This window comes from Hetaerina americana, unplaced genomic scaffold (genome assembly GCF_022747635.1).
Source record: "Hetaerina americana unplaced genomic scaffold, ioHetAmer1.1.p SCAF_9, whole genome shotgun sequence".
In the NCBI taxonomy this organism is placed as follows: Eukaryota; Metazoa; Arthropoda; class Insecta; order Odonata; family Calopterygidae; genus Hetaerina; species Hetaerina americana.
In genome coordinates, this window is record NW_027287538.1 from 16,159,441 (window position 1) to 16,231,529 (window position 72,089).

A 72,089-nucleotide genomic window follows, 5' to 3' on the forward strand; every position below is an offset into this window, starting at 1 on the left:
CAACTGTTGCTTATATTTAGGATATATTTCCGTCGTAGGTATTCGACAGGAGCATGGGCCTATTAGGTCGCGACCTTCTACTTTAAGAGGGCAGGCATGGACAAACCATCTTTGTTCTGAATCTTATCTCTTTATTTAACTCCTTAAAATGTTTTTTAATGTCTTTGTCAGTTGAAAGACTTCGTCGTGTAAAAACATATTATATTCTCCCAACTCCCAATACTTTTGCGTTAGTTGAATTTCCCCCTTCTCACGCATTCCTCTCTTTTCCTACGATTCGCAAGATGTGTTTTTTTCTCTCTCAACCGATATTATATTTACCTGTTATTTTTTTTGTGAAACCACCAATATTTGTTCGTAATTTTATTGCTAAAACTGAAACGCATGCACTAGCTCACTTTTGGAATCCATAGTATTTTTCAAGAAATGGTAATTAGTTCTGCTAAAAAATTTATCTTTGTCTAGGCCAGGCGATGATTCATACTGCGACATTAATGCGAAACCATACCGTTTCATTTACCTCAATTTCAAGTTTATATCTACCTTTTCCGGTATTTACCTTTTATATTCTTAAATATATTCTATTGGTGTATATTTGATAGAATAAGAACAACCAAGGTAGCGAACTAATTAGTCCTTGGATGACAGTTTATATTCCACCCCGGATGTATTTGGATATTTATTTTAAAAACTGATCTATCTGGTGATAATTACACGTGCGATCTACGTGCATTCAATACTTGGATATGCCTATCCTCGCTCATTCTGCGCTGAAAGCATTTTTGAGTAATCATTTCAGATTCTATTCCTACCAAAGCAGTTGTCTCTGTAACATTGTCTGGCCGGATGCATAGAATATCCCGACTTCCCCCGACATTAGGTTCACCTAAAGCGGAAACCGAGACAGCAGTCAAATTAAAGTTTAAGTAAGACCTCCACGATGGTCTTCCAGAGTCGTTTGATACCTGGCCATTCCAAGAATTCCCTTAAACGTTTAGACCTTTGGGGTCGTAAATATAAACGGAAATTTTTCCCCTCCCCATAGAGAGAGAGAGAGAAGAGCACTTCTCCGTTGTTTTATTCCCGATTTTGAACCGTCGGCCCACAAAGTTCGGTTTTATCCCGTCAATGCAACGTTTATCGGGCGAGGAGACGTATATCCCGGAATTGAAACAACCGCTTTTAGGATCACCTATTTTCTTTTTTTTTATTCAAGCTCATTCCGGCGCTCTCGGCTCCGATAGACACCTCCCCCCCGTCGCCCCCACACCCCTTCCCGGTGCACGGCACTCATCCATTGCTAACGGACGAGCCCTTAAGAGGCAGAGGCATCAAGGCCGGATCCTTTCCAAGGGTCCTTCGAGGCTTACCCTTAATAGGGGCGCGCCGGAGCGAGGAGTATTCTCAGTTAATTCCCAAAGGGTTCGAAAGGAGGGATAGAGAGAGAGAGAGAAAAGGGGGAGGGGCGAGGGTTTCAGGGGTGGGGGTACGGGCGCGGAAACGACGCTCGGCGGGGAGCCGCGAGGTGCATTTTCCCGAGAGTGGCCAATTGCCCGAACCGCCCCTCGCTCCATCCAGGGCCGGCCATAACCATCTGCGAGGGCCGGGTGCCGTTCGGGATCCCTTTAATGGCCCCCAAACCACCCCCCTCCCCCGCCACACATCCTCCCAACAACCCACCTTCCCTCCCCGTATCACTCCTAGTCCTCTCCGCCATCCACTTTTCTTCACGTCCACTCGTTCCCCGACCATCCTACCTATCCACTGTGAGTTATCGAGAGTGGGTACATTTTTTTGGGAAATCTCGAGGGAAATAGTGAACCTATCAGATTTTAGAATACGCGTAGGAGCATCGGATACATATTGCTTTATCATATTTAATAACTTCGTGGTTGTTTTAGTTTTAAGTTGCTTCTGGATGAATACTCTGTGAAGAGATTCGATGAGTAGGGAAGGAGGATACTAAAAAATCCGAGGAATAGGCTTGTGGGGCACGTCATAGGACGAGGTATTATGGTGGAAGAAAAATGTGGAAGGGAATGCCAGAGGAAAGGACTGCAAAGGACGATCCCGTTTGAGATACTTAGATGTAGAAAGTAAAGACAGACCTCAGGTAGAGTACATTGAAATGAAGAGAGCTGTGTATAGGAGAAAGACACTCAGAAGTCTAAAGTAGTTACGTCATTTCAAAATAATTTAGGCCGTTGATAAATAATTAATAATTCTGTAGCTAGTTTAGCTAGATTAACCAAGGTAATCATTTTAAGCACAATGATCCCATAACCCAGATGCAAAAATTCCGGTCACCTAAATTTTGATATCAGATTGTACCCCCACAAACTCCTTTTGACCTTTAAATCCGTATCTCTGATAGTGGATGAAATATTAATTGCGAAGTTTATTCTTGAAGGCTGTATACTGTACTCATTATGATAGCGTAAGCTGATGGGTTTGTCTTGATAACCGGACCAAAAAATATATGAGCGAAATTGACTCTTATTCTCCACAGACTTATGCATGAAATCCGCATTAGGGAGGAATAGGTAGCATAAAACCGATTCCTTTTTAAAAGTTTTTCATTCGGAGTTTTTGAATGCATTGGGAAGGTGTTTAAACTGATGATCATAAAATGTATGTTATTACGAGTATATTTCTTATGTGTCCACAATTTTCCTACCATTTATGTCCACCGTGCAGCGAAATAATTCAGAAAAATGGCGAGCCCTCTTCTCAAAATACTACATTAATATCAACACATAAATTTCCAGCACAATTATTTTCTCCTCATATCACATCATTGAAATTACCATGTGACGTTTCAAAATATTTTGCTTAAAATCTTGAAGTGCAAACATTATTGGAAATCAACCTCAGGCATAATTTAAAAACCTTAGTTTTAGAAAGCGAGATATGAGTGATCAATATTTGCGCAAAATATTCAGCCAATATGCGTATAACCGCTAAAATGTAGCTGCATGACAAATAGCCAATAGGCAGGGCGTATATATAATGCGAAAAACCAGAGGAAAAATTTTGTTTGAATTTGAGCACTACCTGGTAAAATATGGTATTTTCTCAACTATCACCAATCCGCATCCTAGATACGTAAGAGTATAAGTATGGGAACTTATCCGCCTTTATCTCTCCAATTCTACTTGAACCGAATGGATGGGAGCGTGAAGCAGGAAAGAAATTCCCCTTCCTGAGGCTACCGCGCGGGTGAAATTCTAGAGATAAGGTAGTTCTTTAAAATCGCACCCATTTTATCGCACTCTCGAATCGAACGCCCTCTCTCTCCGATAATTCCCTCCAGACCCCGAGAGTCGGCTACGATCATTTTTCCCTGGAACGAGACGAGAGCGCGTACTTGCGGAACTGAGGGCTTCGGGAACTATTTTACCATGGATATATAAGGGCGAGGGAATGAGTTGGCAGATTCCGTTAAAGTGGAGTAGTTAATGAAATGATTGTCATTTCACTCGAGATTAATGCCGCTGTTGTAAAATATACTCTTTAACTTGCCAAATTATATCCCATCAATATGCAATTAGTTATAGTTTCAAAGGATCTGATGTTGCCGCAGTTTAAGTATACCCCATGAGTTTTATAATATTCAATTTTTACAAACTCACGTTAGATTGTGAATGGTCATATGTTATTATTTAGTATGGCTATAGGGTGTCAGAAGAGAGCTTAATGTGGATCCTGGGTGTTTTTGACTAATGCAGCTTACTGAGTATGAGGTAAAGAATCAGGATATGTGGGATCGAAGAAGTGAAGCGAAGGAATTAGCTGTGAATGAGCTGCGCAAGAGAGCAGTATAATGAAATTTCGAAGGAATTAGTGACTGATTTAAAAATAATTATTACCCAGACAAAAAAGCGATATAAATATTCTCATGTTATAGCATATCAGATGTGGAGCTAAACGAGTTATCCAGGGAGCGATGTCAGCTATTTCAGTCAAGTTTAAATGCTTTTTAATTTAATCTATAATACTTGCATGGTTATTAAACACTAATTTCGTATTATTAATAAAATTCTATTCTGTTTCTATTTAGTACATCTCTACTTTTAAATGAATTGTGTATTAACTTTTCTGTTTTAGATTCCTATATGTATTGCGTATTTTTCCTTAATAGGGCACTTCATATTTATTGCAATGTGTATTTTTATAATATTTTAACAAGATGGGACAGAGAAAAGAATAACATAGACAAAATTCAATTCACCCCTGAGTCTAAATTTGCTTAATTTGTAAATACGTAAATAAAGGCTCAATAAAAATGTAATGAAAAGAATACAGTGTTCTCCAAAGCATATGGTTTATTAACGAAGTCTTCTCTTTTTATAATCAAGCCATAAATGACAATCCTAAGTCTTGCTCTATTGCCTCACGACGCCAACGATACGATTATTTTGCAAAGAAATTGGTGTTCATTGGCTGGCCATGAAAAATGTGTGTACATATATATATATATATATATATATATATATATATATATATATATATGTGTGTGTGTGTGTGTGTGTGTGTTTATTCATATTCGTTCACATGGATATAGACATACGGAAAAGGGACGTGGACAAGTATACAAGACAAACACAGGAGAGGTTGGGAAAGCGTTACCGAGCATATCACAAGTGCAAAAATATGCCTTTTTTTGACCGGTACTTGAACAGATCTTTCGACCTGCCGGGTCTATATTCTAATAAATAAAGCTATCGAGGAAACTTAAATTATACTGAAATCTTGGGGGAGGGTTTATGAATCCAAGTATCCCGATTGTTTGGCAAGGAGATGGTTCACCCGATAAAAGAGAAATGCATGGTAACACAGGAGAAAATAATAGTTGGGAAAGCATTAATGCAACGTTATAAAGGAAACGCCAAGAAACGCACTATTCTTATCCTTTTGACGTTGTATGATTCCTTTTCGTATCGTAATTTCCTTTTGTGTTCTCGTCCATTTCTTCTTTTGGTGGGTGAAACAGCTCCCTAGCGCCGTCTCCAGGCAAAAGAATCGGGGTACTTGCCTGCATAGCAGAAACCCCACCGCTGATTTCAGTGTAATATACGTATCCCCGATAGGTAGGATGTGCCTGCTTTTCCGAGTGTCGGTTTTCGCCGTGTTCTGAGGCCTCGGCCGCCGGGATTTGGGGAGCGGCACTGCCGGACTCCTTCAAAGATCGAAGTTCCGATCGTGTTTTTTTCGTACAGCGGTTGACCGCCTAACTTTTCTTTAAGTGTGAGGTTTGATTCTAGGCTTGCTTACGCCGAGAAGGCCTTGCTTTCGTTTTTTTTACTGGTTCAAGACTGACCTTAACGCCTTGTGTAGCTCTTAGGCTCCCTTTTGTTTGCTACCGCCGGGTGCTTGTAAGAGGGAAGTATTTTTTCCCCTTTGGAGTGCTCGTTCTTTTAGTGCCCTTTCCTTTTTCACGCAAACGCGCTGCATTTGGTTTTATGCGATTGACTGCGCGCCGCTTAAACATACCCGCCTTGAAAGTTGACGAGAAGCCCTCTACTCCGTTGGAGGTTCTCCTCTTCACGCTAGAGTCACTGGAACTCACACCTGAAGAAACAGTGGTCATCAAATTAGGATACCATCTCCATTGTACATTCCTGAGGTGGGCAACCAAAGCTACAGTGACTAGGATTTTAGGCAATACTCCGTGGAAACTACCGTTTCCGTCCTTATGTGACCAGAAGACGACAATTACTACTGAAGAGACTTCCGGCAGCTCCTGTAATGTTAGGTTTCTTTGTTTCCCCATGGAGACAAAGAACAGGCGAGAACATAACAGGCGAAGTACAACGTCATGGAAAAACTTTGTAGCTCGTCTGAAATCCATCGCTCGTGAGAGAGCAGGTGGGAGGGAGAGAAGATGGTGCATAAGCTGACGAGCGCCAGAGTGGTGCAGATGACTGTAGAGAGGAATAACCCCTCTTACCTCCGCATCGACGGCAACCGGGCCATCATCATATAAATGGGTCAGCGAAGCACTTGCGTCCACTGCAACCAAGAAGGCCAAGAGCCCAAGACCTGCCCTCAAAACCAAAAAGGGAAGAGCTATGCGAAAGCGGCGGTGATGGCCTCCAACCCAAACGCCCCCTCCGAGATAGAGGAGCCCGAGGTGGTTTTGGAGGAGAGGGCGCGGTCACTAAAACTCATTGAGGGTGCAGCCCCGGCTGCTCCCATTGGTCCCCTGCATCCCCCTTCATTTGGCGAGAAATGTCAGCGGAGGCAAAAATCGTCAACGGAAGAAGTCCTTATCACCTCGTGTATTCTCACACGACCATAGAATTTCTCACACGTCTTTCGGCCCCAATCTCCATGACCCCGTCAAAAGGGAGGGATCATTTTTCGGTCCCTCCTTCCCCTGCCCACGTTTAAGACGCCCTCTCTTCGCAATCCTAGCATCACGGGCTTCAAACACCTCGAGAACTCCTGGTGACTGCTGAGGAGGGTACATCTGATTGCGATTCTTTCCCGCCTCCAACAGCTCGCCCATCGTCCCCTTTACCATTGTTAATAAAGGAAGAGCTACCGGCCCCGGAATTCGACACAAATACAAGTTTTCCGGTGTCAAAAATCCCTGATATACCATCGTCCTTCTCCATTGAGGACAGCCAAGGTGTCGACGATCTTCCCAGCGTTCCTCTAGAGGCGGGCCACATCGAACTATCTCCCCTGATTTTCCCTGACCGCACCCCTTCATCAGATTACCCCCAGTCCGCCACTTTGACCCTCCCCGAGGCCCCCTCCTGCCCCGTGACGGGCCGCATCGCTGTTCTAACGAAGAAGGCCCCGTGGAACGCTGCCGAATTACCCGCTCTTCGTGGAGACCATGGCTGGCTCTTCCACTTCGTAGTAGGTCGGAGGGAGGGATGCCGCGAAATGCCGCGTCCTCGCCATACTTCGGACGAGGTGTGCCGGGAACGGGCAAAGCACTGGAGCCGCAATCGGAGCGATGTAATTCGTGGCCAGAACTCTGGTAAGTGATGTCCGGTACCCGTCCGTGGTTCAAGTATCGGTCAAAGCAATATTTTTGCACTTGTGTTCTGCTTGATTCTGCCTTCCCCAACTCTCCTGTGTTGTCTTTTAGATGCATTCGCATCCTTTTTCCGTATTTCTATATCCATGGGAGTGAATATTTGTTCGTCCAGTTTTCGTGTTTGAATTTTGTATCTCTGTGTTTACGTGACTGCGCGCGTGCTTGCAATATCATACATGACGTACCATGTAAAACATATTCGAGTGTACTAATTGGCATTGAACCTTTTAAAGTAATTCTATTAAAGACTGTTTCCCCATTTCGACCAACCAGAAAACAATTGCGATCCTATTACCTAAATATATCTGCATCTATTTTAAACGATCCGTAAATCAATCTTACAACTTAAAAGACATTAAATCCCTATCGAAATACGCTCATACCCACAACATCACGTCAAAACCGTGAAACCTACTCATATGCATAATCTGTCCAGTTTTAACCATTCATTATATTTAACAACTCACGAACTCTTTCTTAGCACACAGTATTTCATCATGAACCCCCAGCAATATTATTTACTAAGTGCATTGCCGACTGCATTCTACACATGCCTTCTCAACTTATAATGCGGGCTGGAAACCACACGTCACAAGACCGGCTTTCAAAATTACCGTACCGCCTCCAACAATTCTTCCCCATCAGATATTACGTATATCAGTTTCCAGAACTTTGACTGTTTTTACGTTTTAATTATCGCCTCCCTCCTCCCGTTTAGACACAGCTACAGCTCGAGATAGCGTGCATTTGGCTGCTAAGGGGCATTATCTAACCCTTGCTTGAACCTTGAAAAATAGGGTTCTTCTCACTCCCATCAGTTTCACTCATTTAAACACTCCCCCTCAAAGCCTCCTATTTCTCTTCCCCTCCTCATCCGCTTGCCCCCAACCTATCTCCACTGTCACTAGAGCTGTATTTTCCCTTTCGCTGAAAAAGATGGTTCAACCACTGAAATCTAACTAATAAAAATACTATGAATACATTAATTTATTTTTTTTTCATCGTCACACACAGACGTGACGATGGATATACACATTTGACTAATTGATGGCGTAATGACGAGGCGCTAAAGGCAATGCTCGCCTCATGGACTAGGCCTGAATCTTAAAAGATCTTCGGCGTGTGGAATTCACACACCTAGGTGGAGGAATGAATCCTTATTCACTTTGCCACTTCGTTTTCCGAGAAAGATATAATCTAACTCATTTGAATCTTCACCTAGTTTAGCGTAGAGCATATGGCTGCATATTGTGATATACGGTCTAATGACTAGGGTTTAACGCTGATTTATTTAACCAAGGTATTTTGCCAGGATGCTAAGAAATACGAATATATGATATGATTTAATCGATAAAAAAGATAGGAGAGTTAGATAATTATAATTTTATTTGAATTTTAAGATAATATTTTAAATATCTATGCCAAAAGGTCATGTATTAAACCCTAAATCTCACGGGTCACGGGGTTCAACGTCGTATCTAATGAAGAACGTTCGATATGCGATGGGAAACGACGACGGCCAAGCCAGGTTAAATAGGGAATTCCGTGAGCGAAGACCATGCGTTTAATATCCGGCGATTCTCCAGTATGCGTCTTTCCTTTTAGCTCGTTCTCATCGTTGTGTACATATTCCTAATTTATTGTTTATCAATCACTTCGGTGTTGATCCTCATCTGCCTTTTTCTTCAAGATTGAAGAGAAATAGAAAAATAGATTAGTTTTCACTAAGATCGGGGAGTATATAATACAGCAACTAATGAGTTCCCACCCTATACAAATTATTTTCAATCAAATTCTTCGCCCAGAGGGTCCGGGTTCAAATCCCGGCGGTGTTGCATCGTTTTCAGAGTTATCTCGATCCCTACTTGAGGTGCTGTGTAGAGGGCATTTTGAGGGAGTACGCCGTCCATCGGATGGGCCCTTGTCGCCTTTCGTAAAGAGTAGGCTAATGTCGACGCCGGGTTTCTCTCCACCCTTCATCCTTTACTCTCAATCCCCAATGGCGCAAATGAACTCAGCTGTCGGTCGCCTCCACTAAATGCTACTATTATTACTGGTTCTGAAATATTTATCGTGTGTTTACAAATATGCAGTATTCTCTTCCGAAGAAGTCTGATTAGTAGACGAAACTCTGAGCGTGTATTTACGCCTGTTTTCTTGCATTACACTTGTTTCGTTTCATGCTTAAAGAGTATAAGGGTTTGGGGAAACTCGGATCTTTTCTGTCGCCTTTTTTAAATATGAAAGTGACATTAGCTTCTTTCCAGTCTTTGGGTATTGCGCGATCATTTAGGGATTCACGAAATATTATTGCCAATTAAGGAGCTATTTCTGAGGCCGTCATTATGTATACGTGAGTAGGGATTTGATCAGGGCCTAGCGATTTGCTTGGACTGATCTATTTAATTCCGCGTTCAGTTCCAAGAAAAGATAATACAATTTTAAACTTAGGGTCCTGGAATCGATCGATGGAGCGTTAGTGACTCTCATTGCTCCTGTGAAAGAATATAAAAAACGCTATGAAAATAGTGGTTTATTTTTTTTAGGTTTTTGTAAACTGTTGGTAGGTTTCGTTGCTATTTAAAGATGGCTCTGTCAACTTATTCCCCTGAACCTAGTAGTAGTATTTTAGGGGAGGCGACCGACAGCTAAGGTCATTTGCGCCATGGGGGATGGACAGGAAAGGATGAAGGGTGGAGAGGAACCCGGCGTCGGCATTAGCCTACTCTTTACGAAAGGCGCCAAGCGGTCCGCAGTTTAACGTCCCATCCGGCGGACGGCATACTCACTCAAAGTGCCCTCCACAAAGCACCTCAAGTAGGGATCGAGATACCTCTGAAAAATATTCAACACAGCCGGGATTTGAACTCGCGCCCTCAGGGTGGGAAGCTAATACGTTAGCCCTCGCACTATCTCGATCCCCTTCCCCTGAACCTCCCGTACGTATGACCAACATGCTTATTATCCAAATATTCACCTAATCTTTAATTTTTAAATTCTGTTAACGCCTGGCGACACCCTTTCATTGCTAACGCTTTGCATTAACTATTTTATAGTAACATATTGTTTTATTCTGGTTATTGATAGATCCCTCTTTGCGTGATTTCAAAATGACTACCATGCTCTTCCGCGTTTTAACGATTTACGTACTTCTACATTCCACCATATAGGCTCCGTCCTATCACTTTTTATTTGACTAGGTCTTTATTTTTCTTTTGCAGCCCGCTTGACGTCGAGAAAAGCGCTCCACAAACTCTCACTGTATCTGTTGCCATTACTTTTCTTAAATAAACCGTCACACTGCTGCAGCTCATGCCTTAACCCGCCGTAAGCGGCCCGGTTAAGCTTGTAAATCATTCTTTTGGGTTTATTATTGTTCTTTGTAAACAAATTAATTTTAATTAGGTTTTCTGTGATCACTAAATCGTTCAAGTGTTGCTGTATTGAGGACGCCTTCGGATAAATTTGTGGCTAATAAATGAAGTATATTTTTTCTTCTGGCGAGTGTTAGTACTAACTGGTTCAACGAATGTGATGTGAAAACACAAAGCAGTGACTCGCATGTCTTTTTAAACTTTCCTCCTGCTAAAATAATATAGTTTTTCCATTCAATTGATGGAAAATCAAAATCCTCTCCGATTATAAATCTCCTATTGTGTAAAGTGGAATTCAAACTAGCGACCTCTCTTCCCAATTGTCATAGGTATATAGAACTAAAATTTCACTGCAAAAAATCTACAACTAATTAAAAATTGTCAATTGTAACAAGAAATTTATTTGCATTACATTCGTATTCGTTTAGTTACCATTTACTCTCAATCGTAATAGAAGAAAATTCTCATTCTTAACACATGCCTTAGCACAAACAATGCCTTTTCGTAATATCTTGAAGATTCAAGCTCGTATCACATGCCATATTAAGCGATAGTATGCAGCAATTATAAATTAACTTATAAATTCGGAGAGCCATATAAAGGCAATAATAGTAGTTATATATTGACGTTTAAACGCAATGAATTAAGATTTTGGTATGGTCCTCTGACTTTCTTGGAACAATTTTGTCGCCAAGGTGATTACTGGAACGAGGTTCCTGCCATGAGTTACGAGGCGATGAGAAATTATAACTTTTATTTTAATTGATTGATTTTATGAATTTTATTAATTGAGTGATTGATTAATGAATTGATTGATTGATTGATCGCTCCATTTTTGGCGATGTATGCATTTGGATGTCCTCGGCGTCGCTTTGGTAGTGCACCAACAATCCACCACCTCTGCCGTAGGGAATTACCTCAGGGTTGAATATTGTAACGCGAGAGAAAACGCCTATGGATGACGTAGAACGAAGGAAGATGTGGAGGAAGGGGGAGGAAAATAATGGACGAGAAAAAAGGGCGAGAGGTGGAAGACCTTGGGAACGAGAGAGAAGGGTTAATCGGAGGAAAAGACAGGAGGTTGAAGGAGGTAAAAAGGCCTCGGGATATAAATCGTGAGGAATACTACAAAAGGCAGGGACGATCGTTTTCCCTTATGAGGTGAGAGGGAGGGGCTCTATCTCCCGCGCGCGGGGAAAAGCGGTTGGAGTGGACAGTAGAGTGGACCAGTTCGCTCTATTACCACCAATGGTGGTCGAGGGCGGCGGTCCTGAGTGGCGGCCCATTTAACGGCAGGCGCTAGACGTTGCGACGGCCGGTAGGTGGGCTAGGAGGGAGAGTCATTTAGGAGGTGAGGAGCCGGCGGAATTGGGCAGGGAGGACAGGCTTATGAAATACACCCGGTGCTGCTACCAACCGTTAGGCCCCCACGTATCAGCTGGGTGAAGGCGCAATTCTTCGGACTCGGAAGGGCAATTATACTCCGGAGACACCCAGAGAGAGAGTGGAAAACGTGTGCTTGAGGGCGGGGTGAGTAGAGGAATTGCTGAAAAAATTCTTCCTACTTGAGACGCGATGTGAAAATAGTTAAGCGTGGGAAACACATCCGCTTGGGACAGGGGGAAATAAGGACGAAGGAGCGATTAGATAGGATAGTGAATCGGATGTAAGATGGGCGAATTTTGTCTGACAAGAAAGACTGATTACACTCGGTGACAAGTATTATGGCCCGTAAAAGTCTAAACTACCAGTCTCTGTGCGTAAAAAGTGTAAAATATTCAGTGTTAAACATTTTGTAGAGTCAATTATCAAGAAATGAGTTATATGAAATACTATTATACTGTTTATTCGATAAAATGATTTCATTATGTTTACGGAAAGGGATGCTCGTAATTTGAATATTTAATGAAATACACTCATCTCGTTGTCCTTTGAATAAGAGTGTTAATATTGAGTATTAATATGAAAAGGTGTCTCCGAAAGGCTATTAAAATATTTTAGCAATATTTAGAATTATTTTAAATATTCAATGAATCTGAGATGGAAAATAATTTTAATTACGTTCTAACTGAAAAACGCAATTATCTCTATACAAAAGTAGCCTCTTAAAATAAAGATCCCTTGATCAAAGTCTCATAGTGTCTCCGACACTCAGGAAATTATTTTCATGGTAAAATCATTGTATTACTAATCTAGAAAGTATTTGCTGCCACAACTCGTAAAGTTATTTTACTTTCCCTGTAAGCTTTCATTGTCGTAGTTGTTGTTTAGAACTAAGTTTCCCGTTACATACACTACACGTATACAGGGATAGAGAGATGGCCTGCTGACCGGAGGGCCGGGGGGGCCAATGGGTACCCTCAGCTCCACTTAAGCTGTGTGATTTCTCGGCTGCCAGATCTTCCTGGGAAACCATAACCGACACAGAGAAAGGGCCTGGCCCCCTACTCCGTAAACACTCTCTTATCTCTACTTTTTCCACATGGAGCATGCAACCCGTTGCCACATGCATTTTTGGCGTTTTTATAGATTTGCAGAATGTAATATAAATGAATGAAAAAACTTTCGTCTCTTTTAAAAAACAGAATACCGTTAAACAAATGCTCTTCTGTAAACTTAATGCTCTTTTCAAGGTTGTTTTACACTCTTTGTTCTTTGCTATGCTCTTGGGTCTTTTGAATTCGCGGACATAAATTTCCAACAATTTGAGTCCCTTGATCTAAACATACTATACGCTGCGCAAAATCCTAATGGCCAATATTCTGTGCCCAAAACTCATGGTATAAGAGGTAAAACCGAGTAGAGGAAATTTAAGAGGAGCCTGAGCTCACTTTCGTAGGGTGGTATAAAAGAGTTTGTTTGCACCAATAGAAAATATTAAAATAGATCTTTAAATATTGTTCATTTCAAAGAAATTTTATGAACTAATCTCGTATTTTCTTTAAAATTTACATGATATTAGATGTTGTAAAAAAAACTGTAGGCATTAGGATAATCACTTTTTACACCACTTTTCAAATTTTTCTTAAAACCATTTTTCCTTATTTTTAAAAAATACTTTCAACTCCCAAGTACCTGTATGCTGAAAAGGATGAGGTAATCACGTATTGCGCTTCTCTCATACATTCCTTATTTGAATGTATTTTTAAACAAAGTTCAGAGTGCCAGTATATTTATGAAAAGTTTTTAATGCATTTTTCCCCAGTTGAATTTGTTCACTTGAATCTCTTCGCCCAATTCTCGAGGAAATCATTTCAACTTATTAACGATTCTATTCCTGCTGAATATCCTGCCGTGGGATTCTTACAACCAGTCTATTTACCATGACGCGGTTCTTTATGCTCGACCTTAAGAATTCCATTTGAATATGCAGGGTGGTAGTCCAATTGGGTGGTAGTTGATTTTTTATCTTCCAAAAATAAACCAACTTGTTAAACGCAAAACAAAATATTGAATAATTCGACTACCTTTCCTGAAAACGTCCCATCGTGTTGGCATGGTTTGATAAGTTACAAGACTGCCACCTTTCTACATCTACATCTACCAAATACCCCGCAAGCCGCAGTAGCGGCGAGTGGCGGGGGATGTCAGGTCACTACCACTTTTGGCTTCACACAGGCTAGTGGTTTCCTGGTGCTGCGTTTGAAAATTCTCGTACTTCGTGGCAATGAAGCAAATTCCAGCAAACATGTTGAGCTCCAATAAACATATATTCCAATTATTATACTTAGTATGAAATAAGAATAAAGGCCATTTGATATCACATCGCTTTTCGATATACATTAACGTAATTACCTGATAAAACACTAGCAGCTTCGGTCGAATGAAAATATAAACTTTGATATAAAAAGTGTCTGTAAGGAGCATTGAGAAAAATAAGAAAATGGATAGGTGTAAGAATAAGGTGAGTGATCGAGAGTGTATTGGGGTTAATTTTGGTGGAATGAGATTGGCCATGTGGTGATGGTAATACGGCTCTACTGGGGGACATAGATCTCCTATTCAATGTTGTTTTAAGGAAAATCTAAAATGTAAGTTCACTATATACCATAGCTCAGTATTTGAAAAAAAGTATATAGCCCTGTTTAAGCTAGATTAGTGATTACATGGAAAATATGAACGTAATTTGCACCAATAGAAGATTTCTTCACAGCTCCCTTCGAACAGCTACCCAGAAGATATGTCTTTCGACTTTTTCCCAGAGTTCAGCTCAGCATTTCCCGAATCAGTGAAAGACCGAATGAATTGATGGCTTATTCTCAGAAATAGTCTCCCGAGTACTCCCTGCGTGCTTGACCTGCATTTATTTTAAATATGCGTGGGTAGGATTTGGATCACAATGAATTATCTCGGAGAATACGAGTATTTCTGAAGGCTGAAGGAGACACCTTTTCTCTTATCCGTGGGGTTGGGACATTATCCAATTTTTTCCCTCACCTGATTCTTATGAAAGAAGTTTTCCATAGAGTATATTGTATAAAGGGGTTCAGAACAAATGGCGATAGTAATTGAAGAATACTTCCCATACCGGTACACATGGGTTATGTTTTATTCACAAACTATTTTTCAAAATTTTTTAATCATTTCTCTAAGTGCGATTTCAATAGATCGGAAATATTTAGAAAAAATCTGAATTATATTGATCACTTTATGCACATGTAACGCTGCAAGCCACCGCCATGGGGTTTGGCAGGGGTGATTAAACACCAGGAATGCAACAACAACACTTTTAATTGTTAGACCATTCTCTCTCTCTCTTCTTCCAAAATGACAAATCATACCTATATCACAAACCACCAAATTCGTTTGTTTGAAGTGTGTTTATTTTTTGCCTCAATATTTTTTGGTATACTAGTATACCATTAGGTTTACTATTACTATATACTATTGGTATACTAGTATACTAGTATATTCATTCATTAAAATGGTTCGTATGTGCGTACATGATTTTTATATGATTTAGAAATACTAGTTATAAATTAGTTGTCATTAGGAGAGCAACCAACAGCTTAAGGTAATTTCGCCAGCAAGGATACGTTGGCAATTAGATAGGGGTAGCATGTTTAGGGAATAAACTAAGGATGGCGAGAAACCCAAATTCTGCGTGAGATACAATTAACGATAAATGCTAATGGACGAACCGTTTAACGTCCCATCCGACGGACGGTGCACTCCCATTGAATTGCTCTCCACACAACACCCCAAGTAGGAATAGGGATGTCACTGGATATTCCTGCAAATTCCCGGTTTGAAACTTGGGTCCTCTGAATGGGAAGCCAGTACATAATGCTTTGCATTATGCTTTACAATTTATTGAGGACGGGGTGAGATGTTATTCTGCGTGATTTTGGTCGGGATGTTATGTCCGGCCTCGTGTGGTATCACTTTGGGCTGGAGACATGTCTGATATTACTTTTATTAGTGATATTACTTTGCATTTTCCGTGATTACCCATGTAGAAGTTTAGTTTTAATATTTTTTAATGATTTGTGAATGGCTTATTGTTAAAATGTTCACTTTTGTCATTTTCATTTGTGAAATCAGTCAAGATTCTATGGACTTGTGTGTTTCTACTGAAAATTTCTAAATCAAAATATTTTATTGATTATTTGAACAATTATACACCGCACCCGTACCTTAACCCAGATATTTTGGAGATACGTTGTTAGCAAAATTTTCTCCGCGATATGCTTTTTATGTCAGCTTCAACTGATTTAACAGCTTAAGTATAAAGGGATTTTATTCTCGTTTGGTAGTTCGTGAAACCCGACATTACGACCATAGTTCCAATTATATGCACTAGTTCAAGAAGTTGAATCATGTTGTGAATCGTAGCCCGTCGTTTGAAATACGGTAATTACGTCCATCGCTCTACCATTTGCAGATAGGAAAACTTGTGCCCTTCATGAAGACCCGTAATTACACTCCTGACGCCTATTTTTGCCTAGGGAGGTATCGTAAAATTAAAAAAGTATAAGTGGGCAAATTGATAATTACCCCGGGCAAACCGCCCAAACCTTAACCTCCAATTCTCTATTCTATCCAACTGCCTCTGATTGAAATGAGGACTCGGGGTTCTGGTTTGCAGGGAGCCCGGGGCGCTGTATGATGTCATCCCGGTGGCGTAGGAGGCTCCGAGGATATTTTCGCCTCTGGATGCTGTACCATGAGGGAGGGGGGGGGGGGTGCGAATCGAAGAAGGGGAATTAAGAGGGATGCGAGGAGGGGACGACGGCATTTGAGGGAGAGAGGAGAAGATGGGGCGTGCTAAGGGCTGAGAAGAGGAGAGGGAGATAAGAAGTGGTTTAGAGGAAAGAATAAGGTGTTTGCGCGGAAGGGCGGCGGCGGGGGGGGGGGGAAGGATGAGGGGGTGAGAGAGAGAGAGGCTTGCGGCGTTGGGGGAGGAGAGGGTGGTTGGTATAAAAAAGGGCGTGTTGCGGGGTAGCGAGCGAGGGGAGGTGGCAGGGCCGGGGGTGTGAGTTGGAGGGCGGCTGAGGAGGGAAATAAATCACTTTGGAGGAAGGAAAGAAGAGAGCGGGAGGGGGGTGGGCAAACCGCTCGTTGAGGGGTGGTAGGTGGGTGGATGGGGTGTGGACGACGGAGGGGGTTGTCGAGTGGAGGAAGATGGTGGAAATGAAAGGGAATTTGAAAGGAGGAAGCGTGTTGGAGCTAGGACTCCGAGGGAGTCGGACAAGATAGAGAGCGAGTTATAGCATTTATATATTAATAAAATTGAATGTATCCTTATTGTTCTTGAACGAATATCCGGCGGGAAATATTTTAAAATACCCAAAAATTGATATAACGTATAGAAGAGTCTGAAAAACAATAAAATGACTGTGTTTTAACAATTGAAATTACAGTGAAATTGCTCCAAAATATTTATGTTTGTAGATTATTAGTAATATTGAGAAGAGCAAGAGAAAAAATCTTCATCTATATTAATTATGTAAAAATTAAAGAATATAAAGCTGGTGGAAGTCTGGTAGAGGAAAATGGGGTTCAAGGCATTCTTTAAAAAATATTATAAATAATATTAATGGCAACATTTAACCAAATTTCTGGTGAAATTGCAATAATTGCTAGAAAGTCTCTTTATTGATACAAAAAAATGGCTCATATCGGCATAAAAAATTTTTTCAATGTGATATATTTCCAGTTCTTGGATGAATTTTCTGCATCCATCCAAAAATATCGTTTCCTCTGCCAATCTCACTATTTCTTCGTGATTTCTCTGCTCGGACGCCTTCCAAACCTTGTTTCTCGAGATCCACCCTTTCCCTTCTTAGATTCTCTCGCTCTCCTCCGAGGTTCCTTCCTTGCCTGTTCCATTCCTTCCTTCAAATAAATTACTGTCCTTCAGAATGTGTCCAATTAGTTTTGTTCTTCTCCTTGTCGGTCCCACTGTAAATTTCTCTCTCCAATCTCATTTCGGAGGGCTTTTTCTTAATTAACTCGCACTTTCTGTTTTCTTAATAATCCGTAGCACTAAGGTAGAATTATTCCATATCCATAGCCATAATTTTGTAAAATTTTAGATTTAAGTAATGCTATGAGAACTTCGTATTTATTATGAATGTCCGATAAAATAAAATTTATGCAATGTTAGTATCTGCGAGGTGGATTGAATACGAAATGTTTTATCCTAAAATTTCGTGTATACGTATTTACATGTGTTCAGTTAAATTGTTTTATAAACAATTATAAATACATTTTGAGCTATCAAAAAACAATTTATCATGCTCACGTGAGGAGTTACTAAATATTTAAACTAAATCGAAGTTAAATCATTTATAACTCAAAGAAAGTATTCTCTTAAGCATTTCTTGCGTGCATAAGTTTTTTCAGTCCGAGAAGAAAGCGACTTTCGATGAATTTAAATTAGATGGACCTAATGTTAAAATTTCGCGGTAAACAAATGTAATGCTGAAAGAGAAAAATTTAGAAATAAGACTTTTCTCCTGAACTCATATATGCAGACATATGCATTATCGAATGGATGAATTAGACTGGGGGCTCGTAACAGTGAGCTCTTTCTCTAAATGTTCGCTGCCCAAGCAAACTTTTGCAAACTATTATTTTTTTAGAAATTCCTCGGTTTTTCAAGCTGAAAAATTGCTGTAGAATTCTCCGGAGGACATTTTTCGTTGGGACATAATTTCTCATGTTTTCGCCCCCAGGCCAATTCAAACAAAAACAGTTCTGCTCGAGGTGTTCTCTATTATGCGAAGTAATATTCCTTGAATGGTAACGGACGGAACGATGATCCAAATACGACCTGCCTTTGTTTTTAATATTTCTGTTAGGTTGTTGGATCTCTCTTCTAGTCATTTGTGGGACAGAGCCGACAGTCGGCGCTCCACAAGAAAGCTTGCTATATCGACCTTCGGTGTGCCTGGGGGGATCTACATATTTCATCGCAAGCCGCTGCAGGGTCACGTGGGAGGGGATGTTTGAATATCATTCTTCAAGGAAACTTTGCCAATGGATCATGAAATTTAGAAGACGGTTGGGGTAGTGTTTTGTTTTCACAGTGCTTGTACGGTTTCGCCTGCCGTTGTCCTGTTTTAATCGCGAATCGGGCGCGTGGGAAAAAAACGATTCCTCACATTGACTTCGTTGACAGTTTATTTCCTTAACTTCTCGTTTGCTCTTCCCAGGGGAACGTATCATTGTTGGGAGAGAATTTTTCCCCTGCCTTGGTTGAACAACTCATGCCATTTATGTTACTAAATTCAAAAGCATACGTCTTCGTCGCAGTGAAAGCATGCAGGGTGATTTAAAAAAAATACAAGAAAATGTTCGGAGTTTTAAAGATATAGTTCAATGAAATTTATTAATATTATTTCCATATTATCAGCCCCCAAAGTACCAATGAATCGTCGTCTTGCAGTTAGCTCTTGATGCTAACATAAATGTACTTAAGTAATCCTCTATACTATCCTCTATGCTATTGCAAATAGTTGCTAATGAAGGTAAATATTAACGCTTATAATATAAAGCTAACTTACAGATTCATCTTCTTATCCTTCACGGCTCTACTTCAAATAACTTAATTATTAATTTCTGCATCAACAGTGAGCGATTGAAAAAGCTGTCAAAATGTGAATCCTTCCAATATTTTTTGCTATTGTATTGCGTCGTTTTATTTCCTTGTGGTATTACATTGAGTGTAAGGAATGATGTATAAGGTAAATAAAGACAGAAAGGAAAACAAGGGAAGAAGCACTACGCATGGTGGGGAAGGTGAGAGAATTGTTGGGGGAAATCCAAAGGAGGCAGGAAAAGTGGATGCAGAGCGTTTTGATTGGAGGCGAAATTTCAAAGACCGTAATGTAGAGAGAACGTTAGGCAAAAAAATTATGGGGATAGAAAGAAAAAGCATATTATATGCGATGAAAGGAGTTAGAACATATGCGGAATTCAAGAACAGTTAAAGACAGAGAGGGAGATCACTGTAAATTATTTCCTTTGAGAAAAACTAACAAGAAAACCTACAATCTTCGTCCTCAGTCCTCAGTTTTCTAGAAATCGTTTTTCACTTCCTCATTTTGCGGAGCGTATTTGAGTGAATCCTAATTGTTAGTAATCATGTTTTGTTATGAAAGAAGTCAATTATAAATAATAATTACTTTATCTACGATTTCAATACAACCTTGATCCTCAATCCTTGTTTTACCAAAAGCTGTGTTTCAATTTCTTCCTCTAAATTCTCGTTACACGAATCCCTTTTTTCAGTTAATTTATTAATTCTAGGACATCTTTCTTAAAAGTCAGAATTATTATTGAAATTTTTGTTAGACAAGGAACAGTTTACTTGTCTGATGCGTGCGAATCAGAAATGACACCCGTCATCCATATGCAAATATTCATCATCCCCACTTGCTACCTTCCCCCGATCGACAAATTCTCTTCCCTCCACCGCGATCTCTAACATCAGTCGCTGCAATCCCTCTCCTCCCACCCCCAAGGCCATCGCGTTCGCCTTCACTTCAAGTTCCATTATATCTTCGGTTTCGACCATTGCTTCCGTCTGTTGCTCCCCTAGGCTTTCTCCTTGATGACTTCCTTCAATTTCTTAGTGGCGAAAAAAGCGTAAATCACAAACGTAACTCATCACGTCCGTCATGCTGTAAAGAAAGTAATAACTTTAGCAAAATTCCGTCACCTCGACCGATTAGCTTTTTATCTTGACCACGTCAGGTAAGTGCTCACATTGAAGGTATTAAGAAGGCATCTACTCGTCTTAGCATGTGCTGTAGCCCTTGAGAAAGCAATAATTGCGGCTCCTGTTAGTGTTTCCTTAGTGACTGACCATGTGTGCGCTTCGAATAAACGATAATAAGGGCTATTGTTCATGGGAAGTATTAAATTACCAGATATATATGGCAGGAAACAAAAAGTAGTTGGATTTTCTGGTTCATTACAACTCAAAAGTATAAGTATAAAATGAAGAAGAACACAAGATGATAAAATGGTTTTATCAATAGTTTACTACAAGATGTTAATAGTTTAAATGATTTTATTCAACTGTATCGCTAGGATGAGACGAAATGAAAAACTTCATAACGGGTTAATCTTGGAGTATAACGTTTAATATGAGACATATTTGGTCTATGAGAGAAGAGAATTAGTGAAGTTTGGAGTCGTCGTGCATTTTATACAATTGGATTGAGATAAAAAATTTAAAAATTGGAAAATTAAACTGAATGCAACACAAGGTACGAGAAATAAAGTATTTAATATGATGAACTAATTCTATTTAGCGCGGTAGATTGAAATTAGTTTTAAAAAAACGGATGAATATCGTGAGAGGTAATTGTATGTTAAAAATTTGATTGAGGAATTGCGTTTTTTAAGGGTGGGACTATGAGCGTATTATTTTGTATATTGGACTGAATGAAATGGGTAAATATTACATGGATCATAAGAAAACTGTGATGGAAGATGAGTTTTTTTTTCGTTTATTCTAGAATTCAAATATGCGTAAAATTTCTCTGCTATTTAGAATGTTGCACGGCATTCTATTGCAAAAACTTTGCGGGGAAATTTCTACTTTTTGCTGGTTACATCATTAAAACTAAAAAAAAAGCAATCAGAATTTAAGTGTGCCAATTCAAAATAGGAAACCACAGCCGAGGGGATCGGCTTGGGCAGTGGCTAATGTACTGGCTTCCCACCCGGAGGGCCGAGGTTCAAATCCTGTAGAGGCAACATTTTTCATTTGCATTCCGTTCTCTATTTGGGGTGCTATGAGACGAGGACTTAAAGTGAAGTACGCCGTTCGTTGGATGGGACGTTAAATTTTGTGACCCCTTGGCGTATATCGCTGAGAGCTTATTTGGACGCCAGGTTTATCTTTCTCCAACCTTCTCCAATTCCCTACCGAATTACTTACATGACCAAAATGACCTCAGATATCGGTCGTCTCCTATAGTAACTACTACTCGTAGGGCAACCACACACATTATTTGTCGATATAATTCAACCGGAGTCCACATTTCCTTAACATAAATTTTGTCCATTGATTTCGTGTTGTGCCCCTCTTTGCTTTATTTTTCATCTCTCTGCTGAATTATTTCCAATACCCTAGGTGTAACATTAGTCAAAGGTAAGTTTTATACTCTTCTCGTAGAAGATGAATCATTATCATGCGATTATATAGTAATTTTCTGTAAGTCCAAAATGCTTTCTAATTTATTTCCTTTGTTTATTTTTTTCTTTATTTCACTTCTTTCTGCATCGTTTAATTGTTTTACTGTAACTCCCTCTTTTCCAAATATCAAGAAGTAACACTTTTATTTCCTCTTTAACTTTACGCTACCACTCAATATTTCCTCTCTCCGTTTTTTGTCTTCTTCGATTTTCTTACATCAACTGAATTTGGAGGATTCTTATCCCCTTCAAACTTTTTCCTTTCTACTCCTCTCCGCTCAGGCTATTTTCTCCTACTTATGGTTTTTTCTCAATACCTACACCTCCTTGGTCTCAAGAGATCCACACAAACTCTTTTCACAGAGTGAAATTGCCGAGAAATAATGCAGATTATTTTACTTTCTATATTTTTGGAGCGAATTAATTGTATTTTTCAAACAATTTGCCGTGATCCATTACAAGATAGATTCTCATAATATATCATAAGACTTGAGCGTAGTTACTCTTTTGGGTAGATTTAACATTGTCCATTAGTCAAATGGCCATCTTTAATGTGTTGGACTTAGGTAAAAACATATTTAAAAATTTTGCCCCACTCGGTAAGATATCACAAAAATATCTGAACCTTAAGAAAAGTTTTTTTCAGTATATTAATAGTTGCTGAAATGATTTAATACTTATTCAACAAATAAGCGACATTTATCAAGTATGCAAAGATATTTGCCAGCAGATGTTAAAAAGTAGAGCATGAAATGTATAATATTTAATATTAGTCGTTTCAAATCGAAATCAGATCCTTCACTTCCCCACGAAATCCCCCCGTGCCGCATTCCAGCGTAGGTGGGTTTAGGGAAATAATCTTTTATAATCGTTGTTATATGATTAGATGTTAAATTGACGAGTAAGCATTTAATATGCAAGACTTTCTAAAAATATACATCCCTGAACCGTCTCTTCTTGAGAATGAATGCTCGGTGGAAATGCTAATTTGAGCTCGGTTAGGAGTAGCGGCGTATGCAATAGTAGCTTGGGGTATTGCGATCATCTATACACTACGCTCTGTTCACTTCACTCTAATAAATGACTGGAGCTCTAATGCCTCATGAGAAATGTCCTTATTAGCAAATTGTTGGGGACGAGATAGATGAGAGCTATAAGTCTTGCTGATGCAGACTTCTTGCATTGTGAACCGCAATGGAAATGGTAGTGCATTAGAGACTGCATAGCATGCGATTTATTGTGTGTAACTCGTAGCACCGAAAATGTCATTTATTGATTAATCAGACTTGCTTCTTATCGAGACTTGTGCGCTCTTGACAAACGGATCAGTATATATGGACGCCACAATTAAACACAAAAATAAAATAGATAACACGTAAAAGGTATGGAGGCCAGTCCGACCTGAGAAAGGCCTCAAAGAAGGCCGAAAGCTTAGTCTTTCTAATTGCGTTTTATGTTGCTTTCCATGTGTTATATTACTCTTGTGAGTGCTTCTACATAAACGATATATATATATATATATAAATAAATAAATATATGTATGCATATATATATATGTATTTCTTGTCCTGTTTATTGTCTTGTGTATATGTCCCACGTAATCGATATATATATATATGTATATATATATATATTTATATATATAAATATAAATAAATACATATATATATATATATAAGTCTATGTTATTACTCATTTGCTTAAAACATTACTCCTTATTTCCTTTCATAACTTTCAAAGTGAATAATGGACAGCATCCTTGAAAATGGAACGAAAATTTCACAGTTATGACAGAGCAATTAAACGATTTTTTCCTTGATGAAAATTGTTTTTTAAAAATAAAGGAAGGGCGAATATCCCCCGAAATGATAAAAAGATATATCCCTGAAGAAATAAGTAGGAGAAAACAAACTAATGAATAATGATCTAGAGTATCTAAATATTAGGCAAGAAGGGTGGAAGGGCAATGGTCATCCGTGAAAGAGATTGATGGGGATGAACTTATATTACCGAGAACCAAAACGTAACGAAGATGGATGCGACGAACCAGAGGTCCAATGGATGAAAATGCATCATCTGCCGTGGCTTAAAATACTTCTCTCGTATTCAATTGAGAATGTCTCAGTCTCGTGGTTTACTGTTCGGAGTTATTTGTTTATATTGTAAATCCCTTCTTGGAAATTAGTTCTTCATTTTCAATAATGCAAGCCAATACACTCCATCGTATGGTAGAATCAAATTTTATGATTGATGTGGTAGAATATTTTAAAACGGTAAATAGAAATCTGAGTTATGAGTAACTCTTTTTTAGTCCAAATTTTCTTTACATGTGGTCCACGGTTGGTATAGCCAGGAAGTATAAGTGTACGTAAACTTATACTCCATTTACCACTCCACGTAAACGCCATTTACTCAATCACCGCGATCATCAACCTGATAAAAGATTTTGCTCTTGGTAATGAATTATGAAATCCCATCTTGTTGGTCCAATAAAAGCCCTGTATGTATTATGGAAAACTGGATGAGGTAAGACTGATTTAATCACATATATGACATGTTAACATATGTTTCCCTAGAGTGAAAACCACAAAGCTTTTTTATATGAGTTTCAGTGAAAACAGGGATGAAAGGTGAGTGTGAATAAAATGTACGATACGCGAATTGATGAGCCAAGCAAGGCAATTATAGTCATAGTTTTCTTACAGTTGAGTTTTGAAAATAAACAGACATGGCTTGGAGCATTTAATGAAATGAAGCCTAATACTGTTACTCACATCCATACGTAGATTTCAATCGAGGGAGATCGTTGGACTTTTTATGCAATCAAAATGCATCTTAGAGAATCTCCAACGGTCTGGTAGCAGTTACTTATTAATATTGTTCCTGATGTATTTCGTCTTGACCTATGACTTTATTCTTTTGAAATATGTACGTGACCTGTTAAGGGAGTCAATAAAAAATGTTATTCCGTGTGAGCAATTTCATTTAAAGTATTAAATCTGCAAAAAAGTAGATATATATATATATATATATATATATATATATATATATATATATATATATATATATATATATATATATATATAACGATTGTACGGAAAAACTCACACGAGTGGCACAATAATGGGCTGACACAATATAACACAATTAGAAGAGAATAGCAACATTTAAAATGACACTCACACGGTAAGTTGTTCGAGCTCGAACAACTTACCGTGTGAGTGTCCTTTTAAATGTTGCTATTCTCTTCTAATTGTGTTATATTGTGTCAGTCCATTATATATATATAAATATACATATATATATATATATATATATACTATATATATATATATGTATATGTATATGTATATATATTGGAAAATTCTAGGAAGAGAAATTGAAAGAGAAAGAAATTTTTGAAACATTAAGAAGCAGTGACAAAATTTCTGTAAAATAATTGAAAACACTTACCTTAACTCATACTGCAGAAAATACTTTCCGAATTCTTGAACTTAGCCAAAGTTTCATTTTAAACTAATGCATTACCCTGAATCCGAATCCTTCGGTTGGTAGTTATTTATCTTTCTAATTGTACCCAATGAAAATTTTTCAAACTATATTTCTTCAGAAATGTTTATTGGGGAAAAGGAATTATCCTTTGGGTTTACACAAGTTTTGCAGTATTATTTCAGAAACATGCTGCATGAACCACTAGTGGACGTAATTCGACAATATATGTTCTAAGGCCCGGTGTCATAATTTCTGGCTTAATTTAATTGTTAGTTAATGTGAACGTCACGAGCAAATAATAAGCAAATAAGATTACTCATTAGGGAATATGAACATTTTGAGCTTAGTGACATTGTCTGCCAGTTATTAAGCAGTTGAACGGTTGGTTTTCAATTAACTAGGTATCGCAAAACTGAATTGGCCATAAATAGAGGTTTAAGTAAGTAGAGTTTTATATGGCACAATAAAATCTGTATTAATTATTAAACTAAGATTAAAGAGTGTTTAAGAAGAACTTTGATAGATATTAGACTAAGGGATTACACTATTCGCAGTGGATAGTGTTTCTTTCTATATCTGAACACATTATTAACGTGAATAATATTTATGCACCGTGCATCTTAATTAAATTATCACATGTGGGTAGTCTTCTCTGTTTAGGCAGAGTTCCGGCATTTCTTAATAACTGTAGAATACAGATCCTTCTTTAGTTATTTATACCTTCTGGCAACCTACACACCATCGAAAAGCCCGGTTTCTTGGTCATTTCTTCCCTTTAACTAAATTTCTGCCTCGTGTCATGGCCCTCAATACCCTTTAACATATTTTCATCCAATTTTTCGATTTTCCATAATATTTGAAATTTCATCGCCAATCGTTCTCCCTGTATCATTAATTTCCTTCATCATTTCCAAGAGTACATCTTTAAAGGATATTGAACTATGCTCATCCTTTTGTCTCGGAAACCATATTTCACACATACGCAGCCCTAAGTGTCACGTTAATATTGAAACATTCTTATCTCTGCGATAGTACTTGGTCCGCCTGCTAATAGTTATCAGCTATCCCTTTGCAAATTCTTTCGAGAACGTAATTCGCCGCTCTAATTTTAACTACTGCAATGCCAATTTTTCTCCAAGCAAGGGTAAAATATTTCAACTTTCCACATAACTCTATGCATCATCTAATAATGAATGAAATGGTATCGCCCCAGTCTTCCCTCTCAGTTTAGATGTACTTAAACTCAATGAAATGAGCTTGAATACACATAATTTGTCATGATTCTGACCTCTGGCTATAAATAACTACTCATTCTGCCAAATCAGCAATTAACAACTAGGAATCTATAGTAGAATAATAAATATATGCTCCTTAGAAGCGTCTGTTGTTCTCATTGTAAGCAAAAATTAGGGTAATACTACATTGAGGCCAGGGTCCTCAAAAGGTAATGCAACTACCAAGAGGACTTTTGATGGCCTCAAGGGCAATTACGCGGGGCATCGTAGACTATTGTGCCGCTGATGGCAATGGCTGACGACTGGGCGTGTACGGTTGAAATACTGGGTCAAATAAATCGAAATTCGGGTTATTTACGGTAAATGGAAAAATCATTACACAACGTTTAAACTTCCTCTGGCCTGAAATCTTCTTGTCTTGCATTATTTTGTTGGCCAGAGCTTCATACCTACTCCAAGTCTTCATTCCATCGAAAAAGTATATTCTCTATCTGTCTTGCAGCCACTTGCTTGACACAGTTTCCTCTCTCACTGTATTAACCCCCTTCACTACTACGTACCCTCTTTGCCACACACTTTTATGGCCATCTCCGAAATCCACTTTGTCATATTCCAACGTGAATTAGAGGCTTCCTTGGTGTGAGCAAGCCAATGACTGGACAAAACAAGCCGAACGGAGAGGATGATCAACGAGGCAACTTATGCATGGGGAAGTCCACGGTGAATTTACAAAAATCAACTGGGGTTACGCTCGGACGGATGCTTCTCTATTTGTTTGGATCTTCTAGGTGTATAACGCTTGAATTTCAAGTTAACATGCAAACGGTATATTGCACCAGTGTACTTTGCCTCTGCTAACGGTGTCCTTGTCGAAACTCACGCGAGAGGAACCCACAAGGAAGGCTTCTCTTTCCCTCGAAGGCCACCGCAAGATGATGATCCTCAGGAGCGAGCAAAAAAGTGAGAGGGGCAAGAAACGCACCGCGGCCCTGAGAGCGAACCAGCCCCATCCTTGCGGCCTTCTATCCTTCCCAACCCCTAAACCCCCTTACCCCCCCACCCACATTTCCACCGACCATCCCGTCCAACCCCCTCTGACCATCCTCCGCAATTCTTCTCCGAGTAATTTCAGCGAAAACGAAGGAAATGAGGGAGAAAGTGAACGAGATGGGTTCGAGGAGGAAGTTGGGAGGTGGAAGTCGGTGGGAGGGGGGAAGCGGGGGGGTGGAGTGGGGAGGTTATAAATAGGCCATCCGTAAATTGTGGTGTTCTTCTCCTCTGGAAGCCTCGCCCTCTCCCCCCACCCTCACCCTCCATCCCTCCCCCCTCATATTAATCTTCGCTCAGTTGGGCGACCACGGCGCGGCTGGCTGGCGAGTGGCGCGGGAAAGAGGGGGGAAGCGAGCCACAACGCACTACCCCACCCACACCCTCTACCCCCAACCCTTGACTCCACGCCACCCCTATATCCACCCCGTATTACCGTCTTGAGGAGGCCTAGCATTTGCAAAAAGCATATTTGGGAGATGGTACGCAGCTATGAAAAAGCGAAGAGAGAGAGAGTGCTTTATCTCGTTAATGAAAATAAAATATTTAATTTCCTTTGGAAATGAAAGCTTTGTAAAATTAAACAATAATAACTTTTCCCACAAGCTTACCTTCTGTTTGGAAACTTCATATTTTTGAAAAGGAACTAAAAGAAACATTCTAATTTCCAATTATATTTCATTATTACGATTCGGGTTTCGACTCCTTGAGTGATATGAAGGTTACTCAAGTAGCAATGGTTATGAAAATAAATTAATAGCGGAAAGTTAAAACTCTTCTTTCTCATCCTCAATCATGAAATATTTTGAGTCTTTTTCTTATTGTCCGTCCATTGATAGTTTCCTTATTCATTGCCCTATCCTATATCCCTGGGGGTGCGTTTATATAATTGTGCGCATAGAAATGGATGTGACAGTCTAGTTGGTGGGCGTTGGGCTTTTGACAGAAGAGATATCCTCAGCTTTATTCAAGCTTTGTTATTTTGCGGACACCAGATCTTTCTGGGATACCATTCGCAGCACAAGGAAAGGAACTGGCCTCCCCGTGAGAATTTCACACACCTATGTGTACTAGGTGAGCACTACCCACACCTATTAGATCAACCTTCAGGCTGATAACTATGTTTTAAACGGGGGTCAAATTTATGTATACAAGTGTGTGTGTGTGTGTGTTTATATAAATATAAATAAATAAATAAATAAGTAAATAAATAAATAAATAATATATATATATATATATATATATATATATATATAAAACAATGACCACGCAGTAATCGACCTCAAAGTTGGTTATTTAGGTAATGGTAGAGTTAGCCCAGCACTAAGCCCGACGGCGTGTGAAATTCAATCATTAGGGTAGGGTGTCAGCTCCTTTCCCTGAACAGGCTATGGTTTCCCAGGAAGATCTGGTACCCGAAAAATCATATAGCTTGGGTGAGGGTGCCCTGAGAGGCTGCCCGGGAATCGAACCCAGGCCCTCGGGTCAATAATCCAACGCTCTACCCCTGGACTGGCGACCGCTACCCACACACATTTGTGGAGTACATCTTTAAGAAAGCTTTCAAAACTCTTCATTGGGTGATGAGAAACCGCAAAGGGAGCGTTAGAGCAACCAAGGAGAAGGCTTATCAGACCCTAGTAAGACCAATTATAGAGTACGCTTCTCTTGTATGGGACCCTCATGAAGAAGGTCATATTAAAAAACTGGAAATGGTGCAAAGAAAGGCTGCCCGATATGTACTGGGGAAGCCTAGGAGGATGGAGAGTGTGTCTGACATGCTAGAAACGCTGGGCTGGGAACCTCTAGAAACTAGAAGGAAAGTAAGCAGACTTTGTGGAATGTTCCGCATTCTGAAGGGGGAGAAAGCTTGGGCAGATCTTAGGAAAGAGATGGGGAACCCAAATTTTATTGGCAGAAATGATCACAAATTTAAGATAAAATGCCGGGCACAGAGAACAAATAAAAAAAAATTTTCTTTTCTAAATAGAACAATTGTTGAGTGGAACACTTTACCTGCAAAAATATTCGAGCCCTTTCCTAACAGAGTGTATACTTTTAAGAATAGATGTAAGGTATATATGTAATAATTTGATTGATGTGTGGTGTATTGTATTATATGTAATAGCTTAATTTTTTTAATTTATCTTTTTTTCTTGCTGATTAATGGTTGTAAATGGGATGGGGATTCGCTTGTTTTGTTAAAGAGATTTGGGTTTTGAAGTCTGATTTTATCTATTATCTTTTGCGATTATTTCGGACTTGTGTGCCACCTGACAATGTCTATCAGCACATGTGTATTTTTAATAATAATAATATTATAACAAACATAATATATGTATGTGTGTAAAAACCATTACTGCACAGAACACAACAACCGTACAAGAAACAAATTTCCAACGTCATAAAAAAATGTGTAATATCACCTCGCGAGCACCATGGTGATTTGAGGACTAAGTGCTATGCTATAATCTAGTTTGAAGGCATCATACATGAATTGCTTCGGGCAATTCACTAGAGGTACATATAGTATGCGGAGAATGTGACATGCGTATTCATATTAGTTGAACAGTTAGATTCTGCATCCCCTCCGGTACTCACTCTTTCGTGGCGGGCGTCGTTGTATACCCCGCCACATGCTCTTGTGGTGCCTCCAGGGATATTACGACCTCGTAAATAGGTTTGGATATCTTCCCCCGACTAACACCTTTTGCTTCCTCCTCTTAAGGTTAAAGGTAAAGGGCTTGACCTGACCCCCTCCAGCGAGTTCATGGCAGCCAATTCATCTTGCAATGCGTCCATTTATTTTCTAATTGAACGCACCGTGAACTAGATGGATGAGGAATATATTTTTCGAAAAGAAAGGGTCTCCGTGACGCCACTGTGTATTCAGATATAGATATTTACGACGTAAACATGGGGTATCAGAGACCTTCGGCTTCCCAAATGCCATTATTTATAGCTAGCCATTCGTAGCAAAAAAATCGGCGCAAATGTCCTAATATTTAGAATTTATCCTTAAATTATTGCCACTTCGAAACTATCTTACCGCATGGTGGAGCTCTTTCCCCATATTATAAGGATAGGGAATTCAATCGATGAATTTGTGAAAGATCAACTTGGAACTCTACCAAGGAGAATGTTTAGTGAAACAGAAAATATTAATGAGACCCCTGGGGTAGTGTGAATTAATAAAAGATGTAACGATAGTGGAGTTAACAGCTGGCGGAATCCGTATCCAAAATCGTTTACATTGGAGAAATCATTAGCCTAAACGGGGATTCGATTAAGAGTCCCTTAATTTTTGGCTGAATGGTTTAGCCGGGTTATTACTTTCACTGCTGTGGACGTACATTTTCACCCTATCTGTGGTGTGCTATCATACTTTGAAAATTTATAAAAATTATGTTCATCAAGATAAGTTAATCATATATTTCATCAAAGAAATTTTGAATCTTGACTTTTGTTATTTGTTTACATATTTTCATTATTTTATCATTTCGCGAGAAATAATGGTTACGGAGACATGAAAACTTCCATTTCGCCGCATGTGAGAAGCAGGATTACGTAGAATGAACAAATGCGAAAGGGTTAAAATTCATAAATAGATTAGGATATCCTGTCAATCAGTGAAGAATGTGGCCGGAAGTCCCGAGATACGGGTTCAGATTTCGTTCTAGGTGTGTGAATTCTTTTTTACTCTAAGAATCCCCCCTGTTTTGGATGTGTATGTAGCTGTTCTTTTAAATGTTTCTTTTGTCGTTTTGTTTTCATGTTTATTTTTGTGGGTTGAAATTAATTGATATCATTCATCCATTCAACGTACTCTATCAAATATAATCACTTCTACGAAACCGGGAAAACTTCCTCTCATCTGCGGAAAAGTATATCCTACTTTATTTCTTCTTCTCTTCCACCTGCCTTCATGATATCTAAAAGAGCTATTCTCCTCCTTCTCTGCACCGCTCAACCAGCATATTGCCTTCTAATACGCCCATTTGTCACCCATTCATGGAAAAGCCATAAGATATTATAATACCCGAATTAAAGATTCCAAAGAAAGTTCATTTTTCTTTTCCGAGTAATGCACTCCATCGCACTTACTATTTTCAAACGCCAATGATATTGATTCGCACAGCTTAAATCTGCGTGCAACTGTATTGGTTGTTAATATATTTAAAATGTAAGGGTTAAGCGGCGAGCAAGAAACTGAATATACGCCTAAAGTATAATAACTCCCAAAGTGCTTGTAATACCTGAAAAAGGGCCATGAAAATATCACCTATAATCGGTAAAAATGATAACAGGATTAATACCACCATTGGCAATCTCCTTATTAATTGTTTTTTTCTATTAATCATGGGAAAAATTAGTTAATTCTTTTGTTATGGAGTATTTAAGTATTTGTACGAGTTTGACAAATAAATCGGCTTTCGACACGCACTAGGCGCCTGCATTAGTGCCGTAGTTTTGAGACGCACACTAGTTTACAGCAATCTTATCCATGTCAAGGAATCATTAAAATGTCAAAAGATTTTGCTAAAATAGAATTTTCATTTTGTGAGTGGATATAGTCTCTTATAGGAGTATTTCTTTTGATAATTTGTTTATCTTAATTGCCCAAGTTTAAAATATAACTATGTATTTCCCCGAAAATTTGTGGATATTATTACACGTATAATATCATTGCATTAGTGAAAACTTTACAACGCTTTGGAAAACTGAATGAAGTTTCTCGGGAAACATCTTGAAGACTCTTGGAATTACGCGATGGCTTGAGAGGGGACGGCCTGATTTTCAGCGTGTCACACTTCCCCAATTTCAGAGCCCCCATCATTAATTCACCGCCATCCGACGGTTCACCTTTTAGAGAAGGACCGTTCCCCAACTATGTCAGTCCGAACCCCTAATGAACACACCTCCCACCCTCTCCCTTCCCCACAGAGTCAGATCTCTTCCTTACTTGGAGATAGCGCATTCCTCCTCTTTTGTGGTACTTGTTAAAGTAGCGCAGGGAATTTTCAGTTGATTGACTTCATTGAGATACCTCCTTGATTTTTTCGTAATGATTTTTTCCCCGAAAACTCTTCGTATCTACCTCTTGTGCTATCACTCCTTCATCTGTTGATTTGCGGAAAACATTCGTTTTGAAACGTCAGTGGCTATAGAAGGAATGTTCTTATCGCGGTAAGTGCCATATTCAAGGTGAAAATTTACTTCCTTTCAGCTAAAATGAAAGGAAAATTTTATCAAAGATTTAACCATCTAGATTACCCTTACCTCACGATTAAGTGTTATTTTTATTTGTCATACATGTTTGGCATTATTAATCGTAAATATTAATTCACTAATTTTGGGAAAGAACATGTGACCTTTTGGTCAGCCATTTGACTGAGGACCAAAAGATTACTGCACTGAGTGGTACTAATCTGGAGAAACTCATATGAAGAAAGCGTTTGTAAGATTAAGAAGAAAAAATCACTAGAATAAGCGGAGACTCTTGAGGGACAAATTTTGGCAGACACATGAAGATATTGGTCGTCAGAATGAATGAATAGAATGCTGCGTCGATCTAATTTTAGGATGCATTACCATCATCGATGATCATGGGAATACCTTAGTTTTGTGATGAAAAAACAAAAAATATCTCTTGGCAATGCATGGTGGAAATTTGAAAAAATTCCCTTTTGTAAGTAATTATTCTATTCAGTAAATTCTTTACAAACACGGGCGATTTCAAAGCAATTTCTCCCGTGTGGTGAAGGATCAGAATCCTAGATTCCCGTATTAAATTTATCATTCCGTTGACGATATATATGTCCGTACTACTCAAATAAAATGCCAAGAAATAATAATATTCACAAATGTTCTAGTCGATCGGAGACCAATCCCAGGTTTCATGGCCGTAGGTGATGATCTGATCGAATTTCTTGAACTGGAGTTACCCGTAGAATTGTCGATACTACCGATGCTGTCCACACCGCCTCGAGGGTTGATTGGACTGCGCAGAGTCGAATTTCGTCTCAATAGATGCCAATCCCCACGGCCCTAGTTGTTGATTTCTCCTTAAACCCTTCCACCATTTAGCCCGCCGTTCCTGCTGATACGGAACCCGAGGTACGTTGCTGATCCAGCTAAGCCTCAATCGGCCCGGAGGAGAAATCTACCAACGTGCTTGCCACACCCCCGCCACCCGGAAATCTCCACTCCCTCCGACCAAACGCTTCCTCCTCATCAGGGATTCCTTATGAGGAGGGCTTCCTCCCTTTTGTGCCCGCTTCGAGGAGCAGGAGATGGAGCCGACTGGGGCCTCTCCTCCTCATCCCCCTACCCATCCCGCCGGCCGGAGAGCTTGCGGGTGGGCGAAGGGTTTGCGGAGGCCTTTTGGGGGATGATCATTCGACCGGAATTGTAACTACCCACTCCCGACCCACTCACACGTGCAGATACAAATCCTTCGGTTGCCAAGGCTACGCCGTCACTAACGCTGTCGAAACGATCAAGATTCCCATCTCGCCAGGCCTCGAAAGACGCTGAGGGAAGCCTTTCCGAGAAGAAAACCATCATCATAGTGAGCCAAAAATAAAAAGAGTATCCACTTAGGGTGGAGAAGTGAGAAATGTTTTGCGTATCCCGGTTCTGCACCGCGCGTTGCGGGGGAAGAGAATATTGGGATGTAACTATTAGAAGAGCCCTTAAGAGGTGTTATTACGGATGACGATATGGCGGTTATGACGGATGAGACTACATACTAGTGATAAAATTTTATTGGAAAATACTTCATTTCCAAGGTTATCCCTTTTGAGAATGTTATGTAAGAATGGAAATTATATACGCGATCATATATCAAATGGAATAAATGATAACTAAGAAGTGTACCAATAGAAATATACTAACGTGAATGAATACTTCAATGTGACGCCAAAAAACTATGTCGTACAACATACCCTTGTCGTGATGTCGTATAAAACAATTATTATTGATTGCTACCATAAATTTTGTGAAATTATCCATCGATATCATGGGTGTGATAGACGTACAACGGTTTAAGTGTAGTGTGAGGGCTTTTAATCCTAATGGGTGTTTCGCGAAGGGAAGTAAAAAGAGATGATGACAAATAAGAGGGATTATAAATATCTCTATCATGTAGCCTGTAGTAACGTACGATACATTGGTAGCATTAAAGTACTTCTATTTTTTTAACAATTTATTATTAAGTATTATTACTTATTATATTTATAATTTTTTAAGTAATATTACTATATTATTATTATTAGTACTTCTATTTATTTAACAATTATTTATTTTATTTTCTATTTTTAGATGACTGATGCTTGTGTTTGACAGAAATGTAGCATAAACGGACCATTTGTGACAAAATTTAGAGATTTTCAGCGTTAAAGCGTTTCAAAATGTGGTAGTGAAAGATTCATGGGAGGAACTCAAGTAGATTTTTTTATTTATTAGGTAATCTACCGGTTAAGGTAGGTTTTTGGATGGACATAATTACTAATTAAATAATTTGTGACCCCTAGCAAAACACAACATCCTACTCTACATTAGGTCCCTCTTCAGCTTTGAGTACTTTCTTCCTCCCTTCATCCCATTCAACATCCCCATCCTGTTCCTTCCCTTTCCTCGTTTGCCCAACATTCTCCCCTCAATTACAGTCTTCAACATCCCACTGCCGGTCAATATCCCCTTCATCCACTTTTCCTGCCTCCATAGGATTTCCCCTAACAAACCCCTCTCTTCGCCCACCATAACAAGTACTTCCTCATTTGTTTTCTTCTCTGTCCATTTCACCTTCTCCATTCTTCTCCACACCCACATTTCAAAAGCCTACAGTCTACGTCTATCCTCCTGCTTCAATGATCACGTTTCCGCGCCGTACATAGCTACGCTCGAAATCAGAGTTTTTACGAGTCTTTTCTTAACATCCTTACTCAACGTCCCCGTCATTAACTCCTTCCTCCTAGTGAAAGCCTCTTTGCCTATCGCAATTCTTCTCCTTACGTCCCTACTACTTTGACCGTGATGGTCCAAAACACTTCCGAGATACGCAAACTGTTCTACCCGCTCTAGTGCTTGCCCTCCTATTTTAATGTTTAGCTTAGTCTTTTTCTTTCTAGAAAATCGCATAATCTTTGTTTTATTAATATTGATTCTCATTCCATACCTGTCGCACTGAATTTCCAATTCACTAAGCAATTCTTGCAGCCCCTTGGCTGACTGGCAAACTAAAGCTTGGTCATCAGCAAACCTAACTGATTGTACGAATTCCCCGCCCACTTTCATTCCTGCCTCCAGTTCTTCCCATGCCTCTTTAATCATTTGCTCTGCATACAGGTTGAACAGCAACGGTGATAATGGGCAACCCTGCCTTACACCTCTTCCTAACACTGCCCAACCGGACTCACCGTTTCCCACCCGCACCTGAGCAGTCTGATACATATACAGGTTGCGGATTAGCCTACTTTCCCTCCAATCTATTCCTATTTTCTGCAATATACTCATTAGTTTTTCCCAATTCACTCTATCAAACGCTTTTTCGAAATCTACGAAACAGGCAAATACCTACTGGTTGTGTTCTATATTCCTCTCGATTAATAATCTCATTACTGCAATGGCATCACGCGAACCTCTCCCTTTCCTAAACCCAAACTGATCATCCCCTAAGTAATCATTTGCCCTACTCTCTATCCTTTTGTTTATGATCCTGAAAACAACTTTAGCTGCGTGGGATATCAAACTTATCGTCCTGTAGTCCTCACATGACGTGGCCTTTACCTTTTTCGGAATAGGAACTAAAACTGATCTCACAAAGTCTTCCGGCCAGATTCCTTCCTCATAAATACTACGAATGAGCCCATATAGCTTCTTCCTCCCACTTTTCCCGAAACATTTCAATAGTTCCGCGGGAGTGATATCCACCCCCACGGCGTTATTTAGTTTCATCTCCCTTAATGCCCTTTGTATGTCATCGTCAAGTATGCCTGGACCTAAGCTATCTTACTTTATGTCATGCTCCTTTTCTATGTCTAAAGTTTTTGGTCTAAGTTCTTTTCTATACAGCTCTTCTATATACTCCTTCCATCTCTCTTGGATCTTTCCTGTGTCAACTATTACCTTACCCGCCTTATCTCTAACTGTTAGCATAGCTCTTCCTTTCTTACTTCCCGATAAAGATTTAACTTTGCTGTACAGCGCACCAATTTCACCCTTCCTCTGCAGACTTTCCATATCCTCGCACTGCGTCTTCCACCATGCTAGTTTTGCTTTATTTATTGCCCGCCTCAATTTATTGTTTAATTCTTTGTACTTAATTTTGCCTAATTCTTTATTTACATTTATCCATTTTCTCCGCTCATCCATCTTTGTAATCATCTCATCCGTGATCCATGGTTTCCTAGTCCTTTTAGCGTTAACGGTTCCAATAGTGTTTTTTGCGGCTTTTGACAACCCCTTCTTGTTACTTTCCCATTTTTCTTCGATAATACTTAGCTCTTTGCCATCCTCCATGATCTCCTCTACCGCCTTTTGGTACTCCTTCCTTTTCAAACCATTTAATTCTTCTAAATTCCATTTTCTAACCCGAGCCCCAGCCTTATCTTTTTGAAACGGACGCTACATTTCATAACAACTAAATCGTGGTCAGAGTCCGCATCCGCTCCCGGGAAGCTGTGCGAATTTCAAGTAGATTGTAAAGTTATATTTTATAAGCGAGACCTCAGAGATCATTGATGATAAGCGCTTACGCTAATAATAATCATAATGAAATGTCATTCTTCGCACAGTATATTATAAATGCAACAATCACCACTTTCAGGTTAATCAGCCTTGGAGACAGTATCTCATATATATCGCAAATAGGAATTTTTTTTATTAATAAGTAGATGCCAATGATTATAATATTTTCAAAAATATATGATTTTCCTTTACGAGAACTAAATAAACTTTTAAATATTACATTTGGGCAACTGAAGTATAATAGAGTAATGCCGAGTAACATAAATATTCTCTTTTCAATTATTTATCCCGATTAACAGAAAAGAATTGACTAACAAGTTAATTCCAGTTCAAATTAAGGAGGTCGATAAATTATTCTTAGAAAAAAATGATTAAAGCTAAAATTAACTATCAAGAACAAATTGCCGTCTGAGGAGAGCAACTGATTTATACGAGATAGGCACATGGAGGAAATAATGACGACCTAAAAAATAGGGAATTTCGGGAAAAGCGTATGGCGCGACAGATTACGGGGCTTGGGGGGGGGTGTCCGGGACATAATTCACAAATAACTCTCTCGTATCGTGGTGATAATAAAATGCCAATGAGGAAGCGGTGTACGCAATTTAGTTTGATCTTTCATTATGAAAAACATACGTATACGTTCTCGAAAAAAATCGAAAACCTGTTCTTTTCATGATAATTCTGTTTGAGAAACGTGCCAGATCAAGTTGTTGAAAAACTATTTCATCCATACCTTTTTGCTGTATTGATAGAATTTTAAGAAATATAAGGGAGTGTATTGTATGATGAATAATAAGCATAATGGATGGAATGAAGGGAGATACGCGGAATGGAAGAGTAGTAATTGTGTTGTTAAGAAAAAGTTTGAAAGATGAATAAGTAAGAGGAGTTAAGTTAAGAAAGAGTAAGAAAAAGCATTGAGTGGTGTCAGACTTTGTCTGATTTAACGAGGTTATGAAATGCAGGCATGTTCAGTCATGGTTCATCGAAAACCTTCCTAAATGGAAGGCTAAATATTAATATTAAAATATGCCGACATTGCCACAAAGCGTACTTAGTTATTCGTTGCATGGTATACGTTAGTACTAGTCTCTCAACTAACTAGTCTCACTACATGCCCTATTTTTCAGTAAGTTTCCGAAACATGGCCAAAATTTAAGTGCATATCCTAATTTTAAAAATAAATCGGGCCCCATCTGTTCTTAGCTTAGTGTTAATAAAACAGATAATATAAAATTCAATTTTGATGGTTTTAAGGAGAATTTTATGGAACTATTAACATGAAAATTAACAGCGTGAATATTTCTCACGGTTAATCAACAGACCTCTTGCATAATATTGAAAAAAAGACAGAACTGGAAGATTCATCATTTGATAAAGAGTATTATAGAGTATCATTGGTCATTGAAAGCTCTCCGAAGAAATAAAATGTCGTGGACAACGGAAAAGTAATATTAGATGAAATAAGAATAAGCAAAAATCCATCTCGAATCTAACGATTACGTAGACATTCATCTAAGATTCAAGAAACACTTATTCAGAGCATGCATTTTGGAGTGTAGGAACTTCTCTATCGATATGTGGCGTGGACAAGGGGAACATAACAGAAAAAATAAGGAAATGTTAAAATATGATGATATAACCTGAGAATTGTGAAGATAACAATTGATTAAAAGATAACATCTCAGTAGACTGGATGTTGAAAAACTGTGGAATCTATGAAAATGGAAATGACGAATTTATTAGCTATACCTGAACTTCGAGATCTGAAAACTTATTGAAGATCATCGTGCACGTAAACAAAATGAATTATAGAAACTTCATAACCAAGATACTCAAAAAAAATCGGGGTTTTGAGGTTCCCAAAAAAACTACAGCAATTACGTAGCACAAACTTCTACGTCTAAACTTTTGTCCGATGCTCATTAATGTACTACATACTTCCTCAGGAATTCTATCAACCGCCATGCTGTTTGCAAGTCTTTCCATTCTCTGCTAGTCCAACATGTTGCCCTCTTATCATAGTCTATAGTGTGCCACTATTTGTTAATATCTCCTCCCTCCCACTCGTCTTTTTCGAATTTTGGGAGAGGAGAGCAATTAGCTCTCCTCTCCCGGAATGTGTTCATCGTTTGTTTTGCTCTCCACCCGACTCATTTTTACTATTTTTTCCATGCTCACATTCCATAAGCCTCTAATCGACGCTTACAACATTTTGCCTGAAATACCGTTTCCCTGTCATATGGTAACGCTCCATGTTAGTGACTTAATCATTCTCTTCTCTACGTATCTCCTTAGACTTCATCTGTTCCTTATTTTTTGCAGGTTCATCATTATATGAAATATATGTTTTCATATATATAAAAATTCCACCTCCTCCCTTTCCCTCCTTCCCTATCTCCGCTCCCCTCTAGCCTTGTCTCTCCCTTTCCTCTCCCCAACCAATCCTCTCCCCAACCAATCCTCTCACCCTTCCTCCTCTTCCCGTTCTCCCCTTCCCATTCTCCCCTTCCCCTGGCCCCCTTCCCTTTCTCTCGCACCCCTCTACTCTACTATTCCAGCAGACATTACCTCTATATATTCCGATAAAGACGGAGCAGAATTCCGTCGAAATGATCAAGAAATAACGTGTGAGTGATCTTTTGAGTGTTTCTATATATATATATATATATATATATATATATATATATATATATATATATATATATATATATATATATATATATACATACTCATATATACAGAAACAGATATAAGGAAAAGGGATAGGAACACACATAAAGGACGAACACAATAGAGGTGGGGAAGACGGAATCGAACGGATCACAAGAGTAAAAATATTTCCTTGACCGGGACTCGAACCTCGGATCTTTCCACTTGCCGGGCGGATGCTCTTAAACACTTGAGCTATCGAGGAAACGTAATTTACCCTGAGATCCGTGGGTCTAATATGTCGCCAAGCGCCCCGATTCTTTAGCCAAGAGATGGCGTCAGTGGGCTGTTCTTTTTCTTCTGGCTATGCGTGCCACGAAACGCACTGTTCCTTTCCTGTATGATGTTTTATGAATTCTTACCCCTTGTATTTTCCTCTTGTGTGTGGTGTATTTCTCCTGTGGTGGGTGAAAAATCACATTGCTTGGGTGGAACTGCAGGTGCCCAGAGTGCCTTACCCGGGAATCGAACCCGGGCCCCTCCGGTCAGCTGTCCAAGGCTGTACCCCTTGGACTACCGCGACCCATATTAATATATATATATATATATATATATATATATATATATATATATATATATATATATTTACATATGGGTCGCGGTAGTCCAAGGGGTACAGCCTTGGACAGCTGACCGGAGGGGCCCGGGTTCGATTCCCGGGTAAGGCACTCTGGGTACCTGCAGTTCCACCCAAGCAATGTGATTTTTCGGGTACCAGATCTTCATGGGAAACCATATCCGGCACAGGGAAGGGTACTGCCCCCCCTACCCTGATGTGTGAATTTCACACGCCGTCGGGCTTAGTACTGGGTGAAATCTACCATTATCTTCCAAACCGACCTTCGGGTTGATTACTGTGTTTATGGTTTTATATATGCACATATATGTGTGTATATATATATATATATATATATATATATATATATATATATATATACTATATATTATCATAAAACAAAACTACAGTTTTAAACCCGAAGGCCGGTTTGTTATATGAGGGTAGACTTCTCCTAGTACTAAGCCAACCGAGTGTAAAAATTACTCATCAAGGTAAGGTGGGTAGTACCGCATATGGTTTCCCAGGAACGTATGTACCCAAAAAATCAAATAACTAAGGTAAAGCTGAGGGTTCTCAGAGGCGTGCCCGGCAATTTAACCTGGGCAGTAGCCCAACGCTCTACCCACGGGTCTACCATATGCGCTAGTTTATGGCTTCTAACGAGAATTCGAATTAACAGTCTTTAAAGTGACAAAAACAGAACTGTAACTATAGTTGCTTATTTAACAATGGTTCCGAAATACTCGACACTGTATTCCGTAGCTACACAGTAACTTTGGAATAACCACCAAATGAATATTACAACAAACACATATATATATATTTTACTTAGCAAAGGGCATAGTGCAAGTGAAAATATCTTCAGGGAAGAATGGAGGAACCACTGTCATCAAACTAGAAGCATAAAAAATTGATTACCTGAAACCTTTCAGTATATACTTATTTTTTCTTATTATATTATTAACAACTCACACATGATGCAAAAAATGGAATGATTGTATTATCAAATATCATGGCGATTCTTTCAAATATTTCTATAATTTTAGGAAAATAAAATATCACAACCTTGACGTTTATTTTATCTGACGAAAAGAAAATTGATGAAAAAGAAGAACTACGAATGAATCCAGGAAGTATGTTGCGGTAAAGTTATTCGAAACTGCAAAATCGACGCTCAACGGGAACGGACGAATGAAGGAAACGAGAGCAATCAGTCAGGGTTGACTTGAAAAGGAGAGAGACAGTTGAAGCACGACGCCGGCGATGCATTTAACCCGACCCGCCACCAATCCATCCCAAAGTGGATTGAAACTTTGTCGACTCATTAGAGTGGGATAAGGGACGAGAGCGGGTGGGTTCATCGCTTCTACACCGCGACGCAAGCGCCGCCGGGCGGTTCTAAAATCGCTTTAAAAGCTCCGCCACACACTCTAGCTGACACACACACACACAAGATTCCCCGACACCGACGATTTGCCGCGGGAGTTGAACAAAATCCGCGGATGAAAGCCAGCCGCAGCGTTGGTACTCAAAAAAACAAAAGAACGCGATTCCCCGTGATAAAACAGAAGAGGGGAGGGCGTTTCGCGAGGTCGTTAGCGGATCGTAGACGCAAAAATCGAAGAAACCACCCGTGCGAATGAAGCGTTTGCTAAGAAAATATTAACCACCCAGATGTCTAAGTAAATTTTATATTTCTTTTTAACGTGTTAAGCGGTGTGAAGTAAAATTAAATCGATAAATTTGCGAACTAACTTTGGTTCTCATCCATAATTTCAATCAAATGTTTGTTCGACTGGAAACTAGTTTCATCTTGTTATCTAAATTCAAATCCACGTTCCGCAGGCATTTTAAAATCCACTTAATGTTTTTTTTCCTTTGTAGTAGCGTTTTTTATCGAGTACGAATGGCGGAATTTTATTGCCAAATTGCACTCTATTAGTCTTAGTATTAGTAGTAGTTTTAAGGGAGGCGACCGACAGCTGAAGTCATTTTTGCAATTAGGGATGGACGGGAAATGATAAAGGGTGCAGAGAAACCCGGCGTCGGAATTAGCCTACTCTTGTCGAAAGGCGCCTAGGGGTCCGCAGCTTAACGTCCCATGCGACGGACGGCGTACTCACTCAAAGTGCTCTCCACAAAGCACCTCAAATAGGGATCGGGATACCACTAAAAAATATCTTCCGCATCTGGAATTCGAACCCGGGCTCTCTTGGTGGGAAGTCAGTATGTAAGGCACCGAAGTATTCCGATTCCCTTAATTAGTCTTCATATATCTTTAAAAAATTCCATTTCATTCCAATTGAAAATCATAAATACATCAATACATTTATTCTTTCTTTCATAATTTATATCGGTAATCCCTTATGCATGTACTTATTCTGTGCTTGATACTGTTTTAGCTATTTTGAGCGCAGATTATTTACATGCATATTTTTAAACTATTTGTTTCAATTGTAACAGTATTTTGACTTGGTCAGGTTGGTGTTAAATGAGATTCTTCACACCTCCATTTCTTCTTTAAAGGAACATCGAAGAATTATTTACAAATTTAACAAAAAATTCAACCTTCGTGCGCAGGGTTAATTTTCTTATTCTCCATGATTTGAGCCAGCTCTCACATTTCACATTTTTTTCAATTAATAACCCTGTACATATGCCATACTGTGAACATGGATTATAAATAGGTCATATTACCTACAAACATACTATTTATCTCTAAATAAGTATTGAAAAATAAGCTCCTGCATATGAATAATATAACTGAAATATGAATGTGTAACTTTTCGAGTATTGCGGTGTTACCTGATCGAATTCGATAATTTTAAGGGTATTTACTCATTGAACACTTAATCACGACAATGCAGTTAAGGTAGAAATGCGGACTTATGTCACTAATCTATTATACTCAAGTAAAGAAGAACTTTCTCTTCTCCAATCATTTTCCTCTCCATACAGTTTAGTTTCCAGCGGCCGCGACTTTACAAACAAGATGCATACAGCCAGCTGTTATATATTCTCGTCTTTTCCCCTCGAATATTCGGGACGGGTCGGGAATTCCGTGCTTTGGTGTCGGTGTGTTCGCGAGCGGGGTTCCTTCCGCACATTGCCTCCACCGGCACTCGCGCTAACAACTCGACACGTACTGCTGCATTAAATCCTGGATCTGCGGCATGACTCTTTCCCTCGGATCGCGGCAATGCGGGCAATCCGTCCCTTATTGGCGCGAGGGACCCTTGGAGTCTCTTGAGTCGACTGAAGGGAACACGTCGTTCATGCTAGTTTCGCTTCCCTCAACTCCCTTGCCTCAAACCTCACAGTGAGGGGGTAGTTTATCCTTTTCTCGGGAAACAGGTTTTACCTTGTATAAATCCTCTTACGCTATGAGAGTGGCTGGCTTATGTTATTGAATACGTATATTTAGGACATGACAAGGGTTTCTTCACAGCGTTTGAGGCCTGAATGCGGGCCTAAATCGTGACGGCGGAATAGCATTCTTAATTACCGCATTCATTTAATCTCCTGAAGTGACAAACAACCCTTTGCGAAACCGCGTATAAATTTATTTCGCTCATTTAAAGAAACATTCTACGTTTCGTTTACATCTCGTTCTACCTCCAAGTGGCGAACATAGGTGAATATGGGACATGGAAAGGGTCTACATATCAATCCGGAACATGCATGAAACTTTGATTTGTCATTAAAATTTAAGCTTAAAAAATTATTTCATATTCATCATCAGCGAGTGGATGCAACCCCTCTACCTTTATGTTATAGGGAAGGACCTTCCAGTCAGCTTTAAGGAAATTCGGAGCTATTATTACCTAGGCTCCCCAGTAGTATCGTTGAACTGGCCTGTACGAGGACTTATTGTTAATCAGCCCTTAGCTGGACATTAGTTTGTAAAGTGATGCTCGTATGATTAATTTAACCGTTGAGAAATAACATATGCGGGAGATGTAGTTTTGCATCGAAGGTTCCGTGTTATTTGTTGGTCCGTGGGGTACTTCTAAAGGGAACGAGGGACCGTCTTTATTAAAAGGATTAATCAGAAAAATTTGTGAAAGCGTTCATAAGAGGGAGAAATGAATACATAATATAAAGAATAGATGTGTTGTGATTTCATTAATGATGCAAATAGCAAAATTAGCATATCATAAAACTGAATGCGAGATAAACTGAAATGGTATACCAAAATTAGTATTTATTCCAGTGTGCAAAACCTGTCGAAAAAAGGAAAACCGACAACAGATACACATATATGTATGTATACATAAATTGGAGAATGTTAAGCGTGAGATGGAAAGGGGAAGCATAGATATTTTGGGTCTATGCGAGGTGAGATAGAAGGATTAATGGAATGATAATTATAGAATAATATACAGCGGCGGGGACGAGAGCCAACCTGGGGTTACCATGGTATTAAATAAAGAGAAAGAAAGAAGCGTAGTCAACATAGAGCATGTAACAGATAGATTATTACTAGTAGAGATAAAAGCAGAACCGACGAACTTGGTTTTATTCAGATGTACATGCCACCGAGCAACCATAAGGAAGAAGAGGTCGATAGGATATACATTCAGTTAGAGGACATAATCGCGTGTGTTCCTGCAGGGAAACATTTGATAGTGATGGGGGATTGGAATGCGACGGTAGGCGAAGGAAGAGATGGGGATGAGGTGGGGGAATACGGTTTAGGCACGATGAATGACCGCGGGGAGAAAGCAGTTGAGTTCTGCAGGAGACAGGGGTTAGTCATCACCAACACTTGGTTTAGACACCACAAAAGACGCAAGCATACATGGAAAATGCCAGGCGACTCAGGAAGGCATCAGCTAGATTATATCCTGGTTAGACATAGGTTTAGGAACAGTGTGATAAATTCGCACAGCTTCCTGGGAGCGGATGCGGACTCTGACCACAATTTAGTTGTTATGAAATGTAGCGTCCGTTTCAAAAAGATAAGGCAGGGGCGGCGGGTTAGGAAATGGAATGTAGGAGCATTGAATAGAATAAAAGGGAAGGAGTACCAATGGGCTGTAGAGGAATGTATGTATACATATAAGTATATGAATGAATATTTGCTCACCATGTGACGGGTTTTCGTGTTTGTCATTGTATTTGGCCTATCTGGCTCATCTCCTTCTTCTGGCTATGCGTGCCACGAAACGCACTCTTTCTATTCTTTGTAGCGTTGTATTATTGCTTTCCCTGCCGTCCTTTCCTCTTGTGTCGTTGGTCATTTAATCTTTGATGGGTGAAACACCTGCCTGACGTCATCTTCTGGCAAAAGAATCGGGGCATGTGGTTGCATAAACCCCCCCGCATAGTTCAGTGTAAATTATTTTTCCTCGATAGCTCAAGTGGTTAATCAGTAACAGATGATAGTAGGAAGAAATATTAGAGAAAGTATATCAAAATTTGCAAAAGAAATTATGGGAAATGCTGTAAAACTATATATATATATATATATATATATATATATATATATATATATATATATATATATATATATATATATATATATATATATATATATATATATATATATATATATATACATTCAAACACGAAATCCCGCCAAACGGCGAATAAATACTCATATGTACAGAAACAGATATAAGGAAAAGGGATAGGAACACACATAAAGGACGAACACAATAGAGGTGGGGAAGGCGGAATCGAACGGATCACAAGAGTAAAAATATTTTTTTATATTTTCGATAGCTCAAGTGGTTAAGAGCATCCGCCCGGCAAGTGGAAAGATCCGAGGTTCGTGTCCCGGTCAAGGAAATATTTTTACTCTTGTGATCCGTTCGATTCCGCCTTCCCCACCTCTATTGTGTTCGTCCTTTATGTGTGTTCCTATCCCTTTTCCTTATATCTGTTTCTGTACATATGAGTATATATATATATATATATATATATATATACTCATATATACAGAAACAGATATAAGGAAAAGGGATAGGAACACATATAAAGGACGAACACAATAGAGGTGGGGAAGGCGGAATCGAACGGATCACAAGAGTAAAAAAATTTCCTCAACCGGGACTCGAACACCGGATCTTTCCACTTGCCGGGCGGATGCTCTTAACCACTTGAGCTATGGAGGATAGTCAATTTACCCTGAGATCCGTGGGTCTAATATGTCGCCAAGCGCCCCGATTCTTTCAGCCAAGAGATGGCGTCATGGGGCTGTTTCACCCACCAAAGGAGAAATAGACAATACACAAGGAAAGGAAAGGACAGTGGGTTAGAATTCATACAACATCATACAGGAAAGGAACAGTGCGTTTCATGGCACGCATAGCCAGAAGAAAGAGATGAGCCACATTGGCCAAATACACATTCAAACACGAAATCCCGCCAAACGGCGAATAAATACTCATATATACAGAAACAGATACAAGGAAAAGGGATAGGAACACATATAAAGGACGAACACAATAGAGGTGGGGAAGGCGGAATCGAACGGATCACAAGAGTAAAAATATTTCCTCAACCGGGACTCGAACACCGGATCTTTCCACTTGCCGGGCGGATGCTCTTAACCACTTGAGCTATCGAGGATAGTCAATTTACCCTGAGATCCGTGGGTCTAATATGTCGCCAAGCGCCCCGATTCTTTCAGCCAAGAGATGGCGTCAGGGGGCTGTTTCACCCACCAAAGGAGAAATAGACAATACACAAGGAAAGGAAAGGACAGTGGGTTAGAATTCATACAACATCATACAGGAAAGGAACAGTGCGTTTCGTGGCACGCATAGCCAGAAGAAAGAGATGAGCCACATTGGCCAAATACACATTCAAACACGAATGTATTGTCTATTTCTCCTTTGGTGGGTGAAACAGCCCCCTGACGCCATCTCTTGGCTGAAAGAATCGGGGCGCTTGGCGACATATTAGACCCACGGATCTCAGGGTAAATTGACTATCCTCCATAGCTCAAGTGGTTAAGAGCATCCGCCCGGCAAGTGGAAAGATCCGGTGTTCGAGTCCCGGTTGAGGAAATTTTTTTACTCTTGTGATCCGTTCGATTCCGCCTTCCCCACCTCTATTGTGTTCGTCCTTTATATGTGTTCCTATCCCTTTTCCTTATATCTGTTTCTGTATATATGAGTATTTATTCGCCGTTTGGCGGGATTTCGTGTTTGAATGTATATATATATATATATATATATATATATATATATATATATATATATATATATATTCGTTTACATGGATGGAAAAAGAGAAAGGAAAAAATACGTAAAAGATGAACACATGAGAGGTGGGGAAAGAGAAATTGTGAACATTATAATTGCAAACATAAGTATTTCCATGACCGGGACTTAAAGCACGGATCTTTCGACTTGCCGGGCCGATGATATAACCACTTCAGCTATCGAAGCAATGTGATTTTCACTGAAATCTGCGTGGGGTTTATGCAACAAATATCACCAATTCTTAGGCCAAGAGATTGCGTTTGAGAGCTGTTTCCTCCACCAAAGGAGAAATAAGTGACACACAAGAGGGAAGGATAGGGATAGGATAGGGAAGTCATAAGGATAGGAACAGTGCGTTTCGTGGAATGCATAGCCAGAAGAAGGGGACGAGCCATAGTGGCTAACTCCACGTTCAAACAGGAAAACCCGTCATATGGCGAACAAATATTCATTCACATGGAAATACATATAAGGGAAAGAGATAGGAACACATATAAAGGACAAACACAGGAGAGGTGGGGAAGGCGGAATCCAGCACATCACAATCGCAAAAATATTTCCTTGACCAAGACTTGAGCGCCGAACCTTTCGACTTTTTATAGTATATATACATATGCTATATTTTATATATATATATATATATATATTTATGTATCTATATATATATATCTATATATATATATAGATATATATATGTATATAAATAAATAAATATATATATGTATATATGTATTTATTTATTTATTTTAATGTCATGTTAGAAATTATATTTCAAAAATACTTTATTGACTATTCCTTCCCTATTAAATACAATTTTAGTGTATATTAACTATGATATTTTTAATATCACCATGCAATATTTTGAAAACACCTAATAAGGTTTTCAAATTTTAACGTTTACCAGTTGACGGTATTGGATATTTGCTGACAGCTGGTTGACGTAACTCCAATTGAATCGGTTTGAATGCCTTGGGGTCGTTAACACTCCTTCGCAATCTCAGTTTTATTCATCGCTTCCGTGGGTGGAGGTGAAGGGATTTTTCTTCAAAATGCCCTTGCATCTACAGTAATTTTAGTCTGCAGTGTACGCATTGAACGGAAATTTAAATGTCGACAGGTTATCATTCACAGGGTCGCGCCTTTTCCCACTTGGCCAGAGGGTTAGGGGAGCGTAGGATCTACTCTTCTATCCGTGATCGTGATTTTTTTGTAAAATGTAATTCGGATGGTTTGGATACAGTACATAATCATTCCTTCGGATATTAATGCAGAAAATTGTCATGCCATGATACATGATCATTAAATTTGAATGTTTTATTTCATCGATTCAAAAACTGTGCTTTCATTTTCTACAGAGTTACGTAAAGCCTTTGTAGATCGTTTACAAAACGTATATAATAGAAAAAAATGTATAGCCTATTTTGCGTTGCTTAAACGATATCTATTTATTGAACTATAAATGCAATGCCTGGAATAGATTGAGTATTTTGCTACGAACTTAATTTGAACAATTCTCGGCCTGACAAAGAGATGGTGTTTCAATCAGGAAAATTTATTATACCCGTCTGGGTGCACCTTTCATTACCTCGTAACACAAGTTTAAACTTGATCTTTCAATTAATTTGTTTACACGTATTGGGGCAGTAGACATCTTTCGTGTTTTTCGTTAAGAAAGAATAACTTGAAATTCGTGCGGTCATAAAATTCTTGGTTTTGGATGGATTAACCCTTACTGTATCGTAGAAAATTGATAAATTGATTAAATTTTTAAATTGGTAGCGCCTTGAACTTTTAATGAACTTATTAAGGAATGTTTCTCTGTGAAAACTACGAATATTTTCAATCTTGAAGAACATCAAGCCATGGCTACATAAAGGGGTATTGGTCCGTGTAAAAAGACTCCATCAGCGGTGTAATTGCCAGTCCTTCAGTGGTATATAAGTTTAAATAAGGTTGAAATTTCTTTGTATAGTATTCAAAAACTAAGCAGTAGTTAAAAAAAGTAACTACTCTTTTATAATTCTTTTACAGCAGGAATAAAGTTTTGAAAATTAATTGATTCAACTCTTTTCCAACCAACTATTATGCCAGAGCTATCACCGATGTCACTGAAATATTTTGGTTCGTTCATTTCATGGGGAAATGCACTCTGTTTCACTATATTTTGGACTCGCGAAGCATCCAGTCCCAAGATCAGATCCTTGCTTAGAGGAGCAACAGGAACGATTGTTACAATTTCGTTTAGTACGGTCAAATTACTCGTCCGTTACGGCCAATTTTCATCGATTCAAAATGTTCCGTATTTAAGCCTCGGTCGGTATCAGTTTCTCAGTGTGGCAAACCTATCAGGAACTTCTATTAAATCATTGTGATGTTAATATAATATATATTTTATACGCAGACTCATTGGTTAATATAGGGGGAATGTAGGAAATGTGTGAATGTAGGAAATATGTAATATGGCCATTATGTAGTTTTGCCAAAAAATAATGAGACTTATGAACCGATCTTTTGGTTTGAGAAAAGTGTTGAGTGAAATTTTATTAGACGCTTGGTGTTTATGATGCCCGTCAAGTTAGAATGTTTCCTGTTAGTGTAATAAAATTTGATATAATTTTTCGTTGACGAGAGTGATGTTTCTTCATACTGATAGCAAACAACAATCAGTAATTCCACACTGTGGTATTAAAATAAATGTCCGAATAATATGATGAGACGCCTGATTTATGCTCAGATTAAAATGAAGAGATAAACCGTTTTGCGTCACACTATTTGTTTGCCAAAATTATTGCCCGGCCATCATGGCTGTGGCTAAAAAATGAGGCTTCGCATTTGTACGCAAAGGAGACCATCAATTCTCCCACTCAATCTGTGATTTTCGGTGAGTTCTTCTTCCTCCATTTCCTGACCCCTCTCTATTCCTCCCCTTTCCAATCCCCCCCCCTTCTCAACCCCCGATCTTTATCCCCTCCAGCTACATCGTCCCTTGGCGCACCGCGTGATGGCTGCTGGGAATTTCCCTCCTAGGAAAAAAACCGTCCAAACCCCGGCCCTCCCCAATCTGAACCCTTCCGCCCTCCAGTCCTTCATTCTCTGCCCCAAACCCTGCCCGTACACAAATATATCTCTATGCATGAAACATCCCCCGGAGAGAGTTTAGAAGGGAATATCCATTGCAAATATTTTCCCTTTGCCGGCAGACGATTTCTCCCGTCCCGGCGAGTGGCGGGGGGGGGATGGCGAGAGAACGAGGAGGGGATGGGGTCGAATGGGGAGTGAGAGAAGGGATTGAGGGGAGTGAGTATTTCCGAAAATTTACATTTATGTTTCTCTATCCTGCAAGCTGACACGGGGAACGGGTGGAGCACGGAATGCCGGCCGTCAAAGAGAAGAGGGACCGTCGGAAAACATCAGTAGAGTTCCACTGGCTGAAATAAATCGACGAATGAATGCTGGCGTAAATATAGCCGGGAATTTACGATCACAAGGCACATGCATCGAATTCTGCAATCGATATTTTTCGCTAGGAGAGCCGTCCGGCGAAATTACTTTTAATGCTGACCACCACACTCCGGCCCTAATACCTCTCGATTCCCTGTACTCCTTTTGGTCTCGCTTCTCGAGGTTGTATCCTTTGAAGTCGTTTGTACCATCGCTTGCACAGGGGAAGTCGCAAATAGTTTCTTTCCTGCGCAAAGTATTCAAAAGTTAGCGGAATATAGATAAGCCATTGACCAATGAGTGAATTGTTAGAAGAATATCCAATGCAATTTTTAGGCGATTATCTTCTAGATAACCTTTGGGTGTGTATCATTGTTTCTACGCATACATATATGTATATATATGTATATATATATATATATATATATATATATATATATATATACATATTTGCACATATATATTATATATACTATATATGTGTGTATATGAATAAATATATATTTATATATATGTATAACGCTGTTGAATGCATTATACTCTTTTGAAAGTCTCACGAACGTGATTTATCATGCATAAAAGTTAGTACTAGTGGACACACAAAAAAGATAAGAAACTAGGTTTCGAATTTTTGGTGGTCCAAGCCACCTTTCTCAAGGAAGAGAAGGACAACTGAGAGCAAGGGCTGGAATTATGGATGGAAGGGGAAGGTGGGGAGAGGTTTGCAAGGGGATTAGTTGGGAGGGGAAGAGATAAAGGGGGATTGTTAGAAGGGTGGGGAAAATATGGAAGGTTATGGGGGTATGGGAGGATAAATAAAATATGCACAAATCTGGGTAATTAATGCCTAATATTAAACCTGGGTAATTCCAGGAATCCAAGAACCAGATGAAGGCTTGCTCTATTTTTTTGAGTTTCAGTGGAGGATCAGAGGGTGGGAGGGATGCTAAGATGGATACACTATACCATTTATTAAAGGGAGTGTTGTGCTCGGAGGCGTGTTTGGGGATTGGGGGCATACTAATAAGGGAAGAATTCTAGCATTTCTAATTGTGTCACTTTTTCTCCTTTGTTTGGTGAAACAGCTCCCTAATGCCATCTATTTTCCAAAGAATTTAGGCACTTGGCTACATAATCTCCCCCCAAGATTTCGCTGTAAATTTCGTTTCCACGAAAGCTTAAATGGTTGAAGCATCGGCCCCGGAAGTCGAAAGTCGAAAGATCTGTAGTTCAAGTCCCGGTCAAGGAAATATTTTTACAATTATGATCTGCTCAATTCCGCCTGCCCCACCTCTCCGGTGTCGAATGTAAATGTCAAAGTGATGTTTTCGGATTAATTTGAAATAAATACATTTTCGTTGGAGTCTGCATAACGCATACCCTCGATGACACTCCATTATCAACTAAGCACTGCTACGGAGAGCTTTAAATTTATCTACGCAAGCAACCAAATTGACAATAAATCATTTTTCGTGTCAACGTGCATGTCTTATGATATCATGTATGATTAATTTTATTCTCACTTCATGCCATACGAGATGCCTAATCGTTTATTTCGTCTTCCTTGTTTTCCCAAGATTCTCCCCATATCCCCCGAGAAATGCCATCATAAATGAGAGTGATTCAGTAGCGTTTGACTTGCCAGAAAGCAATATCCTGGTCACTTGTTTACCTTTGTCAGTCAGTGGGTATGATGTTACACAGTTTTTGCTTCTGTTTTCAATTTTTCCAGTTCTTCCGAAATATCAGCTGAGAATCTGACGCCATAACCTTTGGTACAAAACCTATCTCCAAGAACGGGCACGGGGACTTAGGGACGCGACCTCTGATCTCACGCTCCCGTATCCTTTTCTCTTCAAAGCCTTCAAATCTCATTCTTCTTTTCTTCCCAATTTACTGCCCAATTTCTTCGGTGGGGAACATGGTGCCCTCCTTGCTATCTTCTTGGGTTTTGCTTGCAGGGTTTCTACGCCAATTTTTATGGTGTATAGGACGTAATGAGGTGAATGAGTGTTGGTTCTCGTTTATGAGACCATCTTTTCTGAAAAACGAATCCAATAATGTTGATGAAATTTCTAGATGTAGTTATGCTGGAAGTTTTTGCATTCTATATCATCCAATTTAAGATTTCTTTTTATATTTGAGCCCAAATAAATGCATTTATCTCTAAACGTTTATGAGAAGTATTTATAGGAAGCGGAGAAGGAAACGTTTTTCATATTACCAAACAGCGTTAGAGAAATGATTGACACAAATCTTTGTAAGTCAGTATTTGATTCCCCTCTATTGATATGTAATTATTTTGGCATTTTTATGATGCTTAATGTCATTATTGGGAAAAGTTATTAATTACCATTTAAGGATCCCATTAGGATAGTATATATTAAGCTTTAGGTAAATTTTCTTCAACTTGAATTTGAGCTGTACGCAAGCGTAAATGACTATTTTTTTGAACCGTTGCCTTTTTTGTAAATCCCGGACCGCCCATTAGAATCAAGTAGGCAATAAATATTTTTTAGATGACACACACAGACACATAAAATTTTTTTACATTGTTCAATACTCGTCATTAGGGATGGCGAGTATGATTGAGTATCATGAACTCATTTATAATTGACGTATATTTTCAAATTGCGTCCAAAATAATATCTGAATATGTTGGTATTTATCCGAAAATATCTTTCTTTAGTATTGGTGTATTCTCAATAGAAATCGTGAGTCTATCATTTTAATTGCCACCTATTTGAGATAAGACATTTGATTTTGCCTCTCCAAGGAGCTGAGCTCAAGTAGTTTTCTAGCTTTTGATCGTATTGCAATGGATTATCTTTCCACGTCGTTCTCACCAATAGAGTTAAGTAGACGTGATCGGTACGTGCAAAACCCTTTTATGAAGGTATCAGTCCACCTGAGAAAGAACAAATTTGCGTTAACAGTAACATGTCTAGCTCTGCTCTCTTCCCAAGTCCACTTCAACCCGATTCTTGTAAACTTATCGATAAGTGTTTGAGGTTGGTGACTCGAAGCTAGGTTCATTGGCCTTGGTCTTTTTCTTTGTTAGACTTTGATAGTGTTGTGCCTGCGCATAGTATGACAAAGTAAAGAGTCCCTGAATCTCAATATGCTGCAGTCTATCTCCCTTATCTTATCCGATTGGTCCAATTTGCCGATATAATGAGGGCCTTAATGATTTCTCCGGAGGCGTAAATTGAATCAAGTGCCCTGCACATTTCCAATAGCCTTAACTTCGCCTTCTCCCTTCGTCCTACTCGGAGATACTCCCACCCTAGTTCTCCTTTTAACCTCGTTACGCTTGCTTACCTGTAACGTTTCTCCACAAACCTAGCGAATCTTCTTTGCACGTTTTTAACCTTGTTATTCAACTCCTCGTCCGACGGCTCCCAAATAATTACCGCATGTTTCAAGTTTCTCGTCGGCGAGGGTGGGGAGGGTGAGGGCGGGGAAAGAAGGGTGGAGGAAGGTGCGAGATGTCGAAGCAGTTTGCAAGCCGTGCGCGCCATGAGAAATAGGAACGGCGGCGTTTTAATGCGGGAGGAGTGGGTTGTAATTATTTGCCCGCTCTCTCACTTGGTAGGTAACGCTCGTTCTTCTTTCGAAATAATGGCAAAAAGTTTAATTTAATTCTTTATTCAATCCCGACCAGGACGGATTAACGGGCGAGTCCCGCGCTCGGGGAGGGGACGAATTCAGCTTTACTCGTAGCCATCGGAAATATTTTGATGTCCTCCCACGCAAAGTGTATTGAGACAAAAATATTCTAAAGAGTGATGGAATTTATTTTATTTTATTGATAACCCACGATGAGCGTTTTTTCTGTCAAAATTTGATAGTCTCACTGAAAGAAACCCACATTTTTCACTATGACACTTGAGAGCTCGTGCCCACTCAACTGCCACAATCTGTATAACAGCGAGAAATTCCTCCATAACCGCAGAAATACTCCCTTCCATGAGAATAAGGAAAATATGAACGGCGACGTATCTGGATGTATCATCCTGATTTATCCGAGATTGTGGTTAATATCTTTCTGGGAAACCACGGGTACAAGTGCACGGTGACGGAAACTGTGGGATGCGAGAGCTCAGATGCACACCCCTAAGGACTTAGTGTGTGGTTATCTCTTCACTCACATTCAAAACTAATTTGTTGGATGATTGCCGGTTTTAAAGGACTGGTTCAAAAATCATTTGACCAAAAATCGATTTACTTTTTGTTTAGGAATTGTTTACGAATATTTTTGTTTGTGATATCTGCACGTACTACAAAATGTAATGTAGAGAATGTCCACATTGTAATCAAAATACCTACCGTTGATTAAGGAGTTTAGTCGACGAACCTGTGCCAAAAACTTCAATCCAGATAAGAATCTACATGTAAACATAATAGCTCCTATTAGAGTGGGGATATAAGTTATGTGCCCTTTCTAATAGAAGAAAAGGAATGATAATGGCCCCACAATACTTAGGTAGATCAGACCACAACGATAAAATAAGATAGATTCCAGTACAGAAAGATACAAATACTCATTCTTTCCCCGAACAAAGATAAATCATAATAGTAAGAAACCGAAGTCACTTTAGAAATATTAAAAACATTGAGTTTACAAGGTGGACAAAAAATGTACATTGCAAAGATATTAGGTATACCTGTATTTGCAGGTGCATGTGTATGTTAGTTGGTAGTTTGAGTGTTTGCATGTGTGTGGGGTGTAAGTGTTCTAGCATGAATGTGTACCATGTTTTGTTGGTGGATAGTATAAATTTGTGGCTTTTGCTTGCGGTTTTTTTTCTTTCTTAATGACGGGTGGTGTCCTAACACTCCCCCCCCCACGCCCTTGCGGCGTCTTGAGGGGTATTGAGTAGATGTAGATGTACAAAGAGATTATAATTCATTATTTTTAAATGACCAATTATTGGTTACGTTAAAATGTGTCGGATATGATTTATACTACTGGGCTGCAATTCGTCTTTCAATTTCAATCAAAATCCCTTCTAAAAACTCTTGAATGATTGTACGTTACGTCGATTATGAGTTGCAAATGAAGCTAGAAAATGTTTTAACTCATGATTTTGATTTTGAAAAAGAATCGCTTCACTGTTGACGGTCAACTAATGTAATAGTATACAGCTTAAACTTCCATTAAGCTAAGACCGAAAAAAAGTATATACTTCCTGTATTCGATGAATTTTTTACTAAGTCTCCTGGAGATGGCGAAAGTATAGAAGTTGGAGTCACAAAGTTACAGGTTTGATTAATGAATTTACTGGAATTAATATGTCGTGAAAAATATCTTACGTTAATTTATATTAAGCTATTTATGCGTAATCCATAAATAACTAGGAAAGATAGCCATTGAGGAATTGGGGATGAGCAGGGTTTGAACTCGTCTCATTATATGGACACGAAGAATGGTGGAAAAGGTGAGTTGGAAAGACACCAAAGTAAATGACAAGGTTTCACATATGGTAGGAGGAAATTGTCGGGGGAAGTCGTAGTCGTACAGGAAGTGGGAAAAGGAAGTATAAGTTCGAAATATTATAGACTGAATTGGAAGAACAACTAGCCATCATAAGGGGATAAATATAAATAGCAATATTGAGGACATCAATAAGGATTAAAACTGCATAAGGAGAAGCTTTAAGAGGTATGGGCTGGAAACCAAAGATATCATCTAGAAGTGTAAATTCCAAAGAAACTGCGGGAGATGCCGCAACAGTAACTTTTAACGGAGTCATGCACTAATGTGCATTTCAATGCAATAATTTCAGAGCGTAAAAATCATTCGCCTTGACTGGGATTCGAACCCAGATCCCTCAATATCCGGTCGAGTGCTTTAGCCACTTGAGCTACCGAGGGGTCCTCTTAAACTCGGAAATTTTGGGGCTTTTAAAGGAACAAGATGTTGTGACGAAATACCCTACAGACAATGTCACAGGCATTCGTAGTCGTGCGCGACGTCCACGAGTTTAAAGCCAACTTTAAACACTTATGCTGTTTATACCTTGACAAATTCCAAAGAAACTGCGGGAAATGCCGCAACATTGCATTGAAATGTACATTAGCGGATGACTCCGTTAAAAGTTACTGTTGCGGCATCTCCCGCAGTTTCTTTGGAATTTGTCAAAGTATAAACACCATAAGTGTTTAAAGTTGGCTTTAAACTCGTGGACTGTGGCGCTTCGCGCACGAATACGACTGCCTGTGACATTGTATTTACGGTATTTCGTCACAACTACTTGTTCCTTTAAAAGCCCCAAAATTTCAGAGTTTAAGAGGACGTCTCGGTAGCTTAAGTGGCTAAAGCACTCGACCGGATATTGAGGGATTCGGGTTCGAATCCTAGTCAAGGCGAATGATTTTTATGCTCTGAAATTGTTGCATTAGAAATGTAAATTAAGTGCGCTATGATGAGTAATAATTTTTGTTGATCGTACGAGCGTTATTATTAATCGTCCAACTTCCTTGGAAAAATAAATATTTTTCAATAAAATCAGCAAACTGTTGTTTGTTTTCTTTAAATTTCCAAAACGAATCTTATCAAAAACTATTTTATTTGTGCCTCCAGAAAATGCACAACTTTGACACTGAATGCACAGTTTTATTCGAAACCCCATTTATCACAAAAACAAAAGAATTTTTTCTGTGCGTTACGATAGAAAAAGGTGAATTCTTGGATTCCGCTGCGCGAACGTCCGAGCGTGGAAACAAATCACACGAATTCCCAAATCTTGTTTTAAACTCCTCAAATAATTCGCGAAGGGCAAAACTTTTATGCTGTCCTTCGGGAAGTGGAGTTTCTGCCGTAAAGTTGGGATATTTTTTTTCCAAGGGCGACCATTGACATCCGGACCTTTCGTTCTTTCTTTGTTTCGGTCGAAAATCTCCACCTTTACCTTTTTAAACTCGGGAGTTGTGTGTATCACCCAAGGTGAGAAGGAATATCGTGTCTTATTTTTCCCTTAGACGCCTTTTATTCATTCAACTGCAATAAGCGGATTTCTCCCTTCGAATAGTTGTCTCAGGCTTACTTTGGAATCAAAAGTTTTTGCACCTTTTTGCTGTACTTCTAGGTCAGTGAAACTGTGTGGGATGATTTAAAACAAAATATGCAATGAAGCGATTGCCTTCCACCCTGTTGGATACTTTTGTCTCTCTTTTGTGTCTTTTTTCTACTCGGTAAAAATATTGAACCTTCCTAATTCGTGTAGTTCACCTGAGTCAACAGAGCTTGGCTTTCATTCAACTATTCAATATTTCCACCCGCACCCATCCTAGCCGAGTATTTATCTAAGTCAGTAGGCATTTCTGCACAAATTAATTATGAAATGGGATGCTCAAATCTAACCACATCTTTAAAATTTATTAAAAATCCCCGGAGTCGTGGTGAATGAGAACTTTAGTTGGGAAACTTTATATATTCTCAAGTGTTTATTTAGAACTTAGCTTTCTGGAACTGAAGCGTTGCAATTAGAACGCCCTCCTTCAAGATTTTCGGGTTCAAATTCGTTTGGGAAACCCCAAACTAAAAATTTCAACTGGTAAATACTTTTGTAGTCAATGTATAGAGTAAAAAGTAACACAACTAAGTGGGTGTAATTCCTGAGAATCGTACCATTCTCATCCATTCTTCTCGCGTTGTTCCCGCACCGATAATGTTTTCCGTTGATTTGCGGTTGGCTCCATAAATTGGAGGGACCCCAGCGTCATGTTATGAAATTATACCAGAATCGAAGAATATACGCGTAGTTTTCGCGGGAAGGTGCATTTTAATCCTTCGTCCCCACCGTCTCTCCTACCTTACTCGCCCTTCCTCGGCCACATCTCCTTCCTCTTCCCATTCTCCGACCATCAATCATCTGCCCTCGTTCCCCGCCGTCTGCTTTAACTCTGTATCTAAGTTGGCACTTTCATGCATTTGTTTCGCCTGTTTATGATGAATCGCATGCGAACCTAGGTCGTAATGAATTATAGCCCGTGGAACGTTACACATATATTCTTCTTCTCTTATGCCTCTACATGGGTATCAACACTTCCTGTAAATTCAATTCTGCAATCTGTGAAGTGTTAGATTTAAAGTGCAGCTATATATTCTCGCTTTTCAGATTGAAAATCCAGTTCCAAAGTGTTACAGCAAATATTCCATATTTTAATAATAGGCAGGCAATTGAAATTTACTGTAGACTTTAATCCTTTCTGCGCAGCGTTGTAAGGCCTACTGTTGATGTAATAAAGCATTGAAAGGTCTCACTTTGTACTCTCTTAGGTCAATTTATCAAAGATATTAATACAGGATAGAGGTAAATGTTATTCCCCAAATACATCGATAATGTTCTCTTACAGTGCCATGAAATTCATGTTTAAAAGGCGATATTTTTGGCGATAAATCTTTCAGGTTTTAGAAAAACACAAACCAATACTCTGCACTTTATGCAGATTCTGTAGTCACTCTAGAAATACTCATGCTCTGGAGCTATTCTGCATGTACTATTTACTCTAGTCCTAATCATCATTCCTTTACTGTGCAATAGTTCTTGGAATTATCTCACATTAATCTCTCCAAAGGTTTTAAAATGCCATAAGTAATGAAACTGTATTCTGTTGTAACCCACTGCCATATAAATTATGGGTTTAGGAAAGGGTTGTACGTGTGTACTATACAGAGTGAACAAATATTGAGAGATGCTAAAGAATTAATATGGACGTAAAATTTAGTATTCAGCGTGACCCAAAAAGTATTCTATGTGCGAATTTATTCTCGTACCAATAATGAAAAGGCTGTTTGCAATTTTTCTGTAAATCTCTTAACTTTTCCGAGGACTTCGATGAGAAAAATAATTTCTCCTATATGAAGAGAGTTTTTATGAACCGAGTCTGGAAAATTAGCGATAGAGAATTCTCAAAATAGGAGAAATGTATAATTTGTGTAAAGTATAACGTGACAGGTTAAACCAACAAACCAGGTTGATAAACATTTACCAATCATGTGAATTTTAGAGACGATGTCAATTTGAGTACTGTCCAGATTTCGACTGCTTCATTTCTCCCCTGAATATACGATACTTGTTTGTTATATTAAAGCTGGAGCTGTGATACCTTGGTAACTTGGTGAAATTAGAATAATGTGCGAGTAATGCGGATGATATCTAGTGATGAGATTTCTCTCAAATACCACCTCGCTTAGAAAACTGCTTTTTACGGGTGCCAATTATTACTTCATTAGATCCAATATTAACTGAATCTCCATTAGACAACCACATGTCAACGTGACCACGATCACTCTAAATTTAATACCTTCATGCAAAATGTACCAGACGTAAGCGTGGACCAGTTGACATTTGATACCCAATCATAAAGAATGGGATATGGAGCTATTGCACGGAAAGAACAGATGGCTGAATTTATTGAAGAAAAGTACAAATCAAATTTATAATAGGAATAATACGAGAATGTTTTAGATAATATGTACAAGTAAGTTACCTATCCGCTTCGCATTTTTCACTTTTATAGTGTAAAATGTCTCGACTTTTCAATCAATCATCACTAAAAACTTATATTAAGATTCATGAAAGCAACTACCTATGAAATTTATATACGGATACATAGGGTTCGTTCCAAAAGTAATGCCTTTGTGTTTCGCCGCTTCTATTAGTCGGAGTGGGATCAAAGCACTTGGGATTTGGTGTAAGAGACGCTAAGATTTGCCGTGAAACCAGTCTCAGTGCTCTCCAAGCTGCGGAAGTGGCAATACGTCGGTTGCTGTAAACCTCTGCGTGCCGACCGTGTCATGAAAGACCAACCGAGCGGAAATTTCAAGTGGACTTTTGCAACGTTTTGAAATTTAACCTGATTATTTGAACAACATTATCACTAGTGCTGAAACCTAGGTTGTTGAATACGACCCACAAAAAAAACGCCAAAGCTCTGAGTGGTACACCGACCAGTCCTCCGAGCCCAAAAAGACAAGAATGAGCAAATAAAAAGTGAAAACATTGCTCATTGTCTTTCGACTGTAAGGGGGTTGTCCATACTTTCTGATCTTTTACTGATCTTTACTGCCTCACTTTTATTTCTGTAAAATATTCTCTTCGCCCCCACAGTTTTTAGCGCTTCCTCATTTATGTTCCTTTCTCTCTATTTCACCTTCTCCACTCACATATTTCAAAAGCCTCCAATCTTTGTCTATCCTCCCCCTCCGTCTTCCGTGACTACGTTTCCGCGCCGTATATAACTACGCTCCATATCAAAGTTTTGACGAGTCGTTTCTTAACCTCCTTATCCCAACATCTCTGTCATCAACTCCCTTCTCCCCATGAAAATCTCCGTACGTTCTTATTACTTTAACCATTTTGGTCCAGAAAACTTCTAAAATACGAGGGTCATCCGGAAAGTAGTACCCGTTCGTGAAATAAAGACACAAGTAAATATTAACAAACATAAAAAATTTTATTTGAAAGAGGATACTTTAAACTACTTCTCAACATAATCTCCAAGCAAATTAAGGCATTTGTCATAACGTGTGACAAGTTTCTGTATTCCTGCTGTATAGTCCATCGCCGCCAGCTCATTGAGATACGCGAGGGACCCATCTTGCACAAATTTTTGCATAATGCAGATGGTGTTTAACAATTTCATGAACAATTGTTCGAGAAACATTGGGAAAATGCTCACAGATGTCATCAATTGTGACGCGCCGATCGTTCCTCACGAATTCGTCAACTGAGCTCACCAGTTGGTCTGTAATGACAGACGGTCTCCCCGAACGCTCATCGTCGTGTGTGTTCCCCCTCCCCATGTTGAAGTTGCGACACCACCGCCGAACAGACGACTCGTCCATTACATTGTCTCCATACACCTCCTTTAATTGGCGATGAATATCACATGGGCGAACGTTTCTTGCATTGAGGAATTTAATCACTGCCCTCACTTCACAACTGGCGGCGTTCTCAATTTTTTTAAACATTGTAAACAATCACAGAAACAACACAGGCAATGCTAGCGTCACGCAACTTGGCTCAGAGAAGGCAGACAAGCCACTGAAGCTATCTGACCTCGTCCAGCGGCTACTCGCGTCGTCAGCACTTCATGCGGCACGAACGGGTACTACTTTCCGGATGACCCTCGTAGATAAACTACTCAACCTCCTCTAGTTTTTGGCCTTCTATTTTTAACATTTATTTTAGTATTTCTATTCCTAGACAAACCGCTTAACCTTTGTTTCATTCACGTTTATTCGCACCTGATACCTAACACACTGGCTTTCCAATACGCTCAGGTACGATTACCCTCAGCTAACTTATGAGTCTTGATCATCAGCTAAAGAACTTGAGGTAGGAACGAATGTAGGTGGGGAAATTATGAATTCAGAACAGGTTTTATTCCTACCTCCAGTTCTTCCCATGTCTCTTTTAATATTTTCTCTGTATGCATACAAGAAAGACAGGTAACAGTGAACACTCGTGTCTTACCGCTCTTTCTAACACTGTATATCTCGACTTTCCATCCGTCACTCGTGCCTGAGAACCCTATGACTTGTACAGATTGCGGATAAATCTCCTATCCCTCCATCTACTCCCATTTTCTGAAATTTATTATTCATTCTACCCAATTCACTCAATGAAATGTATTCTCAAAATATACGAAACAGGCAAATACATCCTGATATTATTCTATGTTCCCCTCTATTAGTGACTTCTTTAACGCAATGGTGCGTATAACGCTCCCTATCTACCCTTCCTGAACCCTGACTGATCATTCCCTAAGTAATCATTTGCCCTTACCTCCAATCTCTTGTTGTTTATCCAAAGAATCTCTTAAGCTTCGGAGGGAAATAAAATTATTGTCCTGTATCACTGCCATATGGCTGCTTTTCCCTTTTTTGGGATAGGCATTAAAACTGATTTGACGAAATCTTCCGTCCAATTTCTTACCTCGTAAATTTACGAATTTTTCCATAAAAACTCCTCCTCCTACGATCTGCCTAACCACTAAGTAGTTCCGCAGGAATTTTGTTCACTCCTATGGCCTTATTTTGTTTCAATTCCATTTATACCTTCTCTATCTCACCATTGAGTAAATTTGGATATAAGCTCCTTATTTTTGCACATAACATCCTCATCCAAATTTACATTATTTTCCTATGTATTACCTTGCTGACGTGATGTTTTACTATATAGTCCCTCTGTACATGGTTTTCCTCTGTCTCAAATCTTATCTCGTTCAAATAATATATTTCCATCCATAGATTTCCTTTTCCTCTTTACTAGTACTATTGTCCTTTTTATGGCTTTCGATACCCCTGCTCCCATTTGTACTCTTTACTACCCAGCTCTCTTCCCTCACTCATGATGTTCTTTAAAGCCTTCTGATGGTGGATTCGTATGCGTATCTGTTAGTGTATTTTTCGGGAACTCTAAACAAGCTGGGTTAAGTATTCGATATTCGGAAAAACCAAAATTAATACGAGAAATGTATCAACGAATGATGTGATTGAAAATAATTAGATTTCGTTCATAACTTTATAACTCTAAACTTTATTGAAGACCATAATCCAACGAATAAGAGTCAAGGAAATTTAATTTTTCTTCCTCTTATAAATCTGGGACCACAACGGCTAGATTGGATAAAGTGGGAATTTGTCAGCTTGTATACCTCTGTATTTATAAAAAACGTTGCTTTAAATTTATATTGGATCAGATTGACGCTTCAACGAACAATTTTTTCTCTGATAAGGAGACGGTACAATCCAGTTGAAATCCGGGGAGGAATGAGTTTAGAAAATGCTTAAAATTAAGTTTATCACTTTTCTGCATGGCAATTAAGGAAATTTAGCCCGGTCAACCCTTGGTGCTTTTTTGAATCGTCTCCGTTTGAGACAGCTGCACCGCTCAAACCCCCTCGCCCCCGGTTCCCCTCCTCTCCCGCATTCCCGCTCCACTGCTCTTTAGAAAAGGGAAAAAGAAGTCCTCAAAAAGGAAAAAAAAGTAAAGAAAGGAAAAAAATGGGGTCTTTCGTTCTTTCAGAGGCGACACCCCCATTTCCTTCTCCTTAAGAAATCCTCCTTAAAGGGGCAACCGACGCATTGAATTCCACCCCTTCCTCCCGCCACTCCACCCTCAGTTCCCTCCTCTTAATGCCGGAATTCCGAATTTCGACCCTCCCTCCCACCATCCCCCTTCCGTTTCCCCGTGCGTCTGAAAGCGCTTCCACTCGCGTCCACCGGAGGCGAATGGCGCTGGGGTCTCGTCCTCGCGCTCGAGGCGACGCGCCTCGGGGTAACCGCGCAACCGACAGTGGCGCCGCCAAAAGTGTCGGCTCTCCCGTCTCGCAATCCCACAATGCATCGCGGTCGTTTATTTCCGTATCCTCTCCTCGCCATTGCACCACCCACCCTTCCGCTCCATTGTGCATGCCTCCCCTCCAATCTCCCTCGCCCTGAGATGCGATCCCCCCCCCCGTCATTTCCTGAAAAGGACGACGAGGAAGGCCTTCATTTCACTCCTCGTCTCTCATTCCATTTGGTCTTTCAACTCATCCCCTTGTACCCATGTATTAACTCATTTTATCCTCCCACAACCCCCTCCCTATTCACATCCATCGAAAAAGAGATATCCCGAAACTATTTGATCAAGGTAACACAAATAAATGCGAATGTGCTTTTTCATTTATTTTTATTTCGATATGATATTAATGAAAGGAGAAAATTGGGGAAGAGTTTTCTCTTTCACCTTATAATTCCATTTTATGGAAATAAATTACCATGAATGATTTTCAATTTCAAAATTTCGAAGACAGTCCAGCAAGGGAGCATGTGAGAACTAGAGAACTAAAAGTAATATTTCGTAATATTAAGTAGTGTTTTTAAAAAGAAAAAGTTATATTTGAGACCAAAAACTTGGAGGAAACTCTGCTAAAGACCAGTTTAGGAAGGGTGAGAACATTAGTTACGTAGCTGATACAACCAAAACCTTAGCTTATAAAAAATGCAGATTCAGTTTTTTTATTATTTACTTCCGAATTTATGGTAGGCATCGGTTTTTATTATCAAAGTATCAATAATATTTATAATAGTAATAAAGCGGCTTCATTCGGGCGAGATTAGGACTATGGAAGTTCCTTTCATTCAATGAAAATATGATTACATTTGAGTGCTAAATAATTTAAAAAAGAACTTGATGATGCCAACCGATTTACAACGAATATTCATAGGCATTAGGAGTGTCGAAAGATATGCACAGTTGTGGGCAATACGTAAGGTATAAGGCTGTTATCCTTGACGAAAAAACCCACTGCAGGAAAACATCCACACAGGGGAGGGGAGGGGAGTGTGAAAAACTGTGTAAACCTACAAATAGATAATGTTACAATTTACTTAATTAAAAAAATAATTAATTAAAATAAAGCATTGCATAAAATCAAGAGAAGAACTGATATACACGTATAAATGTGGGGAAAAATTAATTAAAATAAAATTATAAATTATTTATACAGTTGTAAGCAATTTTAAAAGAAAAAATAAAAGAAAAAATATTACTAATACGATTTAATGATAGTTTAAAAAAGTTCAACCATCGCCCATAACCAGAAGTGATATTTTAACAGTAAGGTTAATATTTAATGTGGATATTACTGACTAATAGTCGTGTAAATATGATATGACCGTGATCTCCTGAAGTGTTTTACTCGCAATTCTACTGTGACTTTAGGAGTGTCGTATATAAGGTTCTTTTAAATGATGCAATTGAAGGAGCTTCCCTCAGGGCTGGACTGAGTTTATTATACTCGCGTCAAGCAGTTGCAGTAAATAATATTTTGTAGATGACCGTTCGATGCTGCAGTATAATCAGATTATTATTCCCTCGTGTATTCGTTTTATGAACCTAGGCCTGTGTTTTGAAATATTCCAGCTAGTAGTGAAGAGTTTATGCATTCAGAATGTGACATGCCGACGACGAGTTTCTCTTCATTCCCTAAAACTACCTACCCCTACCGCACCTATCCCTTTAGGCGCAAATAACCTCTGCTCTTGGTCGCCTCTCCCGATAACCACTACCACTTGTAAACTCGTCCGCATATCTTTATTTGCCGCTCATAGTTAATAACTTCGTACATTTTAAAGTCTAAATGTTTCCATTAAATGATTTAATATAAGTCAAATAATTTGGCATAGTTATCCAACACGTGCCTTAGTATTTTTTTTTAATATCTCTTCTCGCATTTGCGGCGTAATTGGAATTCGAGTTACACTATTGCGGAAATATGACGCAAATCTTTTCGTGGATTGTCACGGTCTATTCCCGTCCATCACCTCCTCCTAACCTTCCACACCTCCACCCCCTTTTAACTGGCCGCGACAGTAATATTTTTTATTGATATTTAATATTATAGTACCGCGGTCGGACAGTGATATTCCGATGTATCATCGTTCTATGAATAACGACATCTTAAATCTATCTGTTCTAACCTAAATTTCTCTATTTTTAATGACATGATCTTTCCCACCGTAGCACGAGGGATGTAGTGATACATTTTCAGCGTCACTGCTAAAGAGATATCCTTCCAATAAATTCAGAAGATTAAATCTGTAATTTAACCTTCCCTAAGTGAGTTATTTCCAGACTAACTCTTTTAATATTTTGGATACGCTACGAAATTTATCATAACAACCTTTTACAGATCTAGCTCCCCTACGCTGCACGCGATCCCATTCGATAATGAGTGCGACATCGTAAGGATCCCAACTAGCAGTATATTCGAACTGATACTTAACGAGTAATATATACAATTTTTATTTATATACACCTTTAAATATATACACCTTAAATATATACACCATACATTTTAAATATATATACCTTCTCATCAGATTCATCAAGTATTCTTCTGATAAATTCAATTAATAATTTTAATTGGTAATTTTTGTTAACTTGTCCACAAATGCTCCGTATGTGTTTTACCCAGGAGAGATCGTTAGTGAGGGTAACGTCAAGGTATTTTATTGAGTCTACACATTCCATTTCAGTGTTCCTAATGCAGTAGGCGTTCGGGTGATAACTTTTTTTCAAACATTTACTACTACGATTTTTTAAAAATTTAACTCTAATCGCCAAGTGTACACCAACGTTGTATAGAATTAAGGTCATCTGAAAAAGTTGCCGTATCCTCTGGATGACGGCTATTATTGTAAACCACTGCATTGTCCGCAAATAAACGTATCTTACTAGTGGCTACGAAGTCGATGCCGTCAACATAAAGTAAGAATGAAGGAGGTCCGATAACACATCCCTGGGGAACACTTGAATTAACTTCTACTGCATTTGAACTAACTCCATCAATGACTAATCTCTGTACCCGACCATTCAAAAATTCTTTGATCCGCCCCGGATATTTTTATACATTCCATATGATTATAGCTTTGCGAGTAGTTTACTATAAGGAACGCTGTTGAAGGTTTTCTTAAAATATAGGAAAATCGCTTCAACTGGAACATTGCCCTCTCCCGAAATAAGAGTATCAAGAACAAAGAGAAAAAGTTGTGTTTTGCAGGATCTAGCCTTTCAAAAATCGTGCTGATTTTAATAACTCCTTATTATCGAAGTGTCTCACACAATCGAACTAGCTACTATATGTTTCTTAAGTTTGCACGAAACAGATGTGAAGGAAATACTTAGGTCTGTAATTGCTCGGTTCCTCCTTATTACCATTTTTACATATTGGTGTTACGTTAGCTGTTTTCCAACCTATGGGTAATCTACTGGCGACTTCTTAAATATGATTGCTAGATACGATGCAATTTCCGGCGCTGGATCCTTAAATATTTGAGTGGGTATTTGATCAGGCCTAGAAAATTTATTCGTCCAAATATTTTTCGGCAAACGTTCTATTCCGTTATATGAGATTTCAATTGTGGGAATTGGTTGGCTGGCACCATTTCGTAAGCAATCGAAGACATTTGGTGAGATATTGGTCAATATGCTTTGAAATTTATTATGTTAGCCTTTTCCAAAATGCTGGTTACTCTTTCCCGGTTATCATTTTTAAGTGATTTGACTGCTGACGTATTAGCCTGAACCTGTAAGATATGCGAAAAAAACGTTTTTGGATTCTCTTTCAAATTCTCCGCGAATCTTTCTATTTTGATTTCAGTTAACGCTTTCCGGAATTCCTTCTTGGCATTCACCCTAGACATCTTGTAATTATGATTGATCTCATTCTTTTTGTCGCTATATATAATAGATATCATCCCTAAGATTTGTTATCTTGGTCTTTGACGTTGATTTTCAGTATTTCTGTGATAACTGTTGTTCTTAGAATTTGCGAATTGACTCTGTAGTAGGTATTTAAGGCCATGATAGTCCCCTTTAATAAACAAGTATATTTTCTTGAGGGCTTCTTATTTCTGACCCCAAATAGGAAAAATTAGCATTTAATAACCTTTGGTCACTAAATCCTTTTAAACATGTACATTATACATTCCTTTTAGTGCATGTAGTAAAAACCTTTTTGGGTATGTTTGTTGCTGACAAATCAAGAATATTATCGCCCCTAGTTGGTGAAGAAACAAGTTGATTCAAAGAGTTCAACGCAAAAGAATTCAATAGCGATTCGCAAATATCGTTGTCTTTACCTCCGTTTGAAAACTATTAGTACGTGTTCCAATAAATAGATGGGACATTAAAATATCCACCGATTATAACGTCGCGATAATTGCACCGGGATAAGAAACCTTCGAAAACTTCGCCTTAATTGTAAGTAGCATGGAATTTTGATCAAAGTATTATTACTGGTATATATGGATCATATTCCTTTATTTTTGTTTATATAACGAATAAATAACCAGACCTTCCCAAATAAAAGCTGAAATTTTCTATTTTTGGAGCAAAAACAATTTTTCAAAAGATTTTTTACTGAAGCATACCAGGTATTCATAGGCGATTCAGAATAAACATATATATTACAATGTAGTTTTGTCATAATGAACGAGGAAAATCTGGTAGGATATATGGTCCAAGCGGATACGTAGGTACCTATTTATTCTATGATAAATTCCTCTTTGTGTTCCGTTCTCCTTCAACTACGGTAGGTAGATGAGCTACAATTTCTTTTAATAAAATCCAATCTTGTCAAATTAATAATTTAATAGAGAAGGCCAGAAAGTTACACGTAACTTGGAATCCTCCTCCTTGGTTTAATCGTGCAGGTTGAGGTTTGCTGGACATGTCGGAGGGATCGCTTTGATATGACCCCGGGATCATCCGATCGGTACCCGTACATTTCCATTCACTAGGTTCCCGCACAACTTTAGAAAGACGAAGTAACACGGAAAGAGGTGAATTATTTCTGGATCCAGATATTAGACTATAAATTAAATTATGCGATACAAGCTTAGTTTACATTTCCTTCGCCTTCGAAAAGAGAGCTTGAATAATTGATTCAAATCCTTTTGGATATTCTTATATCCTAAAATAAATACAGTTCCAATGCCTACAAAATGTATACTGCGTAATAATGTTTAATCAACATTTTCGCATTGAAATTTATCTTAGTAAAGAAGCGTTAAAGCAATAATTTTGATACAGTTTCAATGCAGCAGACTGTCCTAGAAAGAATTGAGTCAGGCCTTAATAATGCAAGGTCTATCTCAAAAGTAATATGACTTTCCCAGACTATGTGTTTCCCCGGAGAAATTGACGAACAGGTGGCGGTTCCTCTGGCTGGTTTCGAGAAAAAGAAATTTTTCGTAAAACTGGAAATAACCGGGATAGAGACTCATGCTCTGGGCAGCTTATGGTGCAAAAACTATGGGTAGATCGAGTGTTTTTGAATGGCCTAAGTTTTTTCGGGAGAGTAGAGAGGGTGTTGAAGACGCCAAACGTTCAGGACGCCCTTCGACCTCAAAAAATGACGGAAATCTTTCAAAAGTGAACGCTATGTTGGACAGGGATCGCAGATTAAGTGTTCGAATAGTTTTTTGCTGAACTTGGCATTCCTAAAAGTGATTTACATTGACTTGTGACCAAAAACATGAGAATGAAAAAGGTAGGTTCGAAGTTGGTGCCACGAGTAATCTCGGACGAACAAAAGGAAATTCTCCCGCGGATCTACTAAGAGCTTCTCGACCATATGAGTGCGGATTCAAATTTTTCAAACAATACCACACCAGACCTTTTCTTCTTCCCCCCCTCTAATTTGTGCTGAAAGGACGTCCAACCGGCTCGGTGGAAGCGTTACAGCTGGCCGTGACGAGACAGCATAATAGCATTCCGAGCGCTGCCTTCCAGAAGGCGCACGAGGTGTGGAAAACCCTCTGGCAGCGATATGTGGACGCCCAAGGGTGCTACTTTGAAGACGTTTGTACGTATCAATTCTGGTGATAATTTTTTTAAATTGGCTCCCTCCTACTACCTTTGGGTAAAATATCCGTTTTATATCGTGGTTGACGGAGTGGTCTGAGAAAATTTGGACTATTATGCATCTGATCAACTTTTATTTTTCAAATTTAGCCAAATGGTAAACGGATAAGTGGTAAAATGTATGGCCTAATCTCAATTTTGGCTTAAATGATTATATAAATCCTTTTGTTTGGTCGACTACAATTTATTTTTCGGTGACTGTATTGTTATTAATTTAATACAGAATTCATTTAATGCTTGATTGACATTCAAAATAATTAAATATTAGAGTTAAAATACATTGTTTCCAATGAACTTATTATTAGGATTTGGAACTATTTGAGTGAAAATTATTTATACGATTATTGAATTAAAATCAAATTCCCAAATATTGTGAAATGGATTGCGCCGCTAGTTATTTTCGTTTGGCTAATTAAAAAGATTAATGATAGGTATTGCAATCATAAATAAAAAACATGGAAGTTTTCAGCAGTCATTCTCTTTATATTTGATCTCTGTGGATGTGTTACACTAATTATTCAATATGAAGTTACATATATGTATATATTTGCATTTGAAAAAAAGAATTTCTTCAAAATATTATGTTTTTTATATAATTCGGGTACAAAGTTAAGTCCACAGCGTGAAAGATGGCCATAAGTATCTTAAATGAAACAATTCCACTCATTTGTCTTATTGAGACCTAATAAATCCTTGAATAATCACTATTTACACATGCACTTTTTAAGCATTCAATACTTAAATATTTTCTTATATTTAAACTGGATATATTTTCTTTCGGCATTGGTTAAAAATATAAAACCGAATTTTTCAATTTTAGTACGCTTAGTTTATAGGCCGTAATTCTTGTTTTCAGGGCGAAGCAATTTATTTAACATCTTGCCGACTTCCATTGGCACAAGGTCAGCTGCCTAAGGCATATTTTATATACTTTCTTATATTTTCTGCTTAGTTACAAGTACTAAGTGGCTAATTAGTTGTATGTTATGTTAAAAATAAACCCTCCCAAACAAATTGAAACTCTAATCAACCCCTTTTGAACCGACTATCCTCTCGTATCAGTCGATATCTCCACTTCATCCTTTTTTCTCTTCTGGTCATTCATTTCCTGTGACCGATGGCA